Here is a 72,089-nt window from a genome sequence, read left to right as displayed (position 1 = left end):
ATGTGGTTCGATATAATGCCTACGTCTACAAGGTGTTTGGTAGCGGAATCCACTATAATAGACAATTTTACAATCTCTCATGACCCCACAATTCTCTCAATACAATGGAGAAATTTAAGGTTTCTGGAGGTTGAAGATAATGTTTCTCTTGAGAGAAGATCCTTTGGAATCACTGTGTGTGGTGCAGTTTATACGTAGGGAGCTTCTGTAGATTTGTAGAGATCTCCTCCTTATATAGAGATCTATTTTTTTGGAGTGATTGAGTCCAACTTGCCTAGTTAATCTATTTCCTTTTAGGAGTCTGAGTCTCTTTCTCTTTAGGAGTTTAAGTCTCTTTCTTTTTAGGAGTCTGAGTCTTTTTTCTTTTAGCAGTCTGAGTTAACTTGTCTTATCTCTTCTTGGCTTCATCTTTGAGCTAAATTCTTGACTTTATCTCTTCCCTTATTTTTAGCAATGCATGGGTTGGACCAAGTCAATTCTATCCCAATAGTTGCCCACGATTCTCAAGGTCGATTTTCTCAACAAGAAGGTCTTGAGAGTTTTTAAGTCAATAATCTGTAGAACAAATAAACTAAAAAAAATTTCTTGGTTTTCTTGTTTGTTTTGTGCTAAGTAGTGAAGAGCTCTGAGTGCGGAGAGATAGGTGGAAGATGTGCACGACCACGTTAGGTGTGGGCGCAAAGCTTGGCTTGGGCAAGAGATGAACTCGACCGCATTAGATGCGAGCATGTAGCTCGACTTGGGTGGGAGATGTACTCAACCGCATAAGTGGCGAGCGTGGAGCTCGGCTTTGGCGGAAGATGTAGTTGACTGCGTTAATGGTGAGCATGGAGCTCGGCTTCGAGTTTGTTTGTGTGAACGCTTGCCTGATTGGTTGCATGAGACTGTTTAATGTCGGTGAAGAGAGTTCATTTTAGTGATCGTTTTTGCTATTGTTGGTAGTATTGGACTTTTTGCCCCCTTGTGTAAATTGTCATTTGATATTCCCATTTTGGGGTTAATATTAGAGTTTATTTGTAGTAGCCTGCGCTTAAGTGGTAATGAAACCCGTCGACTCCTTAGGTCCATCTTAGGTGGTTGCCTAAACCATCGACTCATTCCCGAAAGAAACCCACGCGAGGCGGTTGTGGAGCTCAGAGGCTCGTTCCTGAAGGTAACCAGCTGGCGGCAGTTGTGGCACTAGCGTCGTCACTTGACATTTTCTGGAGAAGGTGTTGTGCGAGGATCGCAAGTATTTTTGACCTACGCGCCCGTTTCTCTCACCACGAGTCTTTAAACTCGTCTTTTGTGGTCGAGGGTTGCGAGGTCTTTTGACCTGCGCACCAACTTTCCTCACCGAGAGCCTTTGGACTCGTATTTGTTGGTCAAGGTTTGCAGAGTTTTTTGACCTGCACGCCCATTTTCCTCACCGCGAGTCTTCAGCGGTTGAGGGTTGCTGGGTCCTGCGTGCCTTTTTTGATGATCGAGAGTCGTGGGATCTTTTGACCTATACACCCTTTTTGATAGTGGTTGAGGGGTCTTTTGACATGCACGCCCTTTTTGATGATCGAGAGTAGTGGGATCTTTTGACCTACGCGCCCGTTTTCCTTATTGCGAGTCTAGGGACTCAACTTTGGTGAATAGATGCTCGACTGCACTGTTGTGGTGGGAGGCTAAGTTCGACCGCGCTACTATGGCGTGAGGCGGAGTTTGCCTGTCTTGAAAGGTTTTTACCAAAAACCAAATAGGTAAGTGTAATACAAATTACAAGTTTGAGGTTTGTAAACCTGAGCCATTTTGCTAGAGCATGATGAAGGTTTGGGGTGCCCGCGATACTGAGCGGTCTATTATGATACAAACATATTAAGAAGCCAATGTGACGCTAGAGAAGAGCTTCGTAACTGGTGTTTCTTGCCACACAGACAATTTCCCATGAAGTATATTCCCGGAGCGTGTGGCCACTGGGATTCTTGTGAAACCTTGAAGAGTTTTGTGGAGGAAAACTAGGCCAGGTTAGCGGTTACTTTCAACTCTTCCTTGTTTGAGGTTGTTTTTGCCGAATGATTTTTGCATGGAAGATTTGCCTGTCTTTGAGCACTTTTGTAGCGATGTAGATTGTCTGTCCCTAGGTAATTTTCTGTTTGTTCACTCGCTTGGAGGATCGTAACCTAATTTTTTTTATCCGACTATCGAACTGTATCGTCCAGCGAAATTCACCGTTCACGTATCCTTTGAATTAATTTCCTTGGGATCTTGCTGAATACGATCGACTAACTTTTATGGTCACCTTTGAGGTGGGACAGGTGGGCCCCTGGGGCATGACTGTCGATCAAGTCTAGTGGCATTTACAGTGGGCCTCATGTCTGTGCGTGCCTTCCAGTGGCTTAGAGGGTGACTGCCCGCCAACCTCATGATCTGGTTGCTTGTTGCATGGGTGTCATGCATTGTATTGCGGCGTGGAATGCAGCTACAGCAAGCAAAGCTTAAGTGCAAACTCCTAGTGGTGAGTAACATATGTATGTACGGTGCTACGCCACGACAGTTCCTTCGTTGGTTGCAAGTGCTTGTATAGGGAGGCGTTGGGCTGACCGTGGTCGCATCTGACCTGCGAGGTTGGCGGAGTCTAGGCCATCAGTTTGTTTAGGCTGTTTATGGCCATCGATGTCCTCCTGTGTTTATTTTGTCCACATCCATCGTTATGCAGGTGCGTGTTATGACGTGGTTACTAAGTTGGTGGTGGTCTCTTATGCTGTCGTGTGAGGCTCAAGTTGGTGGTCGTGACGTGGTGACCAAGTCGGTGGTGGTCTCTTATGCTGCCATGTGAGGCTCAAGTTGGTGGTCGTCACGTGGTGATCAAGTTTATGCTGGTCTCTTGCCCGGTGTTGTGGGCTCATTGCTCGCCACAAGGATGGCTGCCCGTGGTAGATCATTGCTAGCCACAAGTTTTCCACCATTCCCCTTGTGTTGCTTGCTACAGGGAGTGGCGAGTTACTGCCCGATGTGAGACTGGTGAGATGTTTGTTGCCATGAAGGTGGTGAGCTGCAGTGAGCAAGCATTTAACGTGTTGCTCGAGTAGGCTTGTGGTGGTCTGTTGCCCGCCACAGGGGTGGCAAGTTGGATACGTTCAATGTTCACTGCCACTAAGCTTCTTGCCCTCCTGGGGTAGTGATGAGCATTCCCATTGTGTGAGGCTCCTACTGATGTGCACCCTTTATGTTCACTATACATAGTGGGGTTGAGTTTGCTAGATAATTCTGGGTCGAGGAGTGCCATGGAGGCGGTAAAAAACATCGACAGTCTAGATGGTTGGCACAGGTGGCTTCACTAGGTCGTGGGCGAGGAAATTCTTCATGGTCCAATGGCGTCGTGGTGGGTGATTGTGTTAGACCCAAAGTTTTGAATTTCGTGCCGTACCAGCCGTTACGGCCAAAATATTTCGTTTCCATCACACAACCGGTACAGGTAAGTCTATTATTTCGTACCGGCAGAAATTTCAGCCGTACCGGCCTGTTTCGGCCGATATGTTGAATTTCGGCCGGTACTGAATGAATCCAAAATTCGAATGTCCAAAAGTAAAGGGGCAGTTTTGTAATTTATGGGCTATGGCAGTTTTGTAATTTAAAGTAAAGGTAAGGGGCATTTATGGATTTTAACTTTAAGCCTTTAGGTTACTTTTTACTTTTTGTTTCCTTTCTTCTTCTTTAGTCTTCTGTAGTTCTGTGATTCTATCTCGCACGCTGACTTCATTTCAGACTTCATCTTCAAGTTCTTGCTTCAAGAATCAAAATTCAAACTTCATCTTTACAAGTATGTGCGTTGTTAAAATTCAAGACTTGAATTGAGAAGTATTACTTGTTTTATGACTTATTTTATTGTTATTTTGGAATATAGTTTGTGTGTATATATATATATATAATTTATCCATATATATACTATTCCGAAACGGTACTGGTATCAAAACGGTACCGGTACCGAAATATTTATCTGAAACCGTACACGAAATGGTACCGGTATCGAAATATTTCATTCCAGTGCCTTGATCGAAACGGCCACCGAAACGGTATTCAAAACTTTGGTTAGACCTCCACGTCGAGTTGCCTCTAGAGACGCCACACATGCCCTAGTCATGGTGGGATAACCACCTTGGCTAGCCCACAAGCATGCCTTGGCTCGTGGGGTGACACGCATGGGGCACCCAGCATGCATGTATGCCTTGGCCCGCGCAATGGCAAACACGGGGTTAGGGGTGTAACCGGTCCAGTTCGGTCCGGTTTTGGATAACATCTAGGACCGAACTGGTATGTACCGGTTTTGTATTTTTCAAAACCGATTACGTACCGGTTACCCTCCTAAACCGGTACTTCCAGTTTTACCGGTTTCCGGTCCGGTCCGGTCCTGTTTTTCAGTTTTTTTAAAATGTAAATTTCACAATTTGTCATTAAAAATTTGTTTATTAAAAAAAAAAAATTTGATTTAAAAAAAACTGTTTTATACTTTTATTAATATATTAGACTAAATAATAGTATTAATATTAGACTATTGGTATAGTTATAAGTTATATATTAGTATTAGTTATAAACTTTTAGTGATTTAGTATTAACATTTTATGTAATAATTTATAAATTATAATAAGAAATTATTTTATATATGAATATATATGTTATATATAAAATTTCACATAAAAATTTATAATTATACATTATATATAAAACTTATATATATTAATATTTAATATATATAAAATATTTTGTATAAAACTTATATATAAAAATATTATTTTTAATTTTTTTAATCAACCGGTCCGGTCCGGTCCAAAAAATCCCGAAACCGGAACCAGAACCAGACCGGAACCTACCGATTTTTACATTTTAAAAACCGATTCTGGACCGGACCGGTTCAGAACCGGTAAAACCGGTCCGGTTCGGTCCGGTCTGGTCCGGTTTTCCGGTTTGAGTTTACACCCCTACACGGGGTGCCCAGCATGTGTGCTAGCGAGGCTAGTGAGCGCTTGCCCGCGCGCGCAGCCATGCGCCGCACACCCATGCACGCAACCATGCGCCACACGCTCATGCGCACAACACTGGGCCGCGGTCCTCATGTGCGTGGCATTGCAAGCAGCAGCGCGTCGCGACATTGCAAGCAGCAGCGCATCGCACGCACTTGCGAGTATCAGTGCGCAGGTCCATGCGCACCTTGATGGGCTGCGTGGCCTTGGCGCACGCCCATGCGCCGCAAGACCATGCACGACACCTCCAGCCCACTCAATGAGTGCGCGCGCGCGCGCACATGCACAGCCCTGCCGCACACCAGCGAGGTTAGTGGCATGCCTCATGACATGCCATCCAGCGCATGGCTCCAGCCTGTGCCTTGCGAAGTAGGTCAGTGGCATGCCCACCAGGCATGCCATCCAGCGCATGGCTCCAGCCCATGCCTTGCAGCCTCAACGCCCGAGCCACCAGCTTGGGCCATGCAGCCAGTGCCTAGGCCACCAGCCTGGGCCATGCAGCGCACCACCATGGCTCACCATCAGCAAGCCATGCTGCACCACCTAACCATGGACCAGCCCAAAGACCACCATGCACCAACCTAGCCCATCATGGGCCATGCATGCCACGACTAGCCTTGGTCCATGACCACTATCATGTTATTTTATTTTATTTATTTAATTTTATTTAATTATTTATTTCCAAGGAACCTGGGGGTTTTCAATTTGTATTGCTTATAAATAGGACATCTTTCACTTGCCTTAGGATCTTTTGGCAAAATGCATAGAGAGAGACTATTGTTTGAGAGATCATAAACGGTGCATTTGCACTTGGACATTTTGGGTGAAATTCGTGAATCTCAAAGAGAGGATTACACCTTACAACTCATTGAATATGTGTAATTCATTTATCTTGTTTTCTTGCAACCTGGTGCAATTCGTGAATCCAAGTTGTGTTTATCAATATATGATGTTTGTTCAATTCTTTTGCAAGTCTTGAATCAAGTATTGGATTATCATTGTTTGTGCTTTTGTTCATTCTAGTTCATAAGTATTGTTGCTTTTGTTTTTGAGTGTTCATCATTGTGTTCTTAGTGTTCTTCATAATTTTGCTCTTCCAATCCATCCAACCCATAAAAGTCGACCACCATAGTGTTTGTCACTTTCCATAAATTGTTTGCCACTTCAATCTTTGCCCTAGCTGAAACACAATATCCTTACCAAGTCCAACTCAATTTTGGCAATCACTTGCCTTGTTTGGACTTGCCCTAGCCGCCCACCACACTTTCCATAATTAGTGTTCCTTTATTTTAGGAACCCTAATTGACCATCCAATTCCCTATAGCCGGCCATATCCATTCCCCATTGACTTCCAAGATTTTAGGAAACTTTTCTAAAATCCCTCACTAGCCATACTCGACCAACCTTAGCCGCAAAACACTCTTAGCCTAATTCCAAACCCTAAATCTAAACCCTAGTCATCCATCAACCTTTCCAAACCCTAAACCCAGAGTCCAAGTGGCGCCAACCCTAGCCTCCACTAGTGCCGTGCGCTCCGTACTCCATCGTAGCCCATACACTTCATTGACCTAGTCCACCCTTCCATATATCCATCCTAGCCTAAACACCTAACCTCACCATACCAAAGTGGTCATCTTGACCACCATTGATTGAGAACCAAGCAAGAGAGGAACAAATGTTCGTTCATCATAAGGCTACCATTGGCGTAGAGATCATAGTGTTTAGAGACTTGACCGAGGTCCCTAACAGAGTGTCTTCCAGTGGTGTCTTCATGGTGGCGGGCTGTGGTCTTCCAGTGATGTCTTCAAGGTGGCTGGCAATCTTGATTGAGCTGCATTATTGCATAATTTTGTATATCTAGAAACAATATAATTTTAATTATTTCATCATTTTATAATTGATTTTAAATAAAAAAAAATAGTTAAGAGGCATAAATTCAAGTTGTAATTTAATAGCATAAGTTATGCTTGATTTTAATACTTGTGATTTAATAATATTTCTTCAAATGCACAACACACTTTTAATATTTTACTCTTTATTTTTTTGTCTAATTTTATTTTTGCCTTTATTTATTTATTTTATTTGTCTAGTTTTATTTATTTTTACTTATTTATTTATTTTTGTTTTGTTTTGTTTAGTCTAGTTTTATTTGTTTTGTTTTTTAGTCTACTTATTTATTTATTTTTGTCTAGTTTTCATGCACCTCCACGTTGCTCCGATCCTCCACAGCTCCTCCATCGCCACGGTCAGTAAGCCATTAGCAGCGCCACCCATGCACGCTGCCTCCACGTCCACAACAATAACCACCACCCGTTGCTGAGCCAAGCAGCACATTCACATGAAGACTCCATTGCACCCCTGCCCAGTTGCATCTGCTCCGTAGCAACCTCCTCCTTCGCAACTGCACTGCTCCTCTTCCGCACGCCAGCTCCTCCACCTGCTGAAACTCAGCCACCCTCCACTACCGCAACACCTCCAACAGCCCACTGCCTCTGCACAACCCACATGCATAGCCAAGAACCACAGTGCACCTCCTGAAGCTCCATGCACAGCACAGCTGCAGTACCTCTCCACCAGCCGTGAACCACCTTGCCTGCAGCGAACTCCTCCTCCACGTGAAAACATTTGTTGCACTGCACCGCATACACAATAGCACAATCGTAAGCTCCTCATATGATTTTCTACCCTAAAGCAGAGCATTTCATGTTCTTCCGTGAGCCGCTTTACCTTCTGCCCCGTGATACGTCGGTGACGACGTCGCTAACTCAAGAACCACCTAGTTGTCCATAAGCTCCACAGTTCGCATGCACCAACTCCATGCAGGCAAGACATCAATACCAAGAGCCACGACTGCAACTCCACGTCCAGGAAACAACCAATGCCATAGGATCCTCCTGATGAAATGTATAAATAAGATCATGTTTGTCTATTATCATAACATGCTTAAACTCAACAGGAAAAAAAAACATACCTCCTCCGTAGTTAATGAAGAAACTCATGGGTCTAACACATATCATAAAATCGGTTTTAAAAGATATGATTGTTTATTACTTATAAACATGCCCAAGACCTTGTCCACAAGCAATATAAAATTATTTCTCAACACCCTCGCTCACATGTAGGCCAATATTTTTTCTGGTTATTGTCACGAGATAAGTAGTATGACCCTCATTCGTCTTGTGGCAGGCTCTAATACTATGAAAAATCACCACTTGTCTAAAAAACTTAAATTGATGGGAAAAGCTAGATTTTATTATTTATTTTACATCTTAACACTTTCCCTCATATATGGGTCAGACTTCCCCTAAATGAGTGGCCCAACACGTGGAATATTTAATTAAATGGGATAGAGTGTAGAGTTAAAATTCGAATTCAAGACCTCTGTTTTGATAACATGTAAAATCACCACTTGTCCCAAAAGTTTAAGCTGATGGGAAGAGGTAGATTTTATTATTTATTTTACATCTTAACAGTTAAAAGATGAGCTTGCCATCACCTTTGTGTATTCCAAAATAATCTTGTGTTTGTGTGTTGAAGAGACTTTTACTCTCTTCCCTTTTAATACAAACATGGCTCACATGGAGTCTAATGGGCCAACTCCATATATATATATATATATATATATATATATATATATATATTGGGTGAGAGTAAAGGTTTCCTCAAGTGCTCACTAAATAGCCTAGCCCATTATGGGCTCACATTATGACTATGCTAGCTCACACATAAAAATACAACAAACTCTCACTTGGACAGCAAAGTCATCCACGTATAAATTGAATACGAACTTGCATTCAAAGAACACAATCTGGATCAAGTGCATTTGCAAGCAACAAGTTATGAGTACACCGATAGGATGCACGACATAAAACAAGTACCTACAAATCATGATATCTAGACAAATAATATGCAAGTACAACACACATATCAACACAAAAGTAATTGCTAGATTCTCAAATGAAGCCCAACGAGACTATTTTATAGTGTCTCACTTTCAAACACAAAAGATCTCATAATTAACACAAAATATATGCACAATGAAATGTAGCAACCAAGTGCTCACAAAAAACACAAAGATACATTTCCCACTAACTTAATAGAATAGAAGACTCTAACAACCCCATATGAGTCACATGCTCTCGAAACAGTTTTGGAGCTAAACATCTAGTTAGTGGTTCAACTAGCATATGTTCTGTGGAAATATGCTCAACACATATATTAGACTCGGCTATTTTCTCTCTAACAAACAAATACTTAATATCAATATGCTGGGAGCGAGAAGAGCTTCTAGTGTTTTAGGAGAAATCGACTGCTGCAGAATTGTCACAAAATATCTTTAGTGGCATCAAAATGGTGTTCACAACACCTAGTCCTAAGATAAAGTTTCGCAACCATATAGCTTGACATGTAGTCTCATAACAACCTACATACTCTGCCTCCATTGTAGAGGAAGCTATAAGTGTCTATTTGACACTTTTCCAAGAAACAGTTTCTCCTACCATCATAAAAACATAACTAGAAGTAGATCTCTTATCATCTAAACAACTCATAAAATCGGCATCAGAATATCCAACTACATCAAGAATGTCAAATCACCGATATGTAAGTACTAGAGCTTTAGTGCATTACAAATACCTAAGTACTTTCTTTGTAGTTTTGAAGTAAGCCAAACCAGGATCGCTTAAGTATCTTCCAAGTACAACAACATAAGCAATATCAGGCCGTGTACATACTTGAGCGTACATCAAATTACCCACAACTGATGAATAAGGAACCATTTGCATTTGAGTCCTCTCACTATCATCCTGAGGGCATTGAGACTTAAGAAATTTATCACCTTTTACAATAGGTGCTTTTCCACGAGAACAAGAATGCATATTTAGAACTCGATCAATATAGGTTTTCTAAGATAATCCAAGAATGCCTCTAGATCTCTCACGAAAAATCTGGATGCCTAAAACGTAAGAGGCCTCGTCAAGATCCTTCATATCAAAATGAGATGACAACATGCGTTTTGTCTCAACCAAAAGCTCAATATCATTTGCGGTAAGTAATATATCATCAACATAAAGAACAAGAAAGATATACTTACTCCCACTGACCCTCAAATATATGCATTGATCAACAAGATTCTCCTTGAAACCGCAAGAGGTAACGATTTCATCAAACTTCAGGTACCATTGTCTCGATGCCTGTCTAAGCCCATAAATTGACTTCTTTAGTTTGCACATCATGTGTTCCTTATTCTTCACCTGAAAACCATCTGGTTGCTTCATATGCATTTCTTCAGACAAATGCCTATTAAGAAAAGCTGTTTTGACATCCATTTGACGAAGCTCCAAGTCAAAATGAGCTACAAGTGCCATGATTATCCGAAATGAGTCTTTGGTAGACACTGGTGAGAATGTATCACTATAGTCAATGCCCTCTCCTTTGCTAAAGCCTTTAGCAACGAGTCTAGCCTTGTACTTCTCTATTTGTCCACTGGAATCATGTTTGGTTTTGAAGACCCATTTGCAACCTATTGGTTTGCAACCATTTGGTAAGTCAACCAAATCCCATACATCATTCTGACACATGGACCTCATCTCATCATGCATAGCCTTTATGCAATGTGAAGACTAGGGACTATCAACGGCCTCCTGGAAAGAACTCCTCAAATGAGCAGCATAAATTGTCCCTTCAACGATAGTAGTTCCATTGTCAATAATGGGTTCTTGAGTAATGGCAACAGGGTACTCTATAGGCGAAGGTAAAATTATAGATGAGGAGATAATAGGTACTGAGACAATGACACACTCCTCCTTGAATGCAATCTCTCATGACATTGAATGCTCACAACTAATATCATCCTCAAAGTAAACGGCTCGATTTGACTCAATGATTTTAATTGCATGAGAAGGACAATAGAACCTGGAACCTCTTGAGCCAATACAATAGCCGACAAAATACCCAGTAATGGTTTTAAGATTAAGTTTCTTTAGGTGTGGATTGTAAGGTCTTACTTCTGCTTTGCAGCCCCAAACATGAAAATGACGCAAACTAGGTTTCTTTCCTAACAATAACTCATAAGGAGTTTTAGGGACTAACTTGCTCGGTACTTGGTTCAAAATGTATGCAGCGATTTTTAAAGCCTCTCCCCACAAGAACTCAAGTAAAGACGAGTGACTAAGCATACATCGCATCATATCCATCAAAGTACGATTTCTTCTTTCTGCAATCTCATTTTGCTTAGGAGTGCCAAACATAGTATATTGTGCCTCAATCCCACATGCTTGAAGGAATCTTACAAATGGTCCTGCATTTTGCCCGGTTTCGTCATATCTTCCATAATACTCTCCACCTCTATCAGATCTCATGGCTTTAATACGTTTTTCTTTCTGAAGCTCAACAGTAACCTTGAAAGCTTTAAAGGCTTCCAATGATTCAGACTTTTCACGAATGTGCTCAATGTGGCCATAACGAGAATGATTATCAATAAAGGTGATTAAGTACTTATAATTCTCTAAGGCAGCAGGAGTGATGGAACCACATATATCAGTGTGTAATATGTATCAAATCCAGAACATTATCTCTTCTGTCAATTTTTTGTCTTCTCAGTTTAGCAGTTAGCTTTCCTTTAATACAATTAATGCAAGTGTCAAAATCAGAAAAATCTAAATTAACAAGGACACCATCTTTGACCAACCTTTCCATTCTAGATTTGGAAATGTGACCCAATCGTTTGTGCCATAGAATGGAAGATGCTTCATTCACTCTACTCCATTTGGAGCCATTTGCAGCATTCACAACATGTGTATAAGAAAAAAAATGAGTCAAAATGGGAATCAAGTCAATTTTATATAAACCATCACACAAAACACCAGAACCAATCACAATAGAGTTATAATGTATCGTAACTTTTCTGTTTGCATATACAAAAGTGTGACCACATTGATCCAAAAGAAAAATAGAAATAAGATTCCTCCTAATGGAAGGTACAAAAGCAATGCCTTTTAGATCTAAAAACTCCCTAGAGGCCAAGAAGTCTGATTGTTCCAATGTATTCAACTTGAACTTTCACACTGTTTCCCATATTCACCATCAACTCCCCATCACTCGGCTTTCTAATGCTTCTTAATTCCTGAAAAGAATTTGTAATGTGAATTGCTGCACCAGTATCTAACCACCAAGTATCAGAGGAAACATCAATCATATTAGACTCAAAACATACTAGTGTCATATGTGTACCTTTATTCTCGAACTAAGCTGTAAATTTCCTGCAATTTGCTCTTTTGTGTCCAAACATATCACAAAAATTACATTTTCCTTTAAAAACTTCCATCTTAGGATTAGAAGAAGTACCCAAACTAGCTTGTCTAGTGGGCTTTCCAACATTTTTCACCTTATATGGCTTACTATTGTTTTGGCTCTTAGAAAATTTTTTCTTGAAATTTCCAAAGTCTTGAGTTATAACAAATGCAGCCATACTCTGCCTAATAGACTTGTCAATGGTGTGCCTCATTATCATAAGACAAGTCCTATTTGAGTGCTCTCAACGCTCAGTGAGTTTTCTCCTCAATAGAGCTTTCATTAGTAGGCTTGGCAGGTATCTCAGTCCTTAAGGCCAAATCCAGATTCATAATTGCCAAGCTAATGGTGAGAGACTTATGCCAATCCTCAAAATTAGTCTCGATTAGTGTTTTGATGGCGAATAATTGAAGAGACAATCCATGATTCCCAAAAGCTGAGGACATCACAAAGGAAAGTAATTAAGCATGTGAAAATGCAAATCTAAATTATCCTCATTCCTCAAAATATTAAAATATGTATCTCAAATGTATGGACACTGAAACACGAATTTCATTTCAAATTTATGCTAGGGTCCGTAATATACAATAGACACTTAAATACGAATCTCATTTCAAATTTATGTTAGGGTTCATAACACACAATAGACACCTAAACACGAATCTCATCTCAAATTTATGCTAGGGTCCGTAATACACAATGGATCCTTTCGCATGATAAAGCCAAATAATTAAATACAACAACTTAAGATGACTAGCTATCGAAAGGATATATCCAAGCCACCAAGTACAAGGTATTTAAAAATTTCTTTAGTGTCCTAAGTGTTCAACCAAATAAATATTCACCGATAGGGTAAATTAATTATTCGTATGAAACTTAGTAAAATTACCATCCACAAGCAATGAGCCCCATGTATGTATATATATATATATATATATATATATATATTTAAATAAACCACTACCATATCCAATAATTTATTATGATTAGTCGTACGATAGGTAGGAACATAACCAATTAAATCATCGGCTTTGTCACACAAGGATATATATATATACACACACACACACACACATACACACATCATTACATATAGAGGCTCAACACAAATTTTTATTTATTAAAATTTGGTATGACAAGTTTGCCGAAGCCAAAAAAAATAAAACAATCCAAAATTGCCGACGTGCCCTTCATGATATGCAAACTTTGTCTTACTATAAGACAATTAAAAGCATCTTGTCAGCGTGCCTTTGTCTTGACTACAAAACAGTTAAAAGCATCTTGTAGCCTTTCAGAATGTGGCATCCTTGAATTTTTTTTAAACAATATATATAAATGTGGTAGGCTAGCTTTGTAGAAGTAATAAGTGCTAATAGTAGCCTTTGTAGGTTTTCTAAAATATAATATATGCACCAAAGAAGAAAGGTCAAAAGATACTTTCACGTGAACGGCTTTCCATAAACCAATTTCGGAAAATAATATATATATATATATATATATATATATATATAAACTTTCCCTTGCAAAAAGTAAAAGACAACTTCTGACATACTCAAAAATAAAAATAAAGGAATAAAAGTAATCAAAAGAAAGAAAAAGGAGCATGCCTAAATCTCACTTCCACCACAACTCAAAACAAGTGTTTGTCTTAAGCCACCATACTAGCTTCTAATGGAGTTTCTCCATGAACAAGGTAAAGGAGAACACAGACATTGGTGTTTGACCTCCATCTTCCCTCATGTTATTTATTTATTAATAACGACTCATTTCTGAGATTTCACTAAAATAAATTTGTATATAACTTCTGGGCTCAATGATTAAATGAATGCACACAATCTCATAGTTTCAACAACCAACAGAGAAAACAAAAAGAAGGTAAAGGTAGAGTTCACACAGCTATGAAAATGAGACAGGGAGCTCTGATACCAATTGATAAAACATACAAATAAGATCATGTCTGTCTATTATCATAGTATGCTTAAACCCATGAACAGAAGAAAACATACCTCCTCCATGGTTAAAAGATGAGCTTGCCACCACCTTCATGTATCCCAAAATAATCTGGTGTTTGTGGGTTGGGGAGACTTTTACTCTCTTCCCTCTTAACACAAAAATGGCTCACATGGAGTCTAATGGGCCAACTCCATTTATATATATATATATGGGGTGAGAGTAAGAGCTTCCTCAAGTGCTCACTAAATAATCCAGCTCATTATGGGCTCACATTATGACTATGCTAGTCCACATATAAACATACAAGACCTCCTCCATCTCAGCCACCTCTCGGCTCTTTCCCTCTCACTTCCATTACATGGCTGGCATTGGAGTGCATTTCGGTTAGTATGCATGTTACGGAAATCATGCAGGAAGCTAAACCAAGAAATGAAAAGAAAGAGATGAAAAAAAAAAAAAGAAATTATGCTTTTGGTGGAAAGAAACTCACGCAAGTGAAAGAACCAATTTCGTTTGGACTAAGTAGCTAGTGACAAACAGAAGAAGACGAACTAAAAGGAAAAGAAAGAAAGAAAAAGCACAAGGATGTGGGAAAAACACAGGAGAAAAACACAATAAAATGCATCACTCAAGCGAAAAAAGAATTAAAAATGCAGAAACAGACATAACCATCCGAAAGCAACAATGATTTTTGAATACTATATAAATGCATGAAATGGACGAGAGAAGCAGTTAGTTTTAGTTTTTTAGACTTAGAGTGATAGTCCAATTTTCATTTGATCTGATCAATTTCGGTTTCTTTGGATTCTGAGGAATGTTTTGAGTTTATTTTATTTCAGTTGAGAGTTTAAGTTATTTCAATTGAGAGTTTATTTTATTTTATTTTAGAGATCATTATAATTGGAAGTTCAAATTTTTGGGTTGGAGAACGAAGTTTCCATTTCCAAACATCAAGTTTATTCTTTACTATTCCTGTTTTTATTAAATTTTAGTTTAATGCCATTTATTTTCTTTGCACCTTAAATTTATGTTTATTTAAATTACTGTCATTTATTTTTCCTTAAACTTTTAATTCCCACTCATTTAAATTTGTCATTTATTTTCCTTGCACCTTTAATTTCCGCTCATTTAAATTTATGTCATTTAATTTCTTTGCACTTTTAATTCCCGCTCATTTAAATTATTGTCATTTGAATTTCTAGCACCTTTAATTCTTGCTTATTTTAATGTCATTTATTTTCTTGTTTCTTTAAATTTCAGTTAATTAATTTCAGCAATTTTAGTTTACTACTTTGCAATTCAGTCTTGTTATCACTATACTCAAAAATCCAGAAACATGAATCTAGTTTATGACTAGTGCCATTTTCATTTCCATTGCACTCTTCCATTCATTGTACATATCATCACTCTTAATTTTATTTTTATTTTCTCTTTGTAAATATTTTCACAATTTCACATGAGTTTGATTTTAAGCATTTTCCTTGAGAAGACAATCTAAAAATTTATTCCTAATTATTATGCGACACTCTCCTGCATTTGGGATAGCCTTTGTGCTGCTCATTTTTTAGTGAGTCAAATCTCTTGTATGTGGCGAACAAGCTTTAGTGGGTGTAGGGTTGGGTGAGGTGTGCCACGGTGGCGAGGAGTGCGATGGTGGTGGCAAATAATATCGTCGGTGGTTTCTGCGCACCCTATTCATGGGCTCTGCACCTTTGACGTTACCAGTACACTTACAGTGGCCAATGGCGCGGAGTGAACTGGGCACAGGTTTGATCGTTGGGTGCGATGTGTTCAAGCACTATTTGGGGCCAGGGACGCCGTGCGAAAAAGTTGGTGGATCGAAACTGTGCATGCTGATCACCTTGCAATGCCGTGGGGGTGCATATAACCGAGCTGAGGTTCACGACAGGAGGCATACTTGCAACATTGGAGAGGCGCTAAGCAACTCCCGTGTTGAACATCGATGGTGGTGGCAAGGAACGGCAGTAAACAAAGCCTCTGCGGTCGTGGACCATATCGTCGGTGACATAAAGCACCGATAGCCATGTGGTGGTCGTCGGCAGCTTCACTTAGCTCACGGATTGTTGGCGAGGACTTTCCAGGTTGTTTCCGAGCTTGCAGCAGTGAGAAGCAGGAGGGAAAGCTCCCATCGGTTCCGTCTGGTTCTTCGACTGGGTGGCTAGCCTTGCCCTTCACAGGGCAGAGGAGGTGTCGAGCCTTCTGTGACGAACCGATCCTTTTTCTCTCGATTGGTCACAAGTATCTTCTATGTGTTTTAAATCTCGAAGTGGTGTTTTAAATTTAGCAGATGATTTTTAAATGGAGCCCAGTGTTTTAAAGCATTCGAAATATTTTAAATATCCAAAATTATTTTTAAGAGGGGTATTTTTGGTATTATTGAACCAAATCTAATTTTCAAGTAAGCCTCTTTATATTGTGAAGCTCCGAAAATAATATAGTTTTAGCAAAATAAAATGATTTTAGTTCTTTAAGAATATTATTGAATATTCATTATTTCGGATTATGTTAAAAACTCTACTTATTTAGATGAAGTTATTTCTCTTAAAAATGTTTAGCAAACTTCATCATTTTATTTTATGATGAAAGATTATATTTTTAGAATTTAAAGTTGAATTTTAAATTAGCCTTATTATATTTCTATTTTAATACCTATTTTTAGTTAATTTATTTTCAATGTTTAAATCTCCACCGTTAGATCAATCTGCATTAGATCAATTCGAGATCTCCTAGATGAAGGGATGTGATTAAAACCCCAAGGAAAATTCTAATGCCCCTCACTTTTTCCCTTCCCTCTCTCTCCTCCCCTCCCTCCAGCTGACGGCTCCCTCCTCCCTAATTCACTCTCTCCCTCTCGGTTTCCCAACCGCCGTGGCCAGCCTAAATCACCGTCGCTTGTTGATAGCATCACCCCCACTACTGTACACGGCCAATCCAGCCATGAAGCCCCACCAAACCCTAGCCACCCCAAACAACCCGTGTTTTAAAGTCATGGCAGTGACCACTACGCCTCAATCGGGTCCTCCTCACACGTGTGTAGCCGCCGTTGTAACAGCCCACTAGAAATTAAATGGTGGAATTTCTATAGGGTTTAGGAACATCGTGAATACGATGTAATTTTTTATGATTCGATCAATCGCGTAGATTTTAATCTATCAACATAGTCAAAGCTATCACTCACTATGGTGCCAGAAGTACAATTTTAATTATTTGAAATAGTTAGAAATATCAATTTGAAATATGGTCTATGCCTTTAGACTCAGTTGATTATTTAGGATTTTACGGTACAATAATCCCATTTTTAGTTTTCAAACAATAAACTTGTTCGAAAATGCTTTTTGCTTATTTCGAGACACTTCGGGATAGAAGTTCAATTAATGAATTGCACAGTTAGGTTTGTATGAATATTTAAGATTTTACAGTACAAAATTTATTTTTCACTTTCCCGGAGTGAATAGTAACCTCAATAATAGCATCTAGTGTAGTGTTTTCAAAATCACAGTGTGAAATTTTAAATTAGGTTAGAGAAATTTTATTTGGACGCTTGGAAAGATTTTAGCAACACTTGGTGAATTGTATTAGACACTTGGCAACATGTGAAACCATTAGATGGATTTGTAAAGGAAATCAATGTGTGAGATCATGCCACCTAAGCAAAACCCTATTTTCCATCTTATCAGTCAAATTGTATTGAACCAAAGAGGGTTTCAAACGTAGTGAAACCCTAAACTTTTGGAATTCATTTGAAACCCCAAAATCTTAGTTGAAACCGAAACCTTAAACGGTTTTCCCAAACCCTAAAGTTGGTCTCCAAATATTTTTTTATTCGATTTCTAGTATTGTGTTTAATCACTTGATTAAGTCACTTTCACTTGCTATTAATTCATCAAATTCTTGTTATGAAGTCATTATCCAATCTTTTGAACCGTGAAATTTGATTGGGCCAAGAAAAGTTTGAATTTAGGTTTGTTAGCATACCAAACCATAACCAAACCCTTTTTAAACCCCAAATTGAAGCCCACTTGGTTAAGGCCCACGAATTTGGCAACATTGGCAAAGCTTCTTGAGTAAGTTTCCTCTCCAATATGGGAGGCCATCCTCTGCCCTTGGCAGCACCTAAATAGTACTTTGATGTGAGAGGGAAGTCCACCTCACTACCCTCCATACCTCACGGTAGCATCAACAGTCATTCTCCCTCACTATTTTTCACTTATTGTGACATAGACACCTCCAATCAAATGGTCATTCAAGCTCATACATCCCCCTCCACAAGTCTAAAGTCATGAAAAATACCCTTCATTTCATTTTGTCACTTTTCCACCCCGTTCTTAGAGAGAAACCCAAAAGAGCTCTCTCGGGTAGATTCCTGAGTCATTTTGCGTGGTGATTTTCAACCATTTGTATGTATTTTCTCGTGATGACTGTGATATCCTAGATTTTTGTCAAGTCTTCGTTCATATTTTTATTAACAGATTATATATACTTATTGGGCCATGCAAGGGGATAGAGGATGCCTAGGGATATTTTTGAATATTGGAGCATTAGGCATGGAAGCCCACAAGAGAAAAACAAAAAAGAAGAAAAGACCCATACGAATTCGGCCCATTAAGGACTTTGGCTTTGAAAGGCTCAAGTTCACCCTCTAGGCAAGGAGATGGCGCCACTTGGCTTCAAAAATGAATTTTTGGTCATTTTAGGAAAAACAATTCTCATTTGGAACTTTGGGAAAATGCAAGGATGACACTTGTCAAGCATGCTTTGGAATTCTAGAAGAAAAAATGGAAAAAGCAAGGGAGGATTCAGTTTCTAGAAGAGTTGGCCAAGTGTCATGCATGCAAATGGAAGGTGAATAGTTTTGTCTTGGGAAATAGAAAAATCTTGCTTGGGAAGAGGACCTACACGCCTATGAGGATTCTAGAAGAAACTTTGAAGGGCACACTTGAGGTGGATGGCTAGGGCAAAGGGGGATTTGTGCATTTTTCCATCCACAATGACCCATTACACAATATCCAAGACATTGGTAGAAGGAAGATCTTCTTGGGAAGAGATGAGTTTTTTGGCCAATCCACCCATATGCTTACACCATGCCACTTGGCATGAGTTTGAAGTTCCAAGATAGATTGCATAGGGAAGTAGAACCTAAGGAAGAAGCACCTAGGTTAGCACATTGGTGCCACTTGGTAAACATGCTTGATGGTTTCTAGAAGAAGCTAAGGAGATGAAGGAGGATGTAGGGCTTGGCACACACCTAGGGCACACGCCCATTTCACCTACCCACATGCCACATGTCTCACATGCACAACTCACATCTAGGTACTTTGAACCTGAACATGAAAATGGAAGAAAGGGGGAGAGAGAGAAGAGGGTTTCGGAACCCTAAGAACCACACGCCACCCACAAGATTTTTGTGAGTTCCAAAGAGTTGTGCACGCCACTCACCCTCCCAAGCACCTCCACTTCAAGCCACTTGTCTTTAGTGAGGAGTTCCAAGAAAATTTTGCATGGGGAAGACAAATGTGAGATGTTCTAAAAGATTTACATTGGAGCACCAAGAGACATTCGGATCTTTAAGCCACACGCCCACTCAAGTTTATTTTCTGACGTTATACCATTTGTCATTCATGCATTAGTAGAGGAAAGGTCCTAGAAGGGGATAGAAGAAACAATGTATGAAAATTACCCTTGTTCCCCTAGGGTTTCGGCCACCACATTGCCACATGCCATGTTTTGAGTTCTTGAGAAGTATAAGGAAGTTGGAGAGTCATCTAGGAAACATGCATAGGAAAAACCTTCTTGCTTAGGGAAGAGTAATTTAAAGACATATGGAAAAAGGAATAGATGCATGGGAAAAGGGAAAGATGCATGGGGAACGCACACCCATATCCTACACGCTACTTACCACTTGGCAAGCATAAACAAGTCTACAAAGCTCAAGCCTAGGGTTAGGATTTATCAAATTTTTGGTCTAGATGTACATTGAATTTGGACCACAGAATGCCCAATGAGCCTCTTAGGATTTCAAATTTTGATAAGGAACCATGCCACTTGGCTAGACTATTATTTTCAAGAATACTTTTGTGTTCTCTATAGCCTAGCCTAAGGCACCACTTGTCCCACATGCATCAACAATGGCATCACTTGTCCCACATGCTCAGCAAAGGTGCAACTTGTTGTACATGCATCAACAAATGCACCACTTGTCCTATATGCAAGAGGTGCCACTTGTCCCACATGCATCAGCTACGCCACTTTTCTAACATGCAGACCCTCCATATGCCACCTGTTCAACATGCAATGGCAAAAAATCTAGTGCCATCCACTTAGCAATAAAGCTAAAGTAAGAAGAAATAGATTTTGAGCTATTTTTAGTATAAAAATACCCTTTATCTTCTGATTTGAGGGTTTACACGAAATTCTCACACTATTTTCTTCTTTTTCTCTCTATTCACGTACACACCCAACCTCTAACTACACCACATTAGAATCAAGAGCCTAACACACTACAATGGTAACAATCAAGAGCTGTTGGTTAGAATAGTGCAAACCGAGCCTCATCTTCAAGATTTTCGACTTAGTGAGTAATCTTTCTCTATATATTTTCTTAATATATGTTAGAAGGTTGTGTTAGTGTTCTATTGGAATCTTTTTCTAAATAGAAAGAAGTCGATTTATGGTGTCTTTGGTGACTATGGGTCTCGAATGACAAAAAGGCGTTTGGTGTTGTTAGACGAGTTTAAACTTGACAAAAAGTTGGATTTTTATCATTTCCATGGTGTATATAATTCTTGTATACGCTTGAAACAATGTTGTTGGTTGGCTGAAGTCCTTGTACGAAATTTGAGGTATTAGGGTTTATAATGCTATTTAGAGTCAATAATACATGTCATGGTTAGTGTCTTGATGATTGAATATGGATTTAAGGTTGACCTCCTAATAATCGGATTTTTATGGATAATGTGATACTTAAGGACTTAGAATAGGCTTGGAAATGATTTGCTTGGTTTTGATCTATGAAGAAATCGAGATGTAAGAATTTCATAAGTTCAAAACTGTCAAAATGCATGTCTTGGGTTTTCTCTCTAAATGTATGTCGATTTATGTGGAGTCGATATCGTAGGATGCAATCTTGATCATAACCATGTTTAGAAAAACTTTAGACACTTTTATATTTTAAGATTCACAAGTACAAAGGAAGCAAGATATCTTAAATAATGTCTCGGTTCTTAAGGTTTGATGACCCAAAACATGCGTTAGATGGTAATCTCTCCTAGATTTGGTCATATGCTGAGTGAATCAAAAGGATGAAGACACTTTGTATGGTTCTTAACTACCTCATGAGACCCCTTCAAACCCAGTTTGAGCTTTGGATGAAATTGGTTATACAAACTAATTCAATTGACCAAACTAATTGCACCTTAGTCTAGTTTGAGTGGGAATCGGTTGGGTTGGAATTTAACCAACCATATGCCATGGTTGAGCCACCACCTCACGCCACCTCCTTCACCACCCAATTCTCAAGAGGTCTCATGATCATTATGAAGAAATTGACTCAGTTTTTCCCATCCAAAACCAAAGTCTAAAATCTATCAAATAAAACCACCTGAATCCACCGGTTTGCAAATGTGGTTTAAGTGACTTTTTGTCATTTGAATCATGCCCCCAACCTGGACACCTATACAGGACCAATGTAGCTACAATGAGGAGAAAATCATGGTGGTTTCAAGCCATTATTCCCCTTGAACAATGTGACATAAGCCATGGCAAGCAAGCCAACTTCACCCAATCACCAAGCATCCAAGCCAACGTCTCCTCCCCTCTTGAACCCTATAAATACCTCCCTCAATTTTTCATTTTCTCTACACCTCAGCTCCAAGCTTTCTCTTGAGTCTTGAGAGTACTTCTCCCCCTAAAAGATCGAAAGTGTGAAACCGAGTGAGTTTTAGTAAGTTCTTGAGCAAGGCTGTCTTGAGTGCTTGAAAGGTCAAACAATTTGTAATTTTTCTTGCTCTTGATCTTTATTAGCATGTCAAATTTTGTTTTCAAGTGTTGATACGGAATTTGGTTGAGTTTTGAGAATGCTATCGTGCTTATTTCAAAATCGGGTCATTAAAAGGTGGTTTGAATGATTAAATGTTTTTAAGTGGAAATTTAACTATGACATGTCTTAAGCATGATTTGATATGATTTATTATCGTCCTAGAATGATTATGGAAGGTTTGATTTGTGATTAAAAGAATTCCATGATAGGTTTTAAATCTTTCTTGTTTTGATCATCAAGTATGAATCGATTTTGAATAGTGGAGATTTAGGATATCTTAGCCGTGATTAAGTGATGAGATGAATTTAATTATTCAAGGATTAGCCTTCATTATGTCATTACATATGTTAGTGATCATTTGTGGTTAAACAAAATCTCATATGCATGCATTCATAGGGATCAATAGTTGAAAACACACTTAGGCATCAACCAGAGTGCATGCCACGAGTTGGGACCTGTTAGGAAAGTTTCACTTTGATTTTTTAAAATCTAAGGGTATAGATGGTTTTATAATGCCAAAAATATGAAGTCCATGAATTTTGGTTAAATTTAGAATTCGTTTGCAACTAGTGAAAATTTAGGGCCTTAACAACAATTTTTGAAAGTTTAGGGGTATTTTTGTAAATATGCATTTTTGAAACCTTTGATTTTGAACCTCAACCATAAAAGTATTAATCCTAACTTAGCACGTACTTTTTTCAGCCGCTACGACAATTTTTCGAATTTATCAACAAGTTTGTAAGTTGACCTCTAACTTACATCTTGATAGATTATTTATGAATTATTGATAAATGTTTCATTCATAATTCAATTATCATTTTGACCATAAAATATCATGTTATATGATACATTGAGTGCATACTTACATGACAAATGATAGTTTTTACCATTTTTGCATATTACATCTATAAATGTCATTTTTACATAGAAGCTTGCTACATATGCTCATATTATGAAAAATATTTTTCAAACATAGTAAGAAAATAATTTTTTTCACAACCCCAAAGGCTAGTCCTAGTGGAAATCCTCTGTCCACTCTGGAGTGTTTAAGAATAGAGTGGTAACCTCTAGGTTGACGAAGAACTGTCAACAAGTTTAGAATTAGTTCTTTTTAAAGAACGCTAGAGCGAAGTCAATATGTTATGACACCTAATGCTAGTTGATGTACACATTATGATGTCATGTTATATTTATCAATGCATTGAGAATGAGTTGATAGACAACGTAGTTTCAATGTGAGTTGTACTACAGTTACCAGCAGGTACTCACAATGCATATGAGGAACTGTGACGTTACCACCCGTTATGATGTTAATTATGAATTGCTAATGTTGATGAAAGTTTATAATGAAAGTTTATGATGAAGTTATGTTTTCAAAAATAATGGCAAAAATATTTACTAAATGAAAACATGTGTCTCCATTTTTCTAAAATGTTAAAATGAATCTGGATGGGAGATATGCATATTGATTTTTCTGCATCTCATACATTGCATATTTATCATGCTTCATGTTTAATTTATCTTTGTGTAAGTTGGTTGTTTAACTTGCTGAGATTTCGAGTAAATCTCACCCCTTATGGGACCACTATCATTCTATTTGGAATGATAGAAGTTGTGTCAGGTCTTGAGGATGACAAGCTAGACAAAACATTGGATTTGACTGATTGAGGAGAAGCCGGACCTCGAGAGGAGATTGGATTTAATCCTGATGTTTATAGCCTAAGTCCTTCATGCTTTAGATCGCATGAAGATAATGATTTGACTTTAAATCTTAGTTGTACTAAGTCTATGCTACATTGATATTTTAAACTTAATGATTACTAATAAGATTGGGATGCTTCTAATTATTCTAGTATAAGTTATACTTTCACCTTTATTTCCGCTACGATTATTGCATACTGCCAGTTACATAGTAGGACGCATTGCATATTAATTGTCATGTACGAGGTATGTGACTTTGTGTTGCATGTCTCGACGCATTAAGTCTCCGTTCTATCCCAAGCGAAGGTTGGAGGCGTCACACAAGATTACTCTATCATTATGGTAATCCCATGAGATAAGAATATCATTATGATAATCCCATGAGGTAAGAACATCGTGATAACTCCATGAGACAAGAACACATGTCAAGCTCAAGTACACGTTCAGTTCATGTTTGAAGTTCACGTTCAGTTCATGTTTCATGTACACATTCAGTTCATGTTTAAAGTTCACGCTCAGTTCATGTTTCAATTCATGATAAGTTCATATTCAGTTTCAACTCAAGTTTAGTTTATGTTCACATTCATGTTTAAGTTGTCCAAGTCAGTTCACGTAAAGTTCATGCTATGTCAAGTCAAGTCTCAGTTAAGTTCATGTTATGCCAAGTTTAGTAATAGTTCAGTCTGTGCTCAAGTTCAAGTCATGTCAGTTCATGCCATGTTATATGAAGTCACGTCATGCTTATTTATGATTATGATTATGCATTTATGTTTTTACTGCCATGCATGCATTTGTAAACTGTATGTTAAGTTGTTTGTTAATTTACTGAGATTTGTAATCAAATCTCATCATGGTAGTCCCAACTACTATTCCCATGGAAATGGCAGATCGTGTGCCAGGATCAGGAGGTGCTTCAAAGATGATCAACTGGAGATAGTTGATTAAACATCGACAACACGATGTGGAGCTCAAAGCTTCAATGCTCACATTTATCGTTAGTATTATGGCATTCTTGACTGAGTTGTGCGAGCTACTCAATGGATTAGCCTGGTAGTTGCTTTAGTTCCTGCTTGTACTTAAGGATCTCGATCTCCAGTACTCTTATGATTACAGACTTTTTGGACTCATGATATAATTAAGAAGGTCTACCACTTTAATGGTTATGGATTATGTTTTAAATATTTGAGATATCTTTAGTTTGATGCATAATATTGCTCAAGAAAAAAATTATCCGTTACGAATATTATATAATGCTAGATGCATGTTAGAAATATTACATCTTTATCTGTCATGAACGGGGGTAGGTAACCTGTGTTGTATGTTCCAACGTGATCCCAAACAAAATCTGGGGTCGTCACATAAAGGACTAAAATGGATGAATGCTTTAATGTATGAAAATACTTAACGACTATGATTGAATTAATGATGGTACCAAATGACTGGGCAAATTGTAATGCCGGGTAAATAGTACTGGTAGTGCACCCAGTGCTACCCTTTGACTAAAATGGATTCTCAACTTGGGGCCACGGGCGGAATCTGGATCTAAAAGACCGCTAATCCCAACACACAGGGCATAATAGTGTGTACCAACCAGAGGAAAAGTGAAAAGAGCTAAGTCGACTGTTGTATAATCATTTAGCTCTTTATGAAGGATGTATAAGGTGAGAGAAATGTTTTTAGAAATGAAAACTTTTTCAAAGAAAAACCCCACCTTGTAATGTTCTCAAATGAAATGAATGTTTGACGTGAGGTATGTAGATGAATATGAATGCATGACTGAAAACCTATGTTAGTATAGTTTTACAATATGAAGTAATACTTACTGAGTATTCGACTCACTTTGTTTTATGTATATCCATCCCCTTCTCAGGGATAACATGAGGACGAAGCTTCAGGATAGACATGGCCCAAAGCAAGTGTGATAGAAGCTTAGACGGTTTTATGTAATGTATGAAAGTAAGTTTTGTAAAAGGACTTGTAAATTTAACTAAATGATTTTCGCTGCATAACTCTCTTTTATATTTATAGAGTATATTTTAGTTTTAAACTTTGAATCTTTTATATCCTGAGAAAGAAAGGAAAAAGTTTTAAAAGGGTTAGTAATTTCCTTCTATTTTTTTTAAAAAAAAAAAAATTATTTTCTAAAGTCTCACCACTAGAATAGGCGTTACACCCTCGTGCCCGCAGACTAAGGCCACTGGGTGGACGGTGGTGTGTACCCGTCATGCCCACTATGCACATAAAAACAAAGTGCATAGTGCGTGTCACGTGCATAGATCACATCCCACGTGCTTAGCTCGTGCCTTACGGGCACAGTTCAAACCATGCATCTCGCACATGCCCTTGTAGTTTTTTCTTTATTTTTTTTGCAGGTGTTAGTAAAATAAAAAATAAAAGGTAAAAAGTAGAAAAACTTATTTGAACTTTTGTAGATGATCCCGTGAGTCGGAGAATATCTTTCTCCCAATTTTGGTATAGAGAATTAGTCGATTCCACAGACTGTGCCAATTGTTAATGCGTAAATTTACACGACAAACTGGATTGGAGGAAATAATTATTTCCAACCCACGATGATGATTCGGGTTTCGATATGATGCACTTCACGTTCATCCATAAAATAAATAATAAATAAGCAAATAAGAATAAACTGAGAGAGACAGAGATTTATGTGGTTCGGCGTAATGCCTACATCCACGAGGTGTTTTGGGGTGAAATTTACTATAATGAGTGATTTTACAATCTCTCATGGCCTTATAAATCTCTCAATACAATGGAGAAATTTAGGATTTTTGGAGGTTGAAGGCAATATCTCCTTTGAGAGAAGATCCTTTGGAGTCATTGTGTGTGGTGGAGTCTGTACGTATGAAGCTTCTGTAGATTTGTGGAGATCTCCTCCTTATATAGATGTCTATTTCTTTGGAGTAATTTAACTTGCCTTATGAACCCGAGTCTGACTCCCTTTCCTTTTAAGAGTCTAAGGCTGTGTTTACTTTTTCAAATTTTCATAAAACGTTAAACTTATCTCAACCTATTTTATACATTTTAACCAAAAAAGTTAAACTCATATAAACCTAAAAAAGTTAAATCCATGTCAACGAGATCCACAAAATATTACTATTCACAACTCATGTAAATATCCAAACGCAGCCTGAGTCAACTTGTCTTATCTCTTATGGGTTTCATCCCTGAGTTAAATTCTTGATTTTATCTCTTTTCTTATTTTTAATGATGGGCTAGACCTGATCAATTCTATCTCAACAGTTGTGAATTTTAGCTAATTAGAGGCATGCATTAAACATTAGTTTTTTTTTTTGTCTTAAAAAAAAAGAAGAATCAGTCTCTTATTTATTTCATGTTAACCCCACTAAAAAAAATCCATTCCTTTGTTTATTTCACGATATACATGAAAAAATTATTTCTTTTAATTAGAAAAGTAAATCAAGCCAAATGAAGTTACCTTTCGCTGGGAAGTGGCATCAGGAAAGCGAAATGTTACAGGAAAACACTCATGGGGTATAATTTCGTGGTTTTTAAGTAATCCGTTTGGATTGAGAGATGAGATGATATGAATTGACATGATTTATAAATAATAGTAAAATTTATAAATTAAAATTTATAAATAATAGTAAAGATCTCTACTCATCTCTCAAACCGGCTTTATAAGTCTTATTTAAATGCTGATCGAGGTGATTTTAGATGATTTAAATTTATTTATAAATAATAATATTTTATAAGTCTTATATAGATGTGCTTGAATATAAATAGATTGAAATATGTATTTGAATATATAAAATAGATTGAGGTGTATTTAATTTTTTATGAGAAGTTAAAAAAAGTGATGATCATCAATAATTCGTTTGAGACGAGTTGAGGTGATCTTGACATCCAAATATAGCCTTAAGCACTTAGGTAGCAAGAGCCCTCATCCCATCTTATATCATATCATCTCAATATCTAAACACCATAAATAAAAATATTTTTCAATTCAAAATCAACTTTTTTATCTAATCATACAATTTTTTCAAACTTCTAAATAAAACACAAAAAATAAATTAACTTTTTTAAATTTCAAAATGAAAATATTATTAAGAATTATATTCTAACAATATTTTAATAGAAAATGATAGTACAACTATCAAATGTACCTACTCATATATATTTTTATTTTTTCTTAATGGTTAAGAAATTGTTATTAGTGAATTTATATATTTTTTAATTTTTTTCTTAATGGTTAAGAATATTTAAAAATTACTTAAAGAAAAAAAAAATCATTTATACTAGTGTGCACATTTGATGGATATATTTAATAGACACCCTAGCATTATCCTATTTTAATTTTAAAATATTTTTATTCATTCTTTTTTCTCTTATTTTTCAAAACTTCAATAAATATTTTAATTCAAATTATTTTATTATTATTTATAAATTATTATCTCACTATCCAATCGAAGTCATAAAGAAACTGTGCATCTAAGATTATACGTAGGGGTGTAACGGATTTGGTTCAGTTCGATTTTAGATATATTTTAGAACTGAACCATACCGGTTTTAAGAATTGAAGAACCGATACCGTATTGATTACATCCCTAAATCGGTACTTCTAATTTTACAGGTTCCGGTCCGGTTTTTCAATATATTATATATAATATATATAATATTGTATATATATTATAGTATATAATAATATAGTGATAAAATATTGTAGTATATTATAATATATATTATAATTTTATTATAGACTATATTGATATATTATAGTATATTATAATATTTTGTGATATAATAGACTATAATGATAATATATAATTATTTATATAGAATCTTAAATTTTAATGTTATATTAATTAGTTAATTTATCATATAATATAAAATTATTTTATATATAATTATATATATAAATTATATATGATATAAAAAAATTAAAATACATATATATATCTTTATATATATAAAGTAGCTATCAAACAACAATTCTTATTTTAACGGTTTTTGCTATTTTACCGTTAAAGTTAAAGCCGTTCGGCCTATTAAAAATGTCTGCAGCCAATAATATTATATTAGAAAAATTCTATTCTTAAGCCTCATACACCACACACCATCATTTTTATGATTTTTTTAATTTTATTGATTATTTTAAGAATAATAAAACCAAAAAAAACTTAAAAAAAAAAAAATTATGGTGTGTGGTGTATAGGCTTATGAATAGCAATGCTCATTATATTAACGATAATTGTGAGCTTGTTTTGTTTTGATTTCCTGCCCCATTTATTAATTGAGGTTTTAGGGATCAGTACGTAGTCATGTAAATATTATTTCCAATCTATTATTATTATTATTATTATATGCCCAACAAGTCCATAAGATCAATTTTTAATACTGATATGCCTAAACCTTAATAGTCTTATATACTTAATTAATAATGCTAAAATTATGAATAAAAAAATAATAATAAAAGAATTATATATCATATATATATATTGTCAATATTTATACGTTATACGTATATTATTTGATTTGTTTATGACTGATGATCTTATATATGTATATATATATTATATGCTTAATTAATAATGCTCAAATTATGAAGAAAAAAAATAGTAAAAGAACTATATATCAAGTATATATTGTCAATATTTATACGTTGTAGGTATAATATTTGATTTGTTTATTATTTTACTAAAATTTAGATTTTTTTAATCTTAATTTTTAATATTTTTTAATTTTATATTTTATTTTTAGATAAATAAGTTATTAACTTTTTATTTCTTTATTTAAATTATTATGTCAAGTATATTCTGAGACTAACCCGGAATCGTTTCTTATATATATATGAATGTCCAGTGATTATAAAAGAAAATTCAGAATTGGATCGATTTTGATCAATTTTTAAAAAAATAAAACCGATAATAGATCGAATCAAACTTGATACTGAAACAAATCCACTGATTCGATTCCATCCGATCCAGTTTACCCGTTCACCACTTTTTTTTGTTTTTTTTTTGTTTTCACACCGCTTGAACTTATACGGATGATTTTCCATCGTTAATAACTTAATTGGACACCGTTTCTGTATCCGTTTCTTCGGGAGGGGAGTGGACTATTAGCGAGAGAGAATGAATAAAGGCGGCGGCGGCGGCGGCTTGGGAAGTGCTGCCGTCGGTGCTGGAAGCGGACCCACGGCGGCTGCAGCGGCAGCGGCAGCTCAGAAGCAGAAGTCGTTGCTACAAAGAGTCGAAACCGACATCGGCAACATCGTCGACAACTTCAGCCACCTCGTCAATGTCTCCCGGGTAATCTTCTTCTTCTTTTTTTTTTTTTTTAATGTAAATACATACTAAATCTGTCTAAACCATGACTGTTTCTTGCGAATTTCTGCCCAAATTCCTTCTTATTTGGTCTGACATAAGTGGAGGGATGATAAATCTGATCCTCAGGGGAATGAGGATAAGGAAGCAGAAGTGGCCACGTTTAGGTAATTGGAAACTGGATAAATCATTTCCACGAAACCAGTATTTTGGCTCTTAGAACAATAAATTGTTCCAATATCTTCCAAAGGGCGGTGCATCTTCGTAATGCACCACCCTGACATTGCCCTTGGTCTAACCTGCCTTCAAGACTGAGTAATGGTTGTCTCCCCCAAATGGAAATCCTAGTCCTATGAGCCAGCCCTTTTCTGCCTTGACCTGGTCTCCTCCTAGTTCTTGGTAGCTTGGGTTTCTCCAAATAACTCAAAATATGTCATTTTTCTTTGTAATCTCACTGGGGTTTGCAGCAATGGAAGAACTATTTTGGAAACAAAGAGTTTTCAGTTTTCAGTTTCTACTTATTACAGAATTTTGTCAAGCCAAAGTAGTTGTGTTTTTCCTTGGAAAAGTATATGGAAAGTGAAAGTTCCCTCTAAGGTTGCTTTTTTCTGTTGGGTGGCTTCTTTGGGCAAAGTATTGACTACTGATAATCTTAGAAGGAGAGGTATGTTTATTGTTGATTGGTGTGTCATGTGTAAAAGGTATGTAGAATCTGTAGATTACCTTTTTCTTCACTGTGAAGTGACAAGATTCTTGTGGAATGAGGTTTTGAGTTGGACAGGATTATATTGGGTAATGCCTAGAGAAGTGGTGTATTTATTGGTAGGGTGGAAGGGTTTGAAGGGCTGCAAGAAGGCGGTGAGAGTTTGGAAGATGATTCCTCCTTGTCTTATGTGGTGCATTTGGCTTGAAAGAAATGAGAGATGCTTTGAAGATAAAGAACGCTCTTTGGGAGATCTTAGGGATTTTTTCTTGAGTACATTGAGTTCTTGGGCTAAAGCTTCTGTAATGGCGGATAATTTTCTGCATCTGTTTTAGTTTTCTGGTGTCAGTTTCTTTTTGTTTTTGGAAGTTGTAGGTGTTTCCTTTGTATACGTCCTGTGTAGTTGGGCTTATGCATATTTCTTTGAATAAAATTATTACTTATCAAAAAACAAAGAGATATTCTAGTTTTAAGATTTCTAAAGGAACTGCTAGGATGATGTTTAATGTCTCAAGAAGCGTGTGTTCAACCTTTAAATTCTACCACCAATGCTTTTGATGGCGGCCCCACAGATTTATCTCAGTAATTTCCCAGGGAAGGGTGCTTGTGGAATACAAGCCTGAGGATAAGTTAGATTGTTAAAGAACCTTGGACACTTTGTCAGCAACAAAAAAGAATAAAAAAGTAAGGATTTCGTGCTCAAAGATATCTTGCCTATGTCCACCTTATGGGTTAATATCAACTAAGAAAGTTTTTCGTCATCCTTCACCTTGGGACAATAGCCTGTGCCCTTCATTTCTATTAACACAAGACAAGGCTTCTGATATGTGTGGAACAGTCGTTCAAACATTAAAAATGAAGGACTCCACCCATTTTCATAAAGCATCTAAGTTTCTTGTTTAAAAATGCTTCTTTGTTTGGAAGCATGTCTAGAGTAGAAGGTACAAGCCATACAGTAGTATAGTTAACTATAGTGGTGATTCTCACCACTGCTGACCTAGGAAGGGGATGGGGGTAGTTTAGTTCAAACTTTTCATATAACCTTCCCATCAGATGTGTTGTTGGTTACTAAGCACTTGAGAAGATTCAGACTAACATTTACTGATTTCTAAAACTATGCATGAAGAATGGGATACAAATTGACCGAATCAGCATCTCTTTCTTTCAATAATGCCTTCGCTAGCAAAATCACATGACCTGAAACTTAGGGAAAGATCTCAACTGTCGTTGTTTTCTAACATGGATCATATTCGAAGTATGTGATGAACACTTTTTAGCTAGGACATGGTCTCCATTGTAGTTTGGCTTGCATCCTTTTCCCCAACCTCACCAGGGACATTAAAACATAAAAATTAAATGAGTTGAATACTTGATAAAATTGATACATCACACTGCCAATAAGGTAGAAATAAGTTTGTTTTTAAAGAAACATTCATACATTTTAAGAAGACACTCAAATGTATCACCAACCTTTTTCCTTTAATCTCTTAAGCGGCCAGCACACACTTATGCCGCTTTTAATCTCAAGGATCACAATTTCGTTCTTGTGGCCACAGGTGGAACATCCTTTAAGATATGGATATCACTCGATAACTTGGGTGTTCCAGTGCCAATCCCTGTGGACCATACAAGATGGCTGCCCCTACCTCTTCTTTATCTCTGATATTACTGTTCATCAATCATTAGGCCAAGAAACTGATTTAAGTCATTTGCATAAATTCCAAACAATCACATTAGCTTCCTTTCCTTTCCTCTCTTTCTTTTCCTTTGCTTTTTCATCATGTCATATAATTATAGCATTTCTTCTTTTTTTCAAATGGTATTGGATGCATAAAAGGGGCTACTTAGGGTGGCTACATAACTAGGCCTGCAACCTGGGCTGTGTTTGGGCCCGACCCGACTCTCAGGATACCACAGATTGACCCAACCCGACCTGAGTCGGGTCAATCCGTTTCTTCTCAAAGTCTGAAGCAACCATTCGTGACTATCAAACTGATCCTCTTCAACTCCAATCCACTCGAAAGCAAAACCTCCATAGCCAATATCTAAGTCCAAAAAGGCAACAAAGCAACTCCGATTCGTTACCTCCACCATGAATATATGAAAAGCCCATTCACAGGATCAAGAGATTGCATGTGCTCCACTTGCACCCCAGTGCACGATTAGAATTTAGATCATAGCCAATGAACAACACAAACACGTAGAGATCAAAACAGTAATTGATGTTAATTTTACCTAGGGTGGGCTGTTTTTCTCTTCTATGCATCTTCGAATCTAAGGTTGACCCCGAGCTGACCGGCAAGTGACGGTCCAGGCGGAGAGCAATCCGACCGTTGCTCTCAAACATTGCACGCACAAACGAGGCCTCCATGGTGTTTAAGAACCGCAAGTGTTTCTCGTTGGTCCACGAACTAGTTTGATGGGTCAGAAAGTGAGAGTCCATGGCACAGGAAAACCACCTCCGAGACGGTAATCTGTATGCGGCTGCATACCCCTTGATTTCTCGTTGTCTTGATTGCTTGCGGTGTCGGGACTTTGCTCCTGATTGGTGGGGGTTGGTTTTAGGGTTGTGCAGAAAAGAAGAAGAATTGTGTGAAAGAAAAGAAATTGTCGGATCATTTTGACATTTAGTGGGTTCGACCTGCAAACTAGTTCAAACCATGTTTTTTGGGTGGCTCGGGTTGGATCTATTGGACGGGTCGGGTTCTACACTTTTCTGTACAGCCCTATACATAACATCATAATACATGCATAATCATAGAGAAACATTGCATTTTCATTTGAAGAAATAAAGGTATGATCATATCTAATTACCTTGTTTTCATAGCTTGCACAATATCACCACTTCTTTTGCAGCCTAGGGATATCTATTAATATCAAACCTTTTTACTCTTGCTAACACATAAAATCCCTTTCATACATGCTTTTGTAGACATGGACAGATCTGATTTCCTTGATTTTAACTTGTGTTTTCAAAGAAAAAAATTCCTTTATTCATGAATAAGAACTTGGTATCAAGTTGACAGTGATGGCCTAGCTTCTATGGATGTTAAGGTCCTTGAAAAGTCTCCTATGGTTGTTGTTTCACCCCTTAGAAACTTTCTACAACCACCTTAGTATTCCGTCTCCTGATCGAATAGTGTTAGGTGTCAAGTGTAAGGAGCATGCATATGTCATTGTTTAAATGGCTAAAAAGTCTACTATGCTAGGGCTGATGGAAATTTATTTTTGTAGTCTCTCTAAAGCCTCTGTTCAGGTCTGCTTTTGGGCCTCAGATCTTTTCTTGGTCCTAAAAGTGAGATCTTAGGCCTCAAATTGCTAAGTGTTCGTGTGCATGAGTGTGTGTGTATTTAGGCTGCATAATTAGCCTCGTGATTTCAGTCTAGAGAAAACTTTCTTGGTATTCGATTTAAGGGTTGTGCAAGGTGTTATAACCTCTAGGGATACTTTAGTATATGAGAGGTGGTGCCATCAAATTGTTAAAGCAGGGAAAATCCCTCTAGGGAAGGGAAGTTCTCTATACATTCCTTTTAGGAGGCCACGAATAACAATCTTTTTCATTGATGGAGCATTTGAAGGAGTAAGGTAGGTATGGTTACCTTCTTTATACGGACAGCTTCCTTAGCGCTGCATGTACAGAAAAAGTGGAGAAACAATGGGTCACTCGCTACTTCATTGTGATGTTGCCAAGGCATTGTGCGATGATTTTTTCAACATGGTTGGACTTGCAGCGGTTATGATCTTCTTGCCAACTGGAGAGGTCTTTATGGCATCTCGCAAATTGCAGCAATATAGAAGATGGTTCTCATATGTCTACTATGGTGTATTTGGAGGGCATGGAATGACTGGAAATTTGAAGATAAGGAACGCTCTCTGGAAGAACCTAGAAGTCTCTTTTTCAATACTTTGTTTCACTGGGCAATAGCTATAGACTTCAATGGGCTCAATTTTCATGGTTTCCTTGTTTCTATTTCTAGATCCTAACTAGGTGTTTTCTTTTGTATACATCTTGTGTATACACAGTTGTTAGGAACTTAAAAATATTTCTTGGATTGCTTAACTAGGAATCTTGAATAAAGAGAAGAAACAGAGTTTTCATGAGTTCTTTGAGGCAGTTTGGCCTCTTTTATAGAACACCCTACAAATTCTAAATAATACTGACCAATGAATTCTATTGATAAAAAGAAGAGCTACATTTTTGGTCTATTGATAAGGATAGGCATAGCCCAATTACATAAGAAGATATACAAGAGATAAGACCTATTTAGGTCGCTATAGAAGAAAGAAAATCATGTATATTTAGGCCATTAAAATCTACGGCTATAGCCCAAAGAAATAAGTTGCGAAAAAATAAAGCTCGAAGATCCTCTAATGTCTGCTCCTTGTCTTCGAATGTCCGCTCGTTACGCTCTCGCCATATGCACCACATAATGCAGGTAGAGACCATCTTCCACACAACTTTGATTTGTGGAGCACCACTCGGCATCACCCAACTGGCTAATAACTCAACCACTTTGGCAAGCATCACCTAGTTTAACCCTATTCGACTGAACACTTCGCTTCACACGGCTCTCGCTGTCTCACAATGTAGCAGGAGATGATCCACTGTCTCGCCAGCTTTCTTGCACATACAACACCAATCTAAGATAATTACCAGACGCTTGTGCAGATTATTGGTAGTCAAAATCTTATCCAGGGCAGTTGTCCAAGAGAAGAAGAGTGCTTTGGGAGGCACCTTATTCCTTCACAAACTTCTCCATGGGAAATAAGTATTTGGTAGAAGTGTAAGGGACTTATAAAATGAGTGAAAAAGTCCCCTAACTTGCAGGTGTCCGCCATAACTTGTTTTCCCCCCAATCCATTCAGCTTCATAGAATACGCTAAGCTGAAGAAAGCTTCAAAACTGTCTATTTCCCAATCTTGGGCTGCTCTACGAAAAGTGACATTCCATTGGACTTGGTCCCCTGAACGAACCATGAAGTCCACCATCAAAGCTTCCTGATCACATGCCACTCGGAAAACGGATGGGAAAGAGTCCTTTAGAGCTACCTCTCCACACCAAATGTCCCTCCAAAATTTTATATGAGTACCCTCCCCCACCATCAATTTTGTATGGCAAGTAAAGACCCCCCCCCACCCTCTTCTTATTTGCTTCCAAAGCCCTCACAACATAGGACCCATTCCTCTCTAGTACACCAGCCCCAAAGATTGCCATGTTTGCAATCCACCACTACTTTCCAAAGAGCTTCCGATTCCATATTGTATCTCTAAAGCCATTTCCCAAGAAGTGTCTGATTAAACATTCTCAAGTTCTTTATCCCCAACCCACCTGGCAGAATTGGCCTGCATACTTTGTCCTAGCTGACTAGGTGAAACTTTAAATCATCTCCCATCCCACTCCATAAGAAATCACGATAGAGTTTTTAGATCTGTGCCGCCACGCAAGCTAGAATTGGAAATACAGACAAGGTAAGTTGGTAAGTTAGAGAGGGTACTTTTGATAAGTCACCCGGCCTCCTTTCGACAAATATAATCTCTTCCACCATGCCAATCGTCGTCGTATTTTTTCAATAACTGTGTCCCAAATAGAAAAAGCCCGTGATGTGGCCCCAACGGTAATCCCAAGTATGTCATAGGAAAAGAAGCGGCCTTACACCCGAGTGTGCTAGCCAATTGCTGAGTATTACTGACGTTCCCCAACTGGCACTAATTCTGATTTATCAAAATTCACTCTCAAATCTGATGTTGCTTCGAAGCAAAGAAGAAGTGCTTTCAGTGCCCTAAGTTGGTCTTGCTTTACCTCGCAGAAAATAAGAGTGTAATTTGTAAATAGTAAGTGTGAAACCGAGATAAGGCTCCTGTTTGGATCACCCATTGAAAATCCAGCTCTAAAACCGTTGCTAACCACAGTTGATAGCATCCTACTTAGTGCCTCCATGATGACAACAAAGAGAACAGGGGACAAGTGATCCCTTTCTTAGGCCTCGCGAGCTGTTAAAGAAACCCTCTGGGTTGCCATTGATTAGAACTGAGAATATTGCCGTTGAAATACACCATCTGATCTACATACACCATTTCTCCCCAAAGCCACATCTCTTTAATAAGTAAAGGAGGAAGTCCCAGTTTACATGATTATACGCCTTTTCCATATCTAGCTTACAGATAATCCTAGATTACCAGACTTTAATCTACTATCCAGACATTCATTGGTTATTAGGACTGAATCCAGGATTTGGCAACTCCTTACAAAAGCATTTTGTGGCTTTGAGATTATCTTTCCTTTGACCACCCCTAGCTTGTTTGCAAGCACCTTGGAAATGATTTTGTAAACCCCGTTTATAAGGCTAATGGGTCTAAAGTCCTTCACTTTCGATGCTCCTGTCTTCTTTGGGATCAAAGCAATAAAAGTAACATTCAGACTTTTCTTGAACTTCCCAGCCAAGAACAATTCTTGAAACACATTCATAATATCCTCCTTCATTACCTCCCAACATGTTTGGAAAAAGCCAATCGAAAATCCGTCTGGAACTGGTGCTTTATCTTTCACCATTTTTCTGACCACATCATATACCTCCTTCTTCCTCAAAAGCTTTTTTCAACCAAGACGTTGACTGTGGCTCAATAGAATCAAAACCAAGTCCATCTAATTTTGGCCTCCGACCCTCACCTTCTGTAAATAAATGTTCAAAGAAACTCACCACATGCTCCCGAATCACAGGAGCCTCTGTGCATTCTCTACCTTTGATTTTCAGCATCTCAATAGTATTATTTCTCCTGTGACAATTAACCACTCTATGGAAGAATTTTGTGCTTCGATCTCCTTCTTTCAACCAAAGTGCTATTGACTTCTGTTGCCAAGAGATCTTCTCTAGAGATAATACTCTTTCCAACTCTGAGGTCAGCTCTGTCTTACGTGAGACTTCTTCTAAGGTGAGGACTCTATCTTCAGTAATCCTCTCAAGATTCTGTAGTTCTCCCATCATGGTTTTCTTTTGCTCCCTTATGTCACCAAAAGTTTGAGAATTCCAAAGCTTTAAATCATTCTTTAAAGCTTTTAGCTTGCCTGCAAGATTATGAGAGGGAATACCATGAAATTGATAAGATGACCACCAAAGCCTTACCCTGTCCACGAAGCCTTCACTTTTAATCCACATGTTTTCGAACTTAAAATAGTGACGACCTCTTTGAATACCGCCTCCATCTAGCAAAATGGGAAAATGATCTGAGCAGAGTCGTGGCAGTCTCTTCTAACATACCTTTAGATAATGACTTTCCCAATCCAGCGATATTAGGAATCTGTCTAGTCGAGACCACATCTGACTATTAGACCTGGTAAAGGGATCACCTATTAATGGGAGATCCACCAGGTTAAAGTAAAAAATGCACTCTGAAAAATCTGTCATGGTTGGGCGTATACGACTGTCTCCAGGTCTCTTGCTAGGGAACCTTATTATGTTAAAATCACCACCCATGCACCAAGGGAGGTCCCACCAGCTATATATTCCATCAAGTTCTTCCCACAAATGCCTTTCTGATGTTGTCAACATTCGGTCCATATATTTTTGCAAATGCCCACGAGAAATTATCCTCCACCATTTTAAAGGAACATACCACTGTGTATTCCCCTACGAACTCCTCAATTTTCTCCATCACTCTTTTATCCCACATCATAAGGATTCCATCCGATGCCCCATTCGAAGTCAGATAAACCCAATCTGCATACGAGCAGCTCCATACACTTCTCACTAGTTTTCTGGTCACCTGAGGGGTTGGCCCAAGTGGTGGCGACCTTGGTCTTGGGGTATCACTTCGTTCAAGGTCTAAGGTTCAACATCTCATGGGTGCAAACAATCCTTTGGGGCCACACCCCTGGTGAAAAGTCAGCGATTTAACCAGTTTCGTGTAGGGAAACTTTCGAGGGTGCGGTACACGGGACTGGGGTTTACTCTGCAGGGGTGGCCGAAGGGCCCTTCCTTGGAGAGGTTCCCTTACATAAAAAAGAAAACAAACATTATTCGCCTTCCATTCCCAAAGTTTTTTTATGTGAAGGCGTTTATTATCCTCATTCAGCCCACGCATATTCCACGATACAATTTTTGGCTTCATAAAGAAATAGCAGTACCCTTCCCTTTGGTCCTATCTTAGCTTTAGCTACCCTCATTCAAAGACCAATTAAGTCTCTTAAGATCCCTCTGATTCTTGGATCCAGCTTTCTTAGACTAAGAATGACCCACCTTAATGGTTGTGAGAAGGGCCATAAATTGCTCTTCGTAACCCACACACTCCATTCCCACCACATGTTGAATGTCCTTTACCTTTTTGAACACCCAATCAGAGATCTCAAACTCATTTGGTAACAGACAGTTCAGTGGGAATGGCTCCCTATCCCCACCATCTCCCTCCCCCCCAAACAGGTTACATCCTTCCCATTCAACCAAAGTACCCACGTTGATCTCCACATTATCAGAGGGATGGGTAATCTCCTGTGTTTCAAGAACCAAAAACATATCCTTACTAACCTCCGTAAACCTCTGTTGTAGGCTTGTAGCCCCACGAGACTGTCCTCCACGAAATCCAAACTCATCTCGTCCCCACCTTCTGATAACACCTCATTAAACTCAAACATAGTAGATGACACCACTATCTGGGAAGGTGTTGGTTCCATGTTAAGGATCGGGAATTTCTGTGTGCAAGAATTATGGAAGAAAATTTTCGGTGTCGTTACTTTACCTTCTTCCTCTACGCGCGACGGGTGGGATATGCTCCACCACCGTCGCCGCGTTCACCACCGTTGTGACGGAAAGCATCCCAGAATGCTTCGGCGCTCGAGTCTGTGCCACCCCCTTGGTTGGAAAGCCATCCATGAAGTCGCCGTTCACACTAGAGGGTACCAGCGTGCGAGAATGTCTCTCCGTTGGTACCACCTCACTTGCTCGGCGTAGATGCTGTCGGAATCCAACTCAGGTGTCGCTGGCGTATTGATCGTGACCATCGGAACCACCTCCGACGGCTTGGTCTGGGTCTCGTTGGTTGATGGGCCTGCCTCACCAGCACTCCCGTCTTCTCCAAACGTGACCAGGGCCAGACCCTATTATGTCTCTATTTTGGCCCACGAATTGAGGCCCGTTACGTCAGCCCAAGTCCAACTTAGCGTTTCCTGTACCCACGGGAGCTTTATTGAATGTAATGGTTTCCTTGGGCCTATTATTTGGCCCATATGAGCCCATGCCTTTTACTCTTTTTTCTTCAGCCCATGCCTTTTATCTAACCAGCCCAAGCCCAAGCCCATCTTCTGATTCTCCTCAACACAACTTAAAACACATTCCATCCTCTCCTGCAGAAAATCAATCTGCTTTTTCATTTCTAGCATCCTCTTTCAAGCCGACAACGCAATTGCCACCACCATATTGCCTCTGCACAACACCTCCTTTCAGACTGATAGGCATGTCAGACATTCCCGTCTTCTGTTGGAGGACCTCTCTGTACGACCGCCTGTTAGGTTGGTTCACTACCACCATCTCCAACGACGGCACCTAGACTGCCCCTCCTTTGTTGCTACCCACATAGCCACCCTCTCTACCAGCTTCCCTCAGTGCATCCACCATCTTCCTCCATCCTTTGTCGTGCCTCTCCTCTGGAATGAAGATGAAATTTCTTCTACCACCACCTCCGTACTCCACTAGAGCCATGTAACCATCGCGTGAGTTGGGGCATCTCTGCGCAATGAACCCTCTGTCTCTGTCTCTCTCACGATGAGCTGTATAGAACTCTTTTCCTCCTCCCCTCAAACAGTCCTCTAAGGATTTGGCAAACCAGAATGTCATGGACCTCCCCAGCCTTTTTTCCTTCACAACTCTCCAGCTCCTCTAAGTGATGAGCAAATATTTTCCATCCCTCGTGAACTCAAAAGCTCTTGCTTCTATGACTATCTGGTTCTGGAATCCCATTTTACAGTTCCAGTCAAATAGTTACCTCGTCGTTAAACGCCCCCAGCCACCATTGAAAACGTTATGCGGAGAGAAAATAGAGAGAGAAACCAATGTTTAGAATATGTAGTAAGTGTAATAAACTTACTGATATTTCCCAGTTGATAATTTAGTTTGAATAACATCACTCAATCAATATGAATTTTTACTTATCAATCAATAACATCACTCTGTTGACGACAACTACTGCTCTAACTTCACAACTCGAAAAGTAACTTTCTACAGAGTGCACGATTTCAGCATGGGTCGAATCATATCTACTTGTTTCTCAGCCTGCTCAATTTCAATACTTACTTCGCCACCTAGGAAAAACATTCATACCATTACTATCAAACTCTTCTTATTCAGGCTAAGGTTTAAACATTCCTTTAATACATGCTTTTCCGAATGAGATCAAATCTGGTTTTTCTTTAACAACACTTGAATTTCCAAACTTTGTTTGTGGGGACAAATTCATAATATACCAACTGGTGCCCATAACACAATAAACAATAATTGACAGCATTATTGTGAATTATATTCTAAGTTGGGACATTAAATTTTCGGGTATGACATTACTGTTTTGACTGCTGGTTGCTGCACTGTAAGTACTCAATCCAAGGCATCTTGCAAAGATGACACAACATGAGCGTACCCAAAGGTTGTGTTTGTGATCTTATCACATTTATACTGAGATAGTGTGCATTCACATATAGAAGTAGGGTCAATAAACGGATAGGTTTGCTAAGGAAAAAGCAGTTTATAGATACTGCTGAAGTCCATCAGATCTACTAACAATGAACAGCAATCAGAAGAAGCCTAACAATGAAGTTGATTGAATCATAACAATGAAAACTTGTAACATTGCTTTATGAGCAGAAAAGAACATGGAAATTAATAGAAAGCTTCTCATTGGTAAAACGAAAAGAAGCCTCATCTGTTCTAGATAGGTCAACACGCCTAAACACATTATTTGAAATACCAATGACTTCATTGCTCTGATTGAGCAAATGTACTTACAACGTCAATGATTCAAAATTCTTTGCAGTTGGTTTGAAGTTTTTTTGGGTACTTTGTGTTGTTCCCACCTGTTTTAGAAGGGAAGAGTTCCTAGAATTTGCTGAAATGTAATATTGGGAAGGGGAAGTCTAGGGCCTCAAAGCCTTCTTAAAGCGTGGAAAGCCATTCCATGGCAACATTACCCGAGGTGTACTTGCAGGAAACTTCTTGCCTAAGGCCTGTGCACCCTTGCGATTAGCCGGGACTTTGTTTTTGGACAGCTGGTGCCAACAAAATAAACAAGGAATGTGAAAATGAAATATATAAGTGTACACAGAAAATAAGGGGTCAGCGATCTTGTAATGGATTATTTCCTTTTTCTTTTTCATTTTTGTTAAAGATATCAGCTATGTTTTTTATGTTTTTCTATTTTGGTAAAGGGAAGTTTTACTAAAGCTGGCTTTGTTTTGATACAAGCTTTGTTTACTGTAGGTGAATGATCCACCAGTAAGAAATTCACAAGAAGCCTTCATGATGGAGATGCGTGCAGCTAGAATGGTAAGAGTAGTTGCTCCTCTCTCTCTCTCCCCTCTATCTGAGAGGTGTGAAATGTGACATATACTTGTCGCAGGAATCTCATTTGTCTATATCTTGATTGCGAGCTCACGAAGGGTTTTATGATGAAGGAAGAAGGTTTGGATTGTCAAGGAATTTTGGAGAGTTTTCTGTAACGGAAAATTTTGCCCATGTGCTTGGCCTAGAGTAAAATATGACCTCAGTAAAATCTGTGGTGCTATCCTTTGAAATTTCTTAGACCATATCAGTTCCCGACTTTTGTGCTTGTTTCTTGCAAAAACTAATGCTGCTGATTGTGGATTGAGAAGTTTTACTTTGAATGTACTTGGCTGGGGTCTCTCTGGCCTCATCAGTATGACCCTAAACTAATGCAATATTTCTAAACCTTCAGTTTATGATTGCTTACACACATTCTATTATAGGTTCAAGCAGCTGACTCCCTGCTTAAGTTGGTGTCAGAGCTTAAGCAAACAGCAATCTTTTCAGGATTTGCATCCCTTAATGACCATGTGGAGCAAAGAACAGTCGAGTTTAACCAACAGGCAGAGAAGACAGATCGGATGTTGGCTAGAATTGGAGAGGAGGCAGCTGCCAGCCTCAAGGAGCTTGAAGCTCATTATTATTCTTCTGCAGAGAGGGCGAGTCAATTGCAAAATGGGGATTTACGATGAACAGCAAAAGAGCAGCTGCTGCTTGTTTCTTTCTTGATTCCCTGCCCCCCCTCCCATTTCTTAGTTCACCCCTTTTTTGGTGGGGTGTGGGGTTGTCGGACCTGTTCGACCTTGATTTAAACTCTCATGAGGGTCTATAGCAATATTTCCATTCAAACATTATCTGCAACTTCAAGTTTCTGTTATAGGTTAACTGCATGGTCTGGATCATTTATAGGTTCCGTTGTAAATGTTTCCATGCTGCCAGTGTAAATTGTCAATGAATCCAACGGGGGTATGATTCAGAATAGGTTAGCATCCGTATGTGTTTCTTTGGGTCACACAATGAGCACATGCGAACTCTACAATATTACACTAAAAGACGCCAAATTATGGCAGAGAATGAGCATCCCTTAGAACAGCCCAATCGTAAAGGCTGGTCACCTGGGTCCCGAACCAGGTACCTAGGTATATCCGGACTGGAATACGGGTTTCAAATTCGGGCCGGAACCTCCAGCAATTAACCTTGGTTATAACTTGAGCCAATTTCTAGGTGAATCTTGGTTTTGAAAATCCGAAAATCCGAGTATTGGGTTGTACCTTTTTTTTTTTTTTTTTCTTTTTTTTAAGCCTAAATTTAGTTAAACTCTCTCACAAGAAAGTAGTGTTGAAAAGCATACGTTTTTATATAAAATCTTATATTTTATTACAATTTCTTTTTAAAAAAATGGTTTTGAAAAGCATTTTTTTTAATATATATAAAAGCCTATATTTTATTAAATTTTTTTCAAGAATTCATGTTGAAAAACATAATACTAATGCATTGAACATGGTTCATAATAATAAAATTAAATATGTCAAAATAGAAAACTAAATGTACGTAAAAAATAACTAAACCTAGAAACTAATTACATTTTTAACTAAATGCATCTAAAAAAAACCAATATTCATCATTTAAAATGCATGGAACACACAATGCAATCCACTACCTAATACATTATTTGGTAGTTATACATTATATAACAAAACACAAAATTACAAGATATGAATTATAAAATCAGTAGCATGGTTTTCCAAAGTGAAGCTTGAAGTGATCATTTTCATCACTGATAAACCAACAAAAGCCCAAGCATACTGAGTAGATAGGTTGCCAATACGGAGCACCACCCCACCCGCCATTGCTAACAAAACAAAGGGCCAGTTATTCTGCATCAAGCACGATAACGAAATTACATAACAGTTGAAACTGATATGATGCCATCGAACCAAGACTCATGTCCAATTGACATAAGCTCCTGCAGTTAACTAAGATAGAAAAATATATTATGTTCCAGGGGTTTTCAAAAATCCATAGAACAAAGTTGTATTGAAGTAGGTAGAAGCATACCATCCTCTATTCTAGCATGCTAAATAGAGCCCCCAAACAAATGTAGAATGTCTGCTGGTGTTTTGTGAGAAGAAAAGAATAATGTAGACCCAATTATTGAAGCAGTCAATTGAGTACCCCACTACAACAATTGAGAACCCAACAAGAATATGAAGCGTTAAACAAATAAAAGGAAAACAACCACCACTGCCTATGTGATACCCTATATGATATAGATAAGGGTAGGTGGTATATGGGATCCCACATTGTTTGGGAAGGAGAAGTTCTTGCTCTTTATAAGGTTCCAATGGGGCTCTAATTGTATCATTAACTAGTCCTTTTGGAGTATAGGCTATGTGGTTTGGGCCTTCCATTGGAGCGTTACAAATGGTATCAGAGTCTATCCTAACAAAAAATGTGGGACTTGAGCCGTGCCACCTACAATGGACAGGCCCGACGAGGACGTCGAGAATTTAAGGTGGGTAGATTGTGATATCCTATATGATATGGATAAGGGTACATATGGATAATGGTAGGTGGTGTATGAGATCCCACATTGCTTGGGAAGGAGAAGTTCTTGCTCTTTATAAGATTCCAATGGGGCTCTAATTGTATCATTGACTAGTCCTTTTGGAGTATAGGCCATGTGGTTTGGGCCTTCCATTGGGGCGTTACAGCCTACTAGACATACAAAGTAATAACCATGATAAAAGCTGCTATAGATTAAGGAGTGGATTGGATTCAGAGATGAGTTGAGATGATTTGTAAATAGTAGAATAAAAGTTGAATTGTTTATTATATTTTGTGTGAAAATTTAGAAAAGTTGTTTTGGGATTTGAAAAAATTGAATTATTAATTATATTTTGTGTGAAAATTTAAGAAAGTTGTAATGATGAGATGAGATGAGTTGAGGTGAGTTTTGAATTCAAACGAGGCATAAGGTATAGTAACACTAACAACTGCACAAATATTAATGCACCTATAATTCCTCCAATAGTCAGTGTTGTATCTGCCCATCAAATCAAACACATTCATTATCCAAGCAAGAGTTCAAACTGTGTTTCCTTTTTTTAACAAAGAATTCAAACTTTTAACTTTTCAGCATCATATTTCTGCTAAAATTTTTAATTATCAGATTTAGAAAACATTGATGTCTGGTTATATTTGTAACTCATCCAAACAAACCAAAAAGCCATGAGCAAAACAGACCCAGATAAACTACTTAGGCAAATGTGGAACCAAATAAGAAAATACAATCTTATAGTTAATATTAAAGCAGATTTCAAGTTTTTTTTTTCTTGGAAAAAAATCGTTGAACCCTTGAGTCTACACATAAGTATAGTAAATAAAAAAAAATGATTGAACTTTTGATATAAATAGGCTCATATATAACAGACTACAGATTTGAACTTGAATAAAGAAGAAAGCTAGCACCGAAAACACTAAAAAAAAAAAAAATGCTAGAACCGGTTTACACGTCAGGTGTGTGTTGTTGGCAAAATAAATCGGCTGTTGAGTAGATTTACTCTCTTAAAATATACTTTTTTGTTTGAAATGCAGATCTCCACAAAATAATGCAGGAATTTGATTTTTTAAGAACATCAAAGTCATATACGAGATCTCCACGAGTAAGACAATAAACTACAAAATGTCGTGCTGGATGATGCATTCAAATCTACAGATTTCCATGAGCCGTATACCAGATCTCCAAGAGTCAAAAGCTACAGAAGAAGGATGCAATGGATCTAACCTGAACATAATAGCATCAATCCAAGGGTATCCTGTCCTAGCATTGTCCCTCCAATAACAATAACTAAATAAAAATCTAATCAAACCAATGTAAATGCAATAACACTTAAAACATGCAAAATATTTGAAAAAAATGAGTCTATGCTTTGACGTTTCCCACATAACACTCAATGTTTTCTCACAACCCTTTTCAAAGTCGAGTAATGAAATTTGAGAATAAAATAGACCCAAATCGAAATAAAATATAGAGAACAAACCTTGGATTCTTGATGTCGACGACAGAGCGTAAAAGTGATGAAGAGTTGAATGTAATGGTCTTTCAGGATTAAGAACCCAGTAGTATACAATAACAAAACAATAAGGCAATAAATCGAGAACCCATAAAGAACACAAGATCAAAACCAAGAAATCGACTTTTGATTCTCTGAGAGAGATTTTCGAGTAATCTCCAAACTCCTTACAAATAATGAAATTCACTTCGTAATTTTTCCAATCCCCTTCCATTTACAAGAGTCTGTTATTTATACTAAGGCTACATAGTAAAACACAACCATTTAATACAATTAATCAATTGAAAGCAACGGCTATTTACAATTGCCAAAATGTCCCGTATCATTAAACGCAACGTACCGCTTCAAGTAGCTGTTTCACCTCTTCAGGCTTAAACGCAATGCACTGTTTGAATCTTCAAATAACCATTAATCTTCAAATAGCCGTTAAGCCCACAATTCCTCATACTTGCTACTGCTTCCTATTGCTTCTTCAGAAATTTAGCCACGACAAGTTCTTCTATAAACCTTTCTAAAAGAGAGCCATTACATTCCCCCTCCCTTAAGACTCTTGTCCACAAGACGTCATTAGATTTTTTTTTTTTTTTTTTTCTTTTAGAGAACCTTACCCACTAGGTGTGGATAAAGACCTCTCAGGTTCCATAAAGATTCCCAAGAACTGTACTCAACAGGAGCTCCTAGCCACTTGATAACGACTTCAGTAATAGACTAATTACCTTGTTTCCTCATCCTCCTTTCTAAAATTAATTTAGGCTCTGGCTGAATCTGTCTAGCTGCATCTATTGGGGGAAGAGTTGGTAGTGGAGCAATGCCTTGACCCAACTTTTTTAAACATGACACATGGAACATAGGATGTATGGAAGAAGAAGATGGCAACTGTAACTTACAAGCAACATATCATATCTTTTCCAAAACCTGAAAGGTCTATAAAAGCGAGGAGCAAGTTTCATATTATGCCTCAAAGAAAATGACTTTTGTCTGTAGGGCTGTAATCTCAAAAACACCCAGTCACCAACTTGAAAACTCCTCTCAGACCTTCTCTTGTCAGCATAAAACTTCATTCTGTGTTGAGCCTTATGGACGTTTTCCTTCAACAAGGATAAAATCTGCTCCCTAGACTTCAATTGGATACCCGCAGCTTGATTATGAGTAGTACCAGGCACATAAGGCAACAACTTAGGTGGGGGATATCCATAAAGAGCTTCAAATGGAGTAATAGCTGTAGAAGAGTGAGTTTTAGTGTTATAACACCACTCAGCCATAGACAACCATGTAGACCATTTTTTAGGCTTCTGTCCAGCATAGCATCTTAGATAAGTTTCCAAGCTTTTATTCAATGCCTTAGTTTGTCCATTTGATTGTGGATGGTAGGCTGAACCAAAATCCAATGAAGTACCCTGTAAAAGAAATAATTGCCTCCAAAAGGAGCTGGTAAAAACTGGATCTCTATCCGAAACTATGGATTTAGGCAATCCATAGAGTTTAAAAACACCAAGAAAAAAAAAAAACTTGTGCAACCTTAGTGGCTGTGTAAGGATGTGATAAAGGAAAGAAATGAGCAAACTTTGTTAACCTATCAATAACAACAAACACCACAGAATAGCCGTTGGATGATGGCAACCCCTCCACAAAATCCATAGAGATATCATGCCAAGGAAGATTTGGAATAGGTAATGGTTGTAGTAAGCCAAGATATTGCACATTTTCACGTTTATTAAGTTGATAGATTTCACACTCTTGCACCAGTTTCTTAATATCTCGCCTCATGCCTTCCGAAAAGAAATCCAACCTGGCCTTTTTAAGAGTTCTATGATAGTATCACAACCATGACCAAAAAACCAACCTTCCCTTCCTTAACAATAACCCTTGCTGCAAAGAATAGTGTATAGGGCCCTCTTGCCCTTGCTGTAACTTAGATAGAATCTCAGAAGTTTTGGGACACAAGGAGTAACTATTTTTGAGTTCCTCTATCCACAAAGGGGTAGGGTAAGATATTAGAGCAACCGTGGCTAATTCTTTTTCATTTCTTCTAGAAAGTGCATCAACTACAACATTTTCCTTGCCTTTCTTATAAACAATTGTAAAATCATACCCAATCAACTTGGAGATCCATTTTTGTTGTGCCTCAGTTCCCACTTTTTGTTCAATCAAATACTTTAAAGCCTGTTGGTCAGTCTTCACCTTAAAAGTATGGCCAAGCAAGTAAGGCCTCCATCGAGTCACTGTAGAGACAAGAGCTAACAACTCTTTCTCATAAGTGGACAGCAATAAGGCTTTACCTTTCAAGGCCTTGCTGGAGAAGGCAATTGGGTGGCCCTCTTGCATAAGGACAACTCTAATCCCAATGCTTGAAGCATCACATTCAATAATGAATGTTTTTGAAAAATCTGGTAAATTTAAAACTGGAGGATTGCCGACAGCCTTTTTCGAAGCTTCAAAGTCAACTGCAGCTGCTTCATCCCAATGAAATGAGTTCTTTTTTAACAAAGAGGTCAAAGGGGCTACAATGGATCCATAATGTCTTATGAATTTTCTGTACAGGCCTAGAAACCAACTTAAGGATTTCAAAGTTTTGGGGCTAGGCCACTGCACCATGGCTAAAGTCTTGGAAGGATCTGCTTGAACCCCCTTCCCTGAAATGATGTGGCCCAAGTATTTGATTTCAGAAGCCCTAAATTTACACTTTGACATCTTAGCATACAAGGTGTGTTGCTCCAATACTTGCAAAACTGATTTTAAATGATGAACATGCTCTTCTATATTTCTGCTATAGACTAGTATGTCATCGAAGAAAACTAGTACAAATCTCCTCAAAAAAGGCTTGAATATGTCATTCATCAAGCCTTGGAAAGTTGCTGGTGCATTGGTAAGCCCAAAGGGCATTACCAATAACTCATAGTGCCCTTCATGAGTTTTAAAAGCTGTTTTGGGAATGTCTTGCTCTCTCACTCTGATGTGATGATATCCAGCCCTAAAATCCAACTTAGAAAATACTTTTGCACCAAAGAGTTCATCTAACAACTCATCAATGACAAGTATTGAAAACTTATCTTTGATGGTTACTTGATTGAGTGCACGATAATCAATACACATCCTCCAAGTGCTATAAGCTTTTTTAACTAGTAAAACAGTTGATGAAAAAGGATTTTGGCTGGGTTTCACCACTCTAGAAGCCAATAATTCTTGAACAATCTTCTCAATTTCTACTTTCTAGTAATGAAGATACCTATATGGCCTAACAGAAACAGGGTTTGCCCATTCTTTAAGATTATAGGATGGTTAAAAGCTCTACTAGGTGGTAAGCCAACAGGTTCAGAAAAAACCCTTGGGTAGCATTCAATAACTTAGTAATGACTCCAGGAGTGAACTCAGGTGCTGTCTTCTGATCTACACCCACTAGTTGTAAAAACCACCCTTGGCCATTTACAAAATCAGGTTTAAGCCATTTGTCTCCCATCAACACATCAACAGTGCCAGTACTAATTCCTTGTGGCACTACATCATCCTTTCCTAACCTAAAGCGAATTGACATCTTAGTAAAGTCCTAGTGAATAGACCCTAGAGTTTTGAGCCACTGCACCCCAAGAACAATGTCACAGCCCCTTAATGACAACACATGAAATGGAACAAAAAATTTAGACCTTTGTATTCTAACTACTTCTTCACCTTTTCCTCGACGTAGTACTTTAGTCCCATTAGCAACCCTTACCAGCAAGCTTGAATCCATTTCAATCCTCAACTCAGCCTTTTGAACCATTAGTGGATCCAGTAAGTTATGAGTACTTCATGAGTCCACTAAAATTTTAACAACACATGCACCAATTCTCTCATGCAATCTCATTGCATTGTTGGTAGAACAGCCTGAGATGGCATTAATAGACACCGCAACACCTTCCTCCCCCTCTTCTTGAACTACAACATGTCCATCTTCATCTCCTAAAGACAACTCATCCTCATTCACCCCAGAGGGGTTTGAAACCTCTTGATCAACTTGCAAAAGGTAAACATTGGGATTTTTACATTTATGAGTGGGATTCCACTTCTCATCACAGTGATAACAAAGTCCCCTCCTCCTTTTCTCATCCATCTGAGAAGAGAAAACCTTTTTGACTGGTATAAGACTTCTTTTCACTATGGTACTATCCACACCCTTTTCTTGTTGCATCTTGCCTCCACTCAACCCATTATTTTTTTCAAGATTTCCTAGAAGCCCCTAAGTACTCTTCTTGAATCTTTGCAAGACCAAAGACCGCATTCAAATTGATAGGATTGAGTATTCGAACACGCAATTGAATCTCATCCTTCAATCCACTCATAAAATAGCTTAATTTGAGCCTATCTAACAGTCTCTTAAGCCTATTGGATAAAGACTCAAGTTGTGCCTCGTAACTGGCCACAGTGGAAGTTTGCTTAAGATGAGTCAAAGCTTCCATGGGATTATCATAACCAGTAGGCTCAAACTTGAGCCGGAGGGCCTTAACAAATGAATCCCAACTATTGAAAATGCCACCATCCATAGCATATTGATAGCACACGAGGGCCTCACCCTCCATGTGATAAGAGGCCATAAGAAGCCTCTGATTCAAAGAAATCTGGTGGAACTCAAAATACTGAGTTGCCTTAAACACCCAAGCAGAAAGATTGGTTCCCTCAAAGTGAGGAAAGTCCAATCTGACTCCCCGAGGCAAAGAACCCCTTTCATTAAAATTTATGGACAACCCATAGGTTCTTCTTTAGGATTCACACACCCCAAAGAACCAGAATTACGTTGGTGAGATTGAATTAAAGATTGTAGCATATATGTTAACTGGTCTAACCTGCCTGTAATCCCAGAAATTGCAGCATGATGTTCCTCTAGTTGCTTACACATTCCTTCTTGTTGCCTTAAAGACTCTTCTTGCCGTGCCTTCATTGTTGCCGCTGCCCTTGTACTATCTGCCATGAGAGGACCGCCTAGTTGATACCACTTTTAATGGTCTTTCTGGATTAAGAACCCAGTAATATACAATAACAAAACAATAAGGCAATAAATTGAGAACCCAGAAAGAACACAAGATCAAAACCAAGAAATCAACTTTTGATTCCCTGAGAGAGATTTTCGAGTAATCTCCAAACTCCTTACAAACAATGAAATTCACTTTGTAATTTTTCCAGTCCCCTTCCATTTACAAGAGTTTGTTATTTATACTAAGGCTACACAGTAAAACGCAGCCATTTAATACAATTAATCAACTGAAAGCAACGATTATTTACAATTGCCAAAACGCCCTGTATCATTAAACACAATGCACCGCTTCAAGTAGCCGTTTCACCTCTTCAGGCTTAAATGCAATGCATTGTTTCAATCTTCAAATAACCGTTATTCTTCAAATAGCCGTTAAGCCCACAATTCTTCATACTTGCTACTGCTTCCTATTGCTTCTTCAGAAACTTACCCACGACAACTTCTTCTATAAACCTTTCTAAAATAGAGCCATGACATTGAAGATGACGGCCACGAGGAAACAGAGCTTCGATCGGTAGAGGAAGAGTGACAAGAGGCTAGGGTTTTAGAGAGAGAGAGAGAGAGAGAGATGAGTGACTGGATCAGGGGGATTAACCCTTAGTGTCAAAACGATGTCCCTTTGGTTTATAAAAACAACGTCGTTTTGATATTGGCAGTCTATTTAAAAAAAAAAAATGGGGCATCCAAACCTGGTGTACCCGGGTTTCTTTATGCAAGTACTGGCCTGTGTTTGTTTTGGGATGGAACCCGGTTATCCGGGTTCCACACAGGGCTGAAAAAAAAATTTGCCCGGATGAATAGGCCTATAATGTATGTTGAGAAGCAATATGCAACAAACATGTCATTTAAAATATATTAAAAAATATAAGAAAAAGAATGTTAATGTATCTAATATATATATTTTTTTCTAATGCTAGATAAAATCTTAGGGTGAGCAAGTTCAGCGTACTAATTTTGAAAAAATAATGAAATCCACTGTTAAATTTTTTTTTTCATGTGGGTCTTAGATTTACTGACCATTTTTTTAAAAAAGAGTATGCGAGTTTTGCATACCTTAAGACTATAAAAATAATTTCTCTATTATAATATAAGACCCAAATTAGTCAAGGATAGTACTCTAATTGAAGAGATAGTACTCTAATTGAAGATTTGGTGTTGCACTAACCATGTACCCCTCTTCCAACAATGGCACACTACGTCATGAACCTGAATAGATACTGCTGCAAAGAATGAAGAAAGGGTGGTGCTAGGCCACGGAGCTAGAGAACCCTACCGAAATTTTTGTAACGACGAGTATAATTTTTTTTTTCGGTTTTTTAAACCTTTTTAAACATTAAAAAAAAATTTACAAACTCATTTAAAAATACTTATTTAACAATTAAATAAAAAGAAAGGTAATCAATATATATTTTTTTTTGGGTAGCCACTCTCGGTGAGGGTGGCATTTCCCATGAAGAAATAGGGGGCTATTTTATATTGAAATTTATATTGAAATAGAATAAAAAATAGGAGGGAGAAGCTCAAACAATTTTAAAGGAAGTTTCCAGACCATGGTACTGGGAGTGAAACGTTTTCTAAAAAAGGCCAGAGATGTGTCACATGCTCTCGAAAGATTGATCACTCTTTTATATTCGAAGAAATACAGTTAAAATAAAATTTTATAAAAATAAATTTATAAATTAACGTGATTTTAAATGATATTATGTTAAAACTATTTTACAATGAAAATAAATTTACAATTTAACATATCACATCAAATTATATATAAATATTAATTTTTTATGACTAAAAATATTTTTCTCTTATATATGTCATTCCAAACCTAAGAGCATTGATTTTATCATGAAAGAGATTGGAATTTATTGCACAAGAATTAATAGTGAATAGTGACTTTTCAAAATCCTGAAGGCACTGATTTGTTGAAACAGCAAACGTAATTTGTTCTAACTGGAATAATTAATTGCAGTGTGGATTTTCAAAATCCCAGCTGCATTTATTTCAATACAGATGAGAAGATGGAGAGTGAAGGAGAAGGGCACGAGAAAAATAAACTCTCTTCCATTGGGGATAGGTACATAACCAAAATTATAAAATAATAAATTGCATATATATACTTTTAATTTATTAATTGCAAATGAAGTGAGGTGGCGCATTGAAAACTAAATATAAGCAAAATTAAGGACTTGCTATATATATGAATATTATTATATTGGTAACAAATAATTTCCAAACTTTCTATTATTCGTTTATTAATTCTCTACTAGTTAATTAACTCCATGCCAAAAGTTAATTAATTTAAGGAAAAAAAGTTTAATAACTACTCTCTAGACGACTCTCAAGAAGGGAATCATCTGTTTGGATGATTATCCTCAATGCATTCATTCCACTATTTTAAGTGAGATATTGTAAGTCTTGATCAGCATTATTAATAAAGAACAGTTTCATTTCCACTACAAGAATTGTTTATTTGTGGTTAGTTAATTCCAGCGAAATGACTATTTACAACTAAAATGAGTCTGTTTTGGTCACAAATAATCTTTTCGCCGCAATTAAATGGCCACAAAAGTTCTTTTTTCTTGTAGTGTTCAAAAAAAAAAAAAAGTTATATAAAAAAAAAACTTCACTCTCTTTAAATTTTTATTTTTAGAATAATCATCTTAAATTCTTGATATTAAAGGGTAAAATCATTTTTAGAGACATTTTTTCCCCTTACGATAATGTGATTAATTGCATGATATATATTTAGAATGACTTCGTACGTAAGCATGCATTTGATTCCATGTCATAGTTGATTAAATTCATCATTTTCTTTAAAGGTTATGTCATAGCTAGCTAGCATGTTTAGGACCAAATTCTCTGAATGAAAATATTTCTTATAATGTTAGAAACTTGTCAATTCAAACCCTATGACAACTAGCTAGACAAATGACACTGCAAAAAGACTTAATTACGATGATTTTATGCTCAGTAGACTATAATTCCTCGTTTTTGAATGTGCCAGGCCCTATTGTATGAGAGTTCTGCCGTATCATACATTTCATATTCTATGTAACATACCCAAAGGGCCAGAAGTATAATCTCAAGAATTAGACATGAGTTGTAAGACGAGCACAAAACGCAATTACTTGAAGGAACTCCGCTTCTCTTAAGCTATGTTTGAAACATAAATTCATTTCAACTCATCTTAAACTAATCATTGATTAGATCCACTATTTTTTTAACTTCTCATAAAAAAGTTAAACACATCTCAACCTACTTAATTCATATATTTAAACATATCTTAATATGATCTACAAAATATTACTATTCACTGATCAACTTAGATTATTTGAGATCATCTATCTAATAAACCTTATCTAACTTCAACAAATAATGAAATGTATTTTTTAGTTATTTATCTTTAAGACAATTAATGGTTCTTAATTCTGACCCGAACTACACTCTTAATTACCGCTAGATCTCCTACAACGTGAGACGTGCATAGTTATGACTTTGTATGGTGTAACTGAAAAGTGTTGGACTTCATGTCATCCCTAACGCCAAATAGAGAGTCAATTAATGAAAAGCTTTGATATCTACATTGTCAATATAGACAGCCAGGAATCTATGCGTTTGGTCATGGGTCCCTTGAAATCAGCATCCTTTTAACTCAAAAAGTGTCTCTCCCCACACGTTAAACATGGGGAATAAACCTATATCGGAGAATCCTACGTTCTTAAACAAGGGTTTAGTTTTGTATAGGGTCTCATGGCAAGCACACTTGGAAGGTCAACCATTTGATCACCATCGTTGACCCAGACAGATCCATATGAATTATCAACCTGACCATCATATACACTGATTATCGTCATAAAGATACAACAAAAAACCGTTAAAATACATAAATACTACGATTGCCATACAAGATAGTTATAAGTTCACTCTCAACTTTGACTACTTTTATTATCATCTATGTGGAGTGTGAGGGAGGTCATTCCCAGTTACCGATAGATGGGCATGCATGGGGAATGGGAGCACTAGATCAAGACCATGCTGCATTTAATGAAGGGCGGGATGAACATGCCACCACCTGGGGACAAATCCGTCGGAGTGGCCATGATCAAAGATTGTAGGTCTATTGTGTGGCGGGAAGATGGTAGACACATCGACCTGGGTATGGTGTGGCAAAGCAATGATCGACCTGGCAAAGGACCACCACCACCAGGTATATATACCCACCCCTAGGGGTTTGGGGCTCTTGAATTATTCTCCTTCTTTCCCAAACACCGGTACTGACTTAGGCATCGAAGGTGTTTCTCATCAACCCGAGCCCTCACTTTTTGAGTTCTTGTAGGCTCCAAATGGAAGGGAATTGTGGAGTTGCTCAAGCTCGGAATCATGACATCAACGTTGGTGTCGTCTGTGAGATATGTCCTATAGAAGCGTGTCCTTCATATGTCGGCAGCAACGCATTCCCAGACGACATGGAGAGAAGAAAACCAATCCAAAACCATGGAAGTAAGACTCACCGAAAAGGGAGACTCGATAAAGAAGCTGAAGGAGGAGGTGGGAGGTCTCTAGCAAGAAAACTCCACGTTACAAAGAGCTAATGAAGAACTGGCAGGAGGAACAAAACCCAACCATAATGAGCACGCTAAGTCACTGTGCACCCCAAAGATCACTATAGCCAAAGAAGATAGATGCAGGATGCACCTCAAGCTTTGAGAGCTCAAGGATAAGCACACAGAAATGGCCAGGCAAATGGGCGTGTCATCCTCTGGAGACTAGCTGCTCACTAGCATGGACTTGTTGTACAGTGCAAAGGTCATGGTCGGTCGACCAAGTTCAAAATCCCCTAGATGGAAGCTTATGATGGGTCCAAGGATCCATTGGGATGTTCAAGGCCGGCATGACCCTTCACGGGTTCCAGGGAGAGATTGCGTGCCAAGCATTCCCACTGACACTAAAGGGGGCAGTGAGGGCTTAGTTCGGATTCCTACCACTGAGGTCTGTTGACATGGGAGGCATCTGACTGAAAGAGGAGGCGTCCGGTTGCCTACCTCCTGAACGTAAAACAAAGCGACGATGAGAGCCTAAAGGCGGATGAACGACTAGTGCAACGAGTAAACGAGCACCCGAGGCCCCAGCAAAGTGAGAGCCAGATGAAGAGGGAATCCTCCACCCCCATGATGATGCCTTGGTGGTCACCATGAAGGTTGCCAACTTCACGACATAGAGAGTCTTGATTGACAATGACAGCTTGGTCGACATCATATTCTAGAAGGCCTTCGTCAAGATGGGAATCAACTCCGACCGACTGTGCTCAGCCATGATGCCGCTCGAGGGTTTTACAGGGGACGTCATCCAACCAATGGGAGCCATCACCCTATCCATCTTGGCTGGGAAGGCCCCTAGAACTTCAGCCACAGTGGGCGACATCTTGGTGGTGAAGGCCCCTTCCTCGTACAATGCGATATTGGGTTGCTCGACCCTGAATAATCTAAAGGCAGTGACATCCATACATCACCTCAAGATGGAATTTCCTATAGACTCAGGGGTGGGCAAAAATTGAGGCGAACAAGTGTTGGCTTGAGAATGTTACCCATAGGAGTTAAGGCACGAGGGGAAGGAAGTCAAGACGATTGAAAAAGCATGGGTGACTGCCAAATCGCCGACCTTGGAAAAATGGGACGAGGACGTCTGAGACGAGCAGGCACTACGGTAGGCAGAACCCAATGAACCCTTGGAGCTTGTTTTCGTGGACCATGGCTCCCAAGTTGAGGCAGGTCGTGAAGCGACTCAGTATGGAGCATCAAGATGTTTTTGCGTGGAGTCATGAAGAGATGCCCGAGATCGATAACATGATCATCGAGCATCGCCTTTGTATGGACCCCGGAGCCAAGAAAATAAAGAAATAACGTCGGAGCTTCAGTGCCAGAAAAGTACACAACCATAGCCAAAGAAGTGGATCACCTACTTGCGGCAGGATTTATCAGGGAGACCCACTATCCCGAGTGGCTATACATCGTAGCAATGGTAAAAAAGGAAAGAGAGAAGTGGAGGATGTGTGTTGACCTCATCAACCTGAACAAGGCTTTCCCAAAGGATAGCTTTCCCTTGCCTCGCATTGATTTGATAGTAAACTCAACAGTGGGCCACCCAATGATCAACTTCATGGACGTGTACTCAGGCTACAAGCAAATTCAAATGAACCTGGACGACTAAGAGAAGATGGCCTTCATCACTGATCGAGGACTTTACTGCTACAGGGCCATGCCGTTCGGGCTAAAAAACTCGAGCGCCACGTACCGACAGTTGGTCAATTGAATGTTCAAAGAACAAATTGGCCGAAATATGGAGGTATACGTGGATGACCTACTCGTCAAGAGGAAGAGACTCGAGCAACACTTATCTAATCTCCAGGAGGCTTTCATGAGACTGCGACGCTACAAGATGAAGCTTAATCCACTGAAGTGCTCCTTTGGAGTGGAATCGAGCAAGTTTTTGGGATTCATGGTCTCCGGACGAGGAATCGAGGCCAACCTTGAGAAAGTTGAGGCAATAGTGGGGATGCCTCCCACTCGTAACGTTCATGAAGTGCAAAGGCTTGCAGGGCGAGTGGCGGCCTTGAATCGCTCAATTGTCTGATCGGCCGACCAATGCCTTCCTTTTTTTAAAGTTCTAAGAAAAGCATGAGAGTGGGACGCTGGCTGCGATCGGGCGTTCAGTGAATTAAAAGAATACCTAGCCCATCCATCGCTTCTTAGCCAAACTAAAAAAGGAGAGAATTTGACTGTGTACTTGGCAGTATCGCCACACGCCGTGTCCACAGTCCTGATCCACGATGGAAAGGAAGGATAGCGAGTGACCCGCCTACTACACAAGTCGGGCATTCCTCGGAGCATAAGCAAGATAGAGTATTTTCCCTAGGCAATTGAACTAAGCGAGTTCGATATAGAGTATCTTCCTTGCACAACAATTAAGGGGTAGGTGCTGTCGAATTTTGTGGTCGAATTTACCAATTTCTCACAAGAAGTACAAGTCTCGCCTCCGAGAAAGGCCAGACAGGTCTACATTGATGGCTTGTCATGCTGGGTTGGAAGGGGTATAGGGGTGCACATTATCACTGAGATTGGGGAGGAGCATGACTACGTGATAAAGCTTGCCTTCAAAACGACAAACAACGAAGCTAAGTACAAGGCACTGCTAGTAGGAATGTCGGTGTCCAGGTTGCTGGGAGCCACCGAAGTTGAAATGAAGGCAAATTCACAAGTTATTATCAGTCAAGTGTTGGGAGAGTTTTCCAAGAAAGGTGAAAAGCTAAAAAAGTACCTTCAGTAGGTGTGCGAGGAGTGCGAACTTTTTTGTTACTTCCGTATCCAAAAACGTTTGATGGGAGAAAACCAAAAGGCAGATCGGTTGGCAATGGCTGCCTCGGGATAGGAGGAGTCACCCTTTCCCGAACATACCATGATCCAGACATTCGATGTCCTGGCCATCAGGGTTGAAGTGTCATTTGTCTCCCCCCGCACCACCCGAGTGGGCCGTGGACACCATAAAGTTCCTTAATGAAGGCGAAGTCCCAGACGACAAGGAGGAGGTGCAGAAAGTCAGGAACAAGGTTGTGCGGTTAACGTTGTTAGGTGTACAAGATGGAGTTTTCCGAACCCTTCATGAGGTGCATCTCGCCAGATGAGGCTCTAGTACGTATTGGCTAAAGTACATGAAGAAATCTGCAGGGACCATTTGGGCGGAAGGACGTTTGCTGCATGGGTAATACGAGTAGGGTATTATTGGCCCCATTCTCTCCGAGACGTAGAATCCTTCGAGAAGAAATGCCCAAAAGGCAAAGAGGATGTGCCCGTGCATCACTGCTTCCTGGAGGAACTAATGTCGATCATGTCTCCATGGCCTTTCATGCAATGGGGATTGGACCTAGTTAGGTCCTTTCCCAAGGCCAAAGGCGGGGTAAATTTCATAGTCGTGGCGGTCAACTACTTCATAAAGTGGGTTGAAGCGGAGGCATTAGCGACCATCACAGCCCATGTCAACACAAAGTTCTTGTGGAAGTCAGTGATCTTCCAGTTTGGCATCCCCAAAGCTTCATAACGGACAATGGCTGGCAGTTTGATTGCTCGCATTACCGGGAATGGTGCACAAAATTAGGAATCAAGGTCAAGTATTCATCTTCAGGGCATCCATAGTCCAACAAACAAGTCGAGGCAACCAACAAGATTTTGTTGGGCATCTTAAAGAAAAGGTTGGGAGATTAGAAAGGAAGATAGGCGAAAGAACTCCTCGGGGTGTTATAGGCTTACCGAACGACTGTCAAGACCCCCATGAGAGAGACACCCTTTGCCCTAGCCCATGGAAGCGAGGTGGTGATTCCAGTGGAAATAGGAATGCCCACATATCGATTCCAACACTTCAACTGAGACCTCAACGAAAAGAGACTAAAGGAAAACCTGGACCTCCTGGAAGAAAGACGACAAGAAGCCATGGTGCAAACGGAAAAAAATAAGAGAAAGGCGAAGAGATACTTCAATAAACGGGTCAGACCACACTCATTTAAAGTAGGGGATCTAGTGCTGAAGTAGACCGAGGTGACCACCCAGGAGGAGCGCAAGTTAGGGCCACGATGGGAGGGGCCGTATGTGGTAACAACTAGTGTTAGACTCGGGTCCTACCGCCTTAAGGATGACGGGGGCTGCAAACTCTGCCACCCGTGGAATGCCGAGCACCTTAAGAAGTACTTTCCCAAGAAATCACAATCTTACCTATGAATGTAACGAATGCGTTTTATGAATGAAGAAATATGAATGTTCACTTCGAACTTGTCTTTGTTAAAATTGGAAACTAACTGGGTCCCTAGACGCGCCACGAGGTTGTGGCCAGGCTACAACTAGATCGGAATGAGTCCAGACGACAAAGAGAAGACGACCTTCATCACTAACCGGGGACTCTATTGCTACAAGGCCATGCGGTTCGAACTAACCAATGCTAGCACCACGTACCAGCGGCTAGTCAGCCGAATCTTCGAAGAACAAATTTGCCGAAATATGTAGGTATATGTGGATGACCTACTCATTAAGAGCAAAAGACTCGAGCAACACTTGTTTGATCTCCTAGAGTATTTTACGGTACTGCGGTGCTACAAGATGAAGCTCAATCCACTGAAGTACACCTTTGGAGTGGAATTGGGAAAGTTTTGATGCTTCATGGTCTCCGAACGAGGAATTGAGGCCAACCCAGAAAAAGTTGAGGCAATAGTGGGGATGCCTCCCCCTCGTAACCTTCATGAAGTGTAAATGCTTGCAGGGGTGGTGGCTTGAATCGCTTCATCGCCCGATCGACCGACCGATACCTTCATTTCTTTAAAGTTCTAAGCAAAGCACGAGAGTGGGATGTTGATTTTGATCGGGCGTTCGATGAATTAAACGGATACTTGGCCCACCCACCGCTTCTCAACCAAACAAAACTAGTTGAGAATTCGATCATGTACTTGGTGGTATCGCCACACACTGTATCTGCAATCTTGTTCCGTGATGGAAAGGAAGGACATCGACCTGTCTACTCCACAAGTCAGGCGTTTTGCGGAGTTGAAGCAAGATACCCACGAGTGGAGATGCTAGCGCTCACATTGGTGGTCGCTGCAAGATGGCTAAGGTCGTACTTCCAAGCCCATCCAATGAAGGTGCTCATCGAAGTCTCCCTTAAAAGAATCTTGGAGAAGCCCGAAGCATCCGAGTGGTTGATGAACTGGGCAATCGAACTAAGCGAGTTCGATATAGAGTCTCTTCCCTGCACAATAATTAAGGGGCAGGTGTTGGCGGATTTCGTGGGTCTACATCGACGGCTCGTCCTGCCGGGCTAGAGGGGGTGTAGGGGTGCACATTGTCATTGAGATTGGAGAGGAGCATGACTACATGATAAAGCTCACCTTTAAAACGACCAACAACGAAGTTGAGTACAAGGAGCTGCTAGCAGAAATGTCGGTGGCCAGGCTGCTGGGAGCCACCGAAGTTGAAGTAAATGCAAATTCCCATGTGGTTGTCAATCAAGTGTTGGGAGAGTTCGCACGAAAGGCGAAGAATTGAAAAAGTACCTTCGGCAGGTGGGCGAGGAGCGTGACCTTTTTCGTTACTTCTGCATCCAACAAATTCCGAGTGGAGAAAACCAAAAGGCAGATTGGTTGGCAAGGATCGCCTCAGAACATGAGGAGTCCCTCCTTCCCAAACATATCGTGATCCGGACAGTTGCGTCCTAGCCAACGGCACCCGAAGTGTCAGTTGTCTCCCCAGCACCACTAGAGTGGACCGCGGACATCATAAAGCTCCTTAATGAAGGCGAAGTCCTAGATGACCAAGAGGAGGTGTGGAAAGTCAGAAAAAGAACAGCGCGGTTAACGTTGTTGGGAGGAGTCTTGTATAAGATAAGGTTTTTCGAACCCCTCCTGAGGTGTATCTCGCCAGAGGAGGCTGTACGTATTGGCAGAAGTACATGAGGGAATCTGTGGGAACCATTTGGGCGGAAGGGCGTTGGCCTATGGGTAATATGAGCCGGGTATTATTGGCCTCATTCCCTTCGAGACGCAGAATACTTCGCGAAGAAATGCCCAAAATGCCAAGAGCATGCGCCCATGCCTCACTGCTCGCTGGAGGAACCAACATCGATTATGTCTCCATGGCCTTTTGTGGAATGGGGATTCGGATTAATTTGGTCGTTTCTCGTGGCCAAAGGTGGGGTAAAGTTCGTAGTCATGGCGGTCGACTACTTCAAAAAGTGGGTTGAAGAGAAGGCATTAGCAACCATCACAACCCATCTCATCACAAAGTTCTTGAGGAAGTTGATGATCTGCCGGTTTGGCATCCCCCAGAGCTTCATATTCGACAATGGCTGGCAGTTCAATTGCTCGCATTACCGGGAATGGTGTGCCGAATTAGGAATCAAGGTCAAGTATTTCTCTCTGGGGCATCTACAATTCAACGGACAAGTCTAGGCGACCGACTAGACTTTGTTGGGCATCTTAAAGAAAAGGTTGGGAGATCAGAAAGGAAGATGGGTGAAAGAATTATTGGGGGTGCTATGGGCTTACCGAATGACTGTCAAGACCCCCATGAGAGAGATACCCTTCGCCCTTACCTATGGTAGCTTGGCAGTGATCCCGGTGGAAATATGAATGCCCACTTATCGAGTCCAATACTTCGACCCAGACCTCAACGAAAAGAGACTAAAGGAAAACCTGGACCTCCTGGAAGAAAGATAGCAATAAGCCACGATGCAAATGGCAAATAACAAGACAAAGGTGGAGCGATACTTCAACAAACAGGTTAGACCACGCTCATTTAAAGTAGGGGATCTAGTGCTGAAGCAGACCTGGGTGACCACCCAAGAGGAGGGCAAGTTAGGGCCACGATGGGAGGGGTCGTACGTGGTAACAACCAGTGGTAGACTCAGGTCCTACCGCCTAAAGGATGACAGGGCCAGCAAACTCCCCCACCCATGGAGCACCGAGCACCTTAAGAAGTACTTTTCCTAGAAATCACAATCTTACCTATGAATGTAACGAACACATTTTCTGAATGAAGAAACATGAATGTTCACTTTGACTTGTCTTTGTTAAAATTGGAAACCAACAAGCCGGCTCCCTAGACTCACCATGAGGTTGTGGTTTGGATAGAGCTTCCCGAGCTAGCCCAAATGGCCATTTGGACACAAGTCTCTTGACTTGCTGACCTTTATGACCAAGAAGTCGAGTCCCTAGACTTGCCCCGAGGTTGTGGTTGGGCCAGAGCTTCCCGAGCTCGCCCAAATGGCCATTCGAACACAAGTCCCTCGACTTGCCGACCTTCGTGACCAAGAAACCGAGTCCCTAAACTCGCCACGAGGTTGTATTAGGGCCAGATCTTCTCGAGCTTGCCCAAATGGCACTCGAACACAAGTCCCTTGACTTGCCGACCTTCGTGACCAAGAAGCAAAGTCCCTATACTTGTCGCGAGATTGTGGTCGGGGCAGAGCTTCCCGAGCTAGCCTAAATGGCCAGTTGAAAAAAGTCCCTCCCTCCATTTGCCGACCTTCGTGACCAAGAAGTCGAGTCCCTAGACTCGTCATGAGGTTGTGGTCAGGCCTGAACTTCCCGAGCTCGCCTAAATGGCCAGTCGGACACAAGTTCCTTGACTTGCTGACCTTCATGACTAAGAAGTCGAGTCTCTAGACTCTTCGTGAGGTTGTGGTTGGGCAAGGGCATCCCGAGCTCGCCCAAATGACCAGTCAGACACAAGTCTCTCAACTTGCCGACCTTCGTGACCAAGAAGTCAAGTCCCTAAACTCGCCCCGAGGTTGTGGTCACGCTCGAGCTTTCCAACCTCACCCAAATGGCCAATCGGACACAAATCCCTTGACTTGTCGACTTTCGTGACCAAGAAGTCGAGTTCAGGCTAGAACTCCCAGACTCACCAAAATGGCCAGTTGAACACAAGTTCGTTGACTTATCGACCTATGTGTCCAAGAAGTCGAGTTCAGCTCAGAGCTTGCCGAGCTCGCCCAAATAGAAAGTCAGACACAAGTCCCTCCACTTGTCGACTTTCGTGACCAACAAGGCGAGTCTCTAGACTCTCCACAAGGTTGTGGTCAGACCCAACCTTCGTAAAAAAGAAGAAGAAGGGTAAATGCATATAGATAAGAGAAGATACATAGGCAAGATGCACAAAGTCCATATATATATATATATATATAAAGGCGTTACATTAGCGGCCCTGCTGGGCGAAAAAAAAAAAGAATGAACAAAAGAAGAAAAGCGTAACTATCAAGGTGGAACAGAGGCATCAGGAAAGGCAGCGACATCACGTCTTTTTTGAGGGTCTTAATGACTATGAAGGCTCGGGGTTGGGTTCCAGGGAAGCCAGGTTCAGAGTGTTGGGATTGGTCATAGGGTGCTCTTGCATATATTCCTTTAGCCGCTCGAGACCGTCCTTGTAGCCATGTCCCCAGGCCTCGTCCCGAACAGCTCTAGCACCTTTGAGATGAGACATGATCGTTCCCTAGTAGGCACGACAAGCTACTCAGCTGGATTCCATGGCCAAGATGCTAATGTCTCGAGCTAGGATGGTGTTGGTCACACTAACCAACCTCGTTTCTAGAGAGTGAACTTGGGCCTCATGATTTTGCACAAGGGCTTTCTGACGACTGACCGATTGGGTCAGCTTGAAGCTTAGACAGCAGCTGTGAGTGCTACCCAGCATCCGAAGAGCGTTGCTAAACTAGCTGGTCCCTTTCTTCCTGGAGCTTTAGGAGCCTGTTCATTCCGACTCCAACTCTTGCTCTAGCCTCTGCAAGTCTAGTTGGACCTTGGTGTGCTTGTCCATGAGACACTTGCACTTCGACTAGACTTGGGAAAGCTCCTCCTTAGTCCTGCATTATTCACCTTCCACGAGGGCCTTCCTGTCTCCGAGCTCCCTGCCCTTCTCCCGCAAGAGCCTATTACTCTCCTCAACGCATCCAAGTCCTCCACCAGGGCATCGCATTCGAGGGTCACCTCCTTCACCTCTCGGTTTGCCTTACTAACCTCCATGCAGGCAAGAAGCACCAGAGAGCGGAGCGCCCTGTTTTCATCCTCGAGCTCCCCATGCTCTTCCACGATCATACCTGCTAGTTGGTCTGCAGTCTACATCATAAGTTTTGAAAAATTGAACAAAGTGCAAACAAAAGATACTTGGGCGAAGAGGGGCCTTAACCTCTGAGCCTCGCAGTCAATTGCTTCAACCCAAGCCGTCTCCTGGACCTGTCATTTGGGGCCTTTCTGTCCCGGCATATGGGGATGGTTTGACGCCCCCCAATTGCCACGAAGGCCCAGGCGTGTTCGGAACAGATACAAAGGAGGGGTAGGCATCGTGATCCTCTGGTAGTTCGCCCACGACATTGATTCCTGTCGACTCAGGCTCTGGCTCCACTAACACCGGCTCCTCAAAAGCAACAGGTCTCGAGGAGGGGCTTGCGGTGGTCACGATAACTTCAGCCTGTGTGGGTGTTTCTTTTGTCTTCGAGGTGGCCTCTACCTCAAGAAATTCTGACTAGCCTAGGGGAAGATTGCAGCACTGCTTCATTTGAAGCCAAGTAGGAACCAGCGTCTAGCTCCGAAGAGTGGCCGAGGGAAGGTGATGGATAGACACGCAGTCGTCACTCATTTCCAAGATAAAAGAAGAACTTGGCTTGACCTCCTCTCTATCTTCCACCACTAGGATTGGAGGAATGGGGTCGTCCAGTGGGAGTGATTCTTCGAAGGAAGGGAACACCCGACCTCCAATATGGGCCCGCGGGGTGCGGGTTTGATGAAGGCATTGAAGAAGGCCATCCGAATGGGGGACGTTGCGCCTCCTGCGCAGAGGTCCTTTGAAAGGAGGGAACCGAGATCCCAGCACGGGGCTGGAGTGGCATTTCTGACCCCTAGGCGAAGGGGGACTCTCCAAGAAATCTCGACCCAACATATACAAATGGTCGGGAGAGGACAGGAATCTCACGATGTTGGCCTCAGTTAACACCACGTCGATCTCGATGTCAATGGGGTGGGCCACCACCCAAGCTTGCACAGCCCCCAGCCTGGCCTCCCCCCTCTTATTCAATGTGATGGATAGGCTCTTACTATCGGGCACATACGACCATATGACCCAGACTAAGAATTCCTAGTGAACGTCCTCCCCCTTTGGATACTCCCATCCTGAGCCAGAGACGAAAAAGAATCAGTGAGACCAGTCTTTGATGTGGGAATGCCGTCTCTCTAGGCTGGCGATGCGCTTCTCGGAGGAAAACGCCTGGAAGCTAGACAAGCTCTAGTCGAGGCACAACACCCGGTACACTGACAGAAACTCCTAGACTGTCAGATCAGGATACTTCTCAGAATCGGAGCTGAGCACCCTTCGAAAAATCACGCAGCTGGCAACCAACCCCAGAAAGTTGAGGATGTCGTGGATGCGGCAATAGAATACAAGTTGCAAATCGTTCGCGAACATCAAAGGATTTAGAGCCACCCAAGACGCCATCCCATCCGAATCCACAGTAGCAACGCGACACCAAGGAATCTCCAGGACTGCCAACTCTGGTATGTCATAAGCCCTCCTTAGCGCCTGAAGGTTAGCAACGGAGAGTGAGGACTCCCAGCTCTGCCCAGCAAAGTACATGTGCCTAGCATTGAAAGTTTCTTTAGGGGCCATTGGAGATGAGGGAAAGGGAAAGGGTGAAACAGAGAATGGGTATAGGAAAATCAAAGCAAAAGAAGATAGGCCCGGACAAAAACGCAGAAGGATGAGAGGCAGAAGTGGTAGGAAGTGAGAGAATGAGGGACGTTAAATAGAGAACAATGCGAAGGTTGGCATTTTGTAGACAACGAAACGACCCTGATTCTTAAACCCATGGGACGTGTTAGATCTCGAGAAATGTGTAGAGTGGTGTCGTGGAACCCAATTGATGCGAACCCACCAAAGCGTAAAAAACAAGTGATGGGTGCATGGGAAGCACGATCCAATAAGCAAACCAGTGTGTGGGGACTTCCCTTGCCTCAAATCGTTGGATAACGAAGAGATGGGAAGAACCCAAGGCCCCGTCATGGGTCGTTAAGTCATCAATGATGCAACCAATAGTCACAAGGTGTCGGATGTCTGCCAGGGGGAACTGACCTGAGAAAGGTGGAAGGAAACATTTTGAATTCTCAACACACATGTATGGTGGGGATTCGCGAGATACTGTGAGGGAGGTTGTTCCCAGTTTCGGGTCAAACCACACGAGCCTAGCCCACGAGGCACTGTTGGTCTCGGGGTAGCTCGACAGTAGGAAATCAGTATGAATGCTTAGGACGGGGTGAGCCTGAAGGGCGAGGTTGGCCAGGAGGCCCATAAAGGAGCGATGATGTATCACACATGAAATGCAGACCACTCAGTCAAAAAGCTTGAAATCTCTACTGGCCGACAAGCTGTGTATGCAGGGGTAGCCATGGCCACTACCCCAGGTTACCAACGGCTAGGAAGGCATGGGGAGTGGGCTCACCAGATCAAAGACCACGCAAAATTTAATGAAGGATGTGATGAACACGCCATCACCTGGGGACAGATCTGTCGGAGTGGGCAAGATCAAGGATGGCAAGTCTATTGCTTGGCAGGAAGATGGTAGACGGCAAGACCAGGGTATGGTGTGGCAGAGCCATGATCAACCCAGCAAAGGACCGCTACCACCAGGTATATATACCCACCCTCTTGGGGTTTGGGGCTCTCGAATTATTCTCCTTCTAAATTCTTCAAAAATGGGTACTAACTTAGGCATCGGATGTGTTTCTCACCACCCTGAACCACCCTGAGCCCTCACTTCTTAAGTTCTTGTTGGCTCCAAATGGAAGGGAATTGTGGAGTTGCTCGAGCTGCAAAATATGAAATCAACATGGAGTGTTGCCTTTTCACCATTCAATCATCAAGTTTAGATACGCATAGTAGAATTGTTTTGCTAAATTTCAAATGTAATATATATTATACATTCGTCCATAAGATTGATCATGTATTAAAAGTCATTGAATAAAATAATTAAAAAAATATAACTTAAACTAATTATTACTCCACCAACCATCTTAGCTTATGCAATCGAACACTCCATGGGCCATGGGAATTTACTCAATTTCTAATGACTCACATTCTAACAATGTATAAGACCCTGTAGATTGAGTACACAAAAATACATGATAGGCTAGATACAATTTCATCAATATTTTTAGGAATGTTGGCGCCCTTTTTTTCGTTTTTTATAACAAGACTTCTTCATTAATTCAAAAAATATTACAAACTTTTATCAATCTAAATAACTTGTAAAATAACATCCGGGGAAAGACTCTCACCATAAACTAAGATCATTCACATGCCAAGCATATTTTAAAATTCTATGTGCTTCTTCATTCCCTAAGTGCTCAATGTGCTGGACTTTGCCGCTCTTGAAAGTCTTCATTAATTCTCTTGTCTCTTCTATGAGATTGCCTAGCACAAACAATGACTCTCCTTCAGCTTGAAGTGCTTGTACCATTAACAGCGAATCACTCTCCAAAATAATATCAGGTATGTCCTAGTGAATGCATAATTGCAATTCTCTGAACATTGCCAAAACTCAATCTCTATTGGATCATTTACTTCACATTCCTTTTTGCTTGCAGCCATAACAACTTCTCCCTTATCATCTTTGAGAAGGATGCCCACCCCTGCTTTGTGTTGATCATTAAACATAGCCTCATCTACATCGAGCTTCAATATTTCATGTGGAGGAGGTATCCAGCAGCATTTTACATGACTGGTCTTCATTGATCTATCTTTAAAGTCTTTATGATCTTTCAGTAGAATCAAATAATGGTCCACTACTTGTTCAGGCTTTAAACTTTTATTCTCATAAACCCTTTGATTTCTTTTGTACCAAAATCCCCATGCAATTAGAAGAAACTTTTCCAAATCCTCTCAATTACCCCTGGAAGATTCTTTTTTGCAAAATTTTTTCACCATTTGAAGATTCATAGAAAACACTTTTTACCATGTGATAATGATCTTGGAGATTCGTACAAAACATTTCTACCATGTTAGACCTAAATGATTGTGGATTTTCGATGAAATGTTTTGCCAGAAATAGCATTTGACATCGAACTTTTGTTTGTCGTAAATATTTTTTTCCAACAATTTACAATCAAGTGTTATCATACGTCCCATGGTGAAATAATTTTTCCCCACAACTAATCTTGTCAGAAAAAATATCTATTTCCAATGTGAAATTAGTCGGAAAAGACTTTTTCCCACCAATTTCACTCCTTTTCCACCAAAATTCATCGCGGGAAGAATCGATATTTGTTGTAGTATCTTTAATTGTGACATGAACTATAACGTGACCATAATTCTTCTAGTTATTTCATGGTCCCACGCATATAATGATCATACGACAAGAATCGGGTCCATCTTTATATTTATTCTTGTAGGGAGAAACCAATTATATATATATATATATATATATATATATATATATAACACTTAGGGCTTGTTTGGATTCGTAAGTCATCTCAGCTCATCTCAACTCATCTCACTATTCATTACTATTCAGCAATTTTAACTCACAAATTTCACTACTATTCACAATCTATCTCAACTCATCTTAGGTCATCTCAAGTCATCTTCGAATCCAAACATCTCCTTAGTTGTAAACTCAATTCATCTCAATTCATCTTAAATTAATTATTAATGAGACCCACTACTTTTTTAACTTCTCTATTGTAAAAAATAGTGATTTGGCAAGAACACCAAATACAACAACACGTACCAAGAATGATTCAAGAAATTATAAACAAAGACACAACCAGATAGAAAATAAAATAATAGAACAAAAATACCAAGAACACGAAGATTTAACGTGGTTCGATCCTTTCGGATCTACGTCCACAGGGGAACTAGGCAGAGATCATCTTATTCAATCTTCAAATCGCAAGGATGTACAGGTTATAGGATTCAGGTCATCAGAATGACCTTAACTCTCTCAATCTCTCACTAATTTACAAGTTTCTCTCAAAAACCCTTTCTCTTTGTCTCTCTCTCTGTAATGTATCCACTTTTCTCTTTGGCTATAGTAGCCAACTCATGCCTTTTATAAGGCTGAATCACTTCAGCAAACCCTAATGACCTTGATTCTAACACGTGGGCATATGCTAACCAAGTGATTACAAAGTCTGAATCAGAATAATAAAGACAAACAAAAGGCACGTGGTCACTCCTTTGACCATTAGACACATGCAAGTGAAAAAAATACAACTTTATCCTTCTAAATAAAAATTGTTGACACATTAGTCATCAATCTCCACCTTGTCATCAATTTGACTTCAAGGTTCCTCATCTCTGGCCAATTCCCACCTTTTATTCCTTGGTCAACTCTCCTCCATTTTGATCAAGTCTAGATAGTGTCTGAACTTTGATCTTGGCAATGGTTTGGTCATCATGTCTGCAGGATTTTCTTCAGTTGGCACTTTCTCCACTTTGACAGTACCACCTGCAACCATATCTCTTACAAAATGAAGTCTAATGTCAATGTGTTTTAATCTTTCATGAAAAACTTGATTTTTAGTGAGATGTATAGTATTTTGATTATCACAGTAGAATGTGATATTACCCTTGTATAAACCTTGTTCATTTGTTATACCTTTCAGCCATAACACTTCCTTTATAGCCCTGTCATGGCTATGTATTCAGCCTCAGTTCTCATCAAAAGAAGCGCCGGTTGCATTAGGTTGCGCAAGTCCAGTTGTAAGTAGCTTTTCTCTTTGCAAAATTTCACAAGCTCCATTAATCAAACACTTACTGATCATATATTGTCAATACAATTTATTTTTCTCACCAAAAGAGATTTTAGTTGGAAAATTTGAACTCATGATTCAAAAGCATACAAAAAATTAACATGTAATTAAAAAAAACCACATCAACAAATGAAAGGTACTCTAAGATCTGACGTTGGTTTCGGCAAAATTTTAGCCAATATTTGGCTATTATCCCACTTTTTAATTTTTGGTTACACACTCAAAACATAAACACCTAAAATTTGCATTAGCCAATTTACTTTCTATAATATTAAAATATTATTATTATTATTTATTTTTATCTACTTTTTAATGCTTATTTATTTATAATGAATTTTTTATTTTTATTTTCACAATTTTCCATAACCTATACATCAAAATGGGTTATAGAAGGATGCAAAGAGATGAAAATGGGGGCATAGAGATAAGCAACATTATGGTTTTATATGGAGAGAGAAAATAATAGTTTTTAACAGGGGTGAAAATCTACTCCGACCAATGAGAGAATGGGGGGAGCAACCAACCGTAACCAGTCGATGGGGAGGAGAAACACCGGCCTTCTCAACGTCGGAGGTTCTCTGACAGTTCATGGTCGGTTCAATGACGAACTTCATCTGAGAAAGTAGAGGAGAGAGAGAGAAGATGAGAAGTGAATTGGGGAAGAAGAAGGGAGGAAGAAGATGATCTAATTTCGACTAAACGGCGTTGTTCTACTTAATTTTTTTTAATACGTTTTGAATAAAATGACGTTGTATTTAAAACACAACTACAGGCTTAAAAACGAAGCCGTTCCACTTAAACTTAATTAGAATGGCGCCGTTTTGAGTACAAAATATATATAAAAAAATTCTTTAATCAGCCGGTTCAGCAGTTTGAACTAGGTTCAAACCGGTGCCAAACCAACCGATATCGATTTTCTCTATTTTCTGCCGCATGTTGACCAATTCTCCACCGGTTTTAGCCGGTTCCGTGCTCCAGCGGCCGATCTGATATGTTTTCGGCCAGTTTGGACGTTTCTATACAACCCTAGTTTTAATTTATAGCTAGTGACATAATTCTATATAAATATGGCCAATTTCTGTAGTTGAAAGCCATTTCTATTTGACTTTGCCTCTTCCAATGCAGGGTAAACACTATAAGAAAACTGTTTATTTTTAACAAACTATTTCCTA

General features: G+C 39.5%; 1 protein-coding gene across 1 annotated transcript; it reads left to right on the top strand.

Moving 5' to 3' along the window:
• Positions 1 to 29,839: 29,839 nt before the first annotated feature.
• Positions 29,840 to 43,507, top strand: LOC109006332 (mediator of RNA polymerase II transcription subunit 22a-like). The gene is made up of 3 exons (XM_018985584.2): positions 29,840 to 30,275; positions 42,450 to 42,515; positions 42,956 to 43,507. The coding sequence occupies exons 1-3, from the start codon at positions 30,099 to 30,101 to the stop codon at positions 43,202 to 43,204; spliced, it is 492 nt and encodes a 163-aa protein (XP_018841129.1). The 5' UTR covers positions 29,840 to 30,098; the 3' UTR covers positions 43,205 to 43,507.
• Positions 43,508 to 72,089: the final 28,582 nt, after the last annotated feature.

Source organism: Juglans regia, chromosome 13, assembly GCF_001411555.2.
Source record: "Juglans regia cultivar Chandler chromosome 13, Walnut 2.0, whole genome shotgun sequence".
In the NCBI taxonomy this organism is placed as follows: Eukaryota; Viridiplantae; Streptophyta; class Magnoliopsida; order Fagales; family Juglandaceae; genus Juglans; species Juglans regia.
This window is presented reverse-complemented; position numbering and strand designations above follow the sequence as displayed.

Excerpts from the sequence above, each read along its gene's own strand:
- LOC109006332 (XM_018985584.2), top strand. The coding sequence starts at position 30,099 with ATGAATAAAGGCGGCGGCGGCGGCGGCTTGGGAAGTGCTGCCGTCGGT. Across the intron at positions 30,276-42,449 it reads ACCTCGTCAATGTCTCCCGG|GTGAATGATCCACCAGTAAG; the intron begins GTAATCTTCTTC and ends TGTTTACTGTAG. Across the intron at positions 42,516-42,955 it reads AGATGCGTGCAGCTAGAATG|GTTCAAGCAGCTGACTCCCT; the intron begins GTAAGAGTAGTT and ends ATTCTATTATAG.